Below are 70,660 nucleotides of genomic sequence, written 5' to 3'. Positions count from 1 at the left end.
TATGGCGTGCTACACTGGTTACCAGGTACAACCACGAGGAGGTACCCACCAATTGTACCCAGAGCCTGGTTTTTCGGCGCCAGTTACCCGCCGTTCAGACCCCCAACATTGTTTACACTTTCCCCTCCGTGGAGGGAGTTGGTGGGACTTTGCATGGGTGCTGAAATCAGCCGGTAACGCAGCATTTACAAAGGAGTGGGAGCTCAACCCCACACCCACTGCACCATACCCATACCTTTGAAAGTGTCTGCTCATCAGATCCGCTCACCGACGACCGTCCGACCGTAGCGCAACCAGTCGGTTACCATACTTTGCTGGTCTGGTGAGAACTAACGGAGGATCGACATTCCGGCACTTGTAGCACTCGAAATTGTTCCTCCGATATGCATTATCACGGAATTCTCCAAGGGCACAGCTTTCATGATACATGTCAAAGCACACATTGCACTCGATGAGGGCATCGAACGGCGGAGGCATTGCACAAAAGCAAAACGTTGTGTCCACCTTCACAGGACGGGCAGAGTCAGTGAAGGGTACACCATTCCGCCGACGCTTTGGAAATGCCGTGAATCTATAATTTCCAATGCAAGACAATAGATGGTCTCGCATCTTCTTCTGATTGAAGCACGCCACTGATGGATCCTTTCCAAGCGCCAGCTCAACGGCAAAGGCTATGGCAAACAGACCGCAATCGGCTGAGCCAATTTGCCGCTGCACTGATGGCAGGGCCACGCTAAAGCTCTCGTCACTTGGGTCACCATAGATGCAGGCAAGCTGGTTTTCCAGATGGGGAGGAACAGTACTCGGACCCATACTGTCGTACAGCGTTACCTGCTTGTCGGGAAGCTTTCGCGACGAAGTGACCCAGTGAAAACATCCGGTGTGATGGATCTGGATGTGCGGAGCATCAATATGGCAGCCATTGTATGACGTAGTGTCCTGCCTGAAATTCATGAAATGTCCACGAAGCACATCCTCCAGACCTGGCCCATGCCATTTCAGCTGACTTCTGATGACATGTGTAGCCTGGTCGATGACTGCATCAGACAAAGGTCTGCCTGATTTAACGTCATCATAGTCGGACTGGTACATCACACCTCTCCACTGCTGCTCCGGTCGCCTCTTTGCAGAAGGTTCAAGAACCACCACTTCTTCCGTTGCCTGGAGAACAGGGAAAGACCAGGGCAATAGAGTAGCACAATGTGGCTTAATTAACTGTCAATGCTAACACACCTTGAGCACTTCCCTATATCATGACATTTTCAGGTATCTTGAACGGAAATCAAAGAAACTTTTGTAATGAAGTCACTTTTCTTGGTTTTACAAGTGGAAGAGTTGATTTAAAAACCTAAAAATCTGATTTACAGTGTACTGATTTTTAGCTACTTTGCTCATCCCAAAAGCATAACAACATGATATTATCACATCTTCAAGTATTACGTACCCCTGCTGCTTCGGGTTCTTTGTTCCCAGGGACTGGAGCAAGTGGAACCGCTGCACTGGACGCTGGACAGGAGCGTGGAGTCTACAAAAGAGAAGCACAATGCCATTGTCACAATAAACACAAACAACAAACTACTGAGTTGATTTAAAATCTGATTTACAGTGTACCGTAATCTCACGTATATAAAAACCATGGTCTTATAATCGAAAAGTCGCTCACGGTTTTCGGTCCTTTCACAAGTGCATTTTCGTTCGAATATAAAACCATGGTCATGTATGCGAGAGACAAACATTGCATTGACATGTACATGTGCAAGTACAGTCAGTATCGCCTATAGCGTTGGTGTTTGATTTCAAGTATCACATCTTCAAGTATTACGTACCCCTGCTACTTCGGATTCTTTGTTCACAGGGACTGCAGCAAGTGGAACCTCTGCGGAGTGCGGAGTCTACAAAAGAGAAGCACAATGCCATTGTCACAATAAACACAAACATCATACTACTATTGGGCATGCTCCACATATTAGGTTGAAAGCTCACGACGTGCAAGTCATCCACAAATGAGTACCCCCTATTACTTTTAACACTCATGAAAGGTGCATGAAATACGCACTGGGCAAGGTCAACTTACATCAGCTTCTTCCGCTCTTTGCTGAACGGAGTCTGCCGAAACTACCACGCCATCCACATCGGACTGGGAAGGACAAGTTGGCTAAAGAAAAAGACAAACAACAAACTACTTTTGGGAATGCTACACAAAGTAGGTTGAAAGATCACGACATGCAAGTCATCCACAAATGAGTATCAGCACCCCCTATTAATGATAGCTTGCATGCCGTCCTACCGGTAGGACCACGGGTCCTACCGGTAGGACCCAAGAAATCGCGCTGCAAAGTGCTTTTGGTTGAGAAATTTCTTGAAACAATTGTTGAGATGAGGTCTTTGTCAGGCAAAGTAATGGCGCAAAATGCAAGACTATGTCCAGTGCATTGCATACGCGCAATTTTATCAATTGTCAAAATGGCCGCACATACTCCTGTCGGAGCGCTAGCAACTCTGTCCAAAGTGAATTTTGACCATGGCACATCAATCGTGGTGAGGTACTAATGTTTTTATTAGTCTGCCAAGGCAGTGGAATGCATAATTCCATACACCGTTTCCATGGTTACCATTTGCTGTTACCATGGAATTTCGTACTATGCCTTGTGCGATCACGTCTAAAATTTGTGGACTCCTTCATTAGCCCCTGAGCAACAGTTTAGGGTCAAGTTTTAGGTCAATGTTAGAACAGAGGCCATGCAGCATGTCTGTGTATGATGGTCCTACCGGTAGGACCGAGGTCTATGCAAGCTATCATTAAAAACACTCATGAAAGGTGCATAAAATACGCACTGCGCAAGGTCAACTTACATCAGCTTCTTCCGCTCTTTGCTGAACGGAGTCTGCCGAAACTACCATGCCATCCACATCGGAGGAAGGACAAGTTGGCTAAAGGAAAAAACAAAACAACAAACTACTTTTGGGCATGCTACAAAGATTAGGCTGAATGCTCATGATGTCCAAGTCATCCATAAATGAGTACCAGTATCAAACACTCATGAAAGGTGCATAAAATACGCACTGGGCAAGGTCAACTTATTTAGTGCTTCGCTAGATTCAACTCAGCCGTGCAACGGGTCGTGGAACACAATGTTTTATTACAACTAAGAAAGCACTAATTCAAGTTGAGTCGGAATGGAAAAGATTACGATTGCCTCTCTATAATATGCAAGCGAATGCAGCTTATATAGGGTAGAGAGAGAAGCGTTAGCAATTGTGCGTTGCGGTAGAAAGTGCAAGAAGGAAACGGATGTGGTCATGAGAATTGCAATTGCTGATGTAAGTACAAAGCAGTATTGCATCATGTAGGTGCACTCAGTATTGCATCATGACATGCAAGAGAGAAAGAACATGGAAAAACGTCATACGCTCGATGTGGCAAATGGGTAATGTGTAAGTGATGTAATCACTACGTAATCAAAAGGGAAGTAACTAGAATTTGCCTATGCAATCATTGCGTAATGTCACGTGTGCATGGACTGTAGAATGTTCGTGAATATGCACTACAGAGCTCCCCACCTAGTGGATTTCCGGGGGAAATGCACGATATGAAAATGACATGCGCAATGGTTCAAGTCAAGGTAATGTAACCTACAATATCTGAATGGAATGTAACACGAGAGTGGCTCAATAGTATGAGGGAAAGCGCACTTGACGACCGGAGCGGGTCTGTCGTGGTGGGAGGACATCATGAGCGAGAGACGGCGTCGGGGCAGGACGAGCCGATGCATCTTCTTCACCATCGATGTAGGCTGGCTTCAGACGGTCAATAGAGACAGCGTCTGTGCGGCCGTTGAGGTCGATGGTGAAGTGTTTGTCCGTACGACGGAGAACCTTGTGGGGGCCAGAATATGGACGTTGTAGCGGTGTGCGAACGGAGTCCTGGCGAAGGAACACATGGCTGCCGGTGGCGAGGTCGGCAGGAACAAATACGGATCGGCCAGATGGGTGGCGGGGCTGTGTAGGGCGGAGTTCAGCCATGGCTTGCTTCAGCCGACTAACATAGGATGTGGGATCTGGAAACTGCTCATGTGTCTCGATGAACAGATCGCTGGGTAGACGGAGTTGACAACCGTAGACTAGTTCAGCAACCGAACAGTTTAGATCAGCCTTGAGGGAAGAACGAATTCCCAGTAGAATCAGCGGTAGATGTTCGGTCCAGCGGCGGGGGTTGTCTGAAGAACGTATGGCGGCTTTCAGCTGTCGGTGAAAGCGTTCAACCAACCCGTTAGCGGCAGGATGGTAGGCGGTTGTACGGATGCGGGACGTACCCAGGAGAGACATCAGCGAGGACCACAGGGACGATTCGAACTGGGAACCACGGTCGGTAGTTAGAAGAGTCGGTACACCATAGCGGGAAACCCAGGAACTCACGAAGTGGCGAGCGACGGTCTCGGCGGTGATGTCGGGTATGGGAATGGCCTCGGGCCAACGAGTGAAACGGTCGACCATTGTTAGGAGGTACGAGAACTCGTTAGACGGTGGAAGCGGTCCCACAATATCGATGTGGACGTGCGAGAATCGGGCATCTGGTTTTCGGAACTTGGCGAGTGGAGTGGTCGTGTGTCGGTGGACTTTGGATTGTTGGCAAGCGATACAGGAGCGGCACCACGCAGCGATGTCTTTGTTCATTGACGGCCAAACGTAGCGGCTGGTGATGAGCTGCCGGGTGGTCCGGTGTCCGGGGTGAGAGAGGTTGTGGAGTGAGTCGAAGATACCTCGTCTGAACTGGCTTGGGACGAATGGACGAGCGGAGCCAGTGGAGATATCACACGTCATCGGTGTGTTAACCATGGGAAACTGGATGTCTTTGAAGACGAGTGATGTTGACGGAGGGACAGTGTGACGGAGCTTGGAGAGTTCCTTGTCGGCCCGTTGAGCGAGGGCGAGGCTGCCGAAGTCCAGGCTGGCAATGGTTGCGATGGCGTCATCGGGTAGGTCACAACGCGAGAGTGCGTCAGCTGCAGCGTTTTCCTTACCAGGGACGTATCGAAGATCAGTGGTAAACTCGGCAATGTAGCTGAGGTGTCGTTGCTGGCGAGGACTGTGTTGTTGCGAGTGGCTTCGGATAGCGTGGATCAGTGGCTTATGGTCGGTGCAGACGTGGAACGGACGGCCTTCCAGGAAATGACGGAAGTGTTTGATGGCGAGGTATATGGCTAGTAATTCTCGGCAGAACGTACTATAGCGGGTCTCGGCCGGCTTTAGCTTGCGTGAGAAGAACGAGACAGGCAGGGACTCACCGTTGATGTGTTGTTGTAGAACAGCGCCGACGGCAACATTGGATGCATCAACCATCATGCTGTAGGCAGCGTCAGGGCTAGGGTGGTAGAGGGTGACTTCGTGGACTAAGGCGCTGCGGGTCGAATCAAAGGCCTCGCGTGCCTCATCCGTCCACTCAAGCGGGCCCTTGCTCTTCGGCCGGCCTTGTAACATGGCGTTGAGTGGTGCAAGGCGGGTTGCGAGGTTGCGCTGGAACCGGTGGTAGAAGTTGACCAGGCCTAGGAATTCTCGTAGCTTACGGACACTGGTCGGTAGCGAAAACTCCTTGATAGCTTGGACTCGGGTCGTTAGGGGTTGAATACCGGTGGCATCAACGTGGTGGCCCAGAAAGTCTAGTTCGGATACGCCAAACCGGGACTTCTGTACGTTGATGATGATACCGTGATCAACTAGGCGTTGGAACAGGCAGCGGAGGTGGCGTTCATGTTCAGCGGGGCTAGCACTAGCGACTAAGAGATCATCAATGTAAGCAATGCAAAATGGAAGGTCGGCAGTGATCTGGTCAATGAAGCGTTGAAAGGTTTGGGCAGCGTTGCGTAAACCAAAGGGCATTCGGACAAACTCAAATAGGCCAAAAGGTGTGGTAATGGCAGTCTTGGGGATATCATCAGGATGGACTGGGATTTGGTGATATGCTCGGACTAAATCTATCTTGGAGAAGATGGTCGTGCCATGCAAATGGGAAGTGAAGTCTTGCAGATGAGGAATGGGGTAGCGATCGGGGACTGTACAGTTATTCAAGGCTCGGTAGTCGCCGCAAGGGCGCCAGTCACCAGAGGGTTTCGGGACCATATGCAGCGGGGAAGACCAACAGCTTGCAGACGGGCGAACAATGCCCAGTGTGAGCATGTGCTGAAATTCAGCTTTAGCAGTGGCAAGGCGATCAGGAGCTAAGCGGCGGGGTCTAGCATGCACGGGATGGCCATTAGTGACTATGCGATGGGTAACATTGTGCTTGGATGGCGACTCACCAGTAGCAGGTCGAACAAGGTCTGGAAACTCGGCCAGGAGAGACGAATATCGGTTCGGTTGATCGGTTGCGAGGAGGTTGGCTGCAGAATCCGTGACATCGGCGGCCACTCCGTTGATGCGTAGATTGGTCGAGGAGTCCTGCAGTTGTCCCGTTGCAAGATCGACAGTCAGCTTGTAGTGGCACAGGAAATCGGCTCCGAGGATAGGGTAATTGACATCGGCGACAACGAACACCCATTTGAACGACCGACGGAGACCAATGTCAAGCTCAAGGAATTGTTGACCATGCGTTTCTATAGTACTGTGATTGGCGGCACGAAGACTAGGGCTATGACAACGTTTTACAGAGGTAGCAAAGGACGGAGGAAGTACACTTACTGAGGCGCCGGTGTCGATCAGGAAATTTATTCCGTTGACACGGTCACGCATATACAGGAGGCGACCTTCAGAAGTGGAGGTGGAGCCAGCCGGGCTAGTGGTCGCGATTAGTGGCTGGCGGTCCCGTTTCCCGACATACGGCATGGAGATCGGCAACGTCGAGCTTTGTCACCAAACTTGGCGTGGAACCAGCAGACGTCGTCGCTATCGGTGTCCTCAATGCGTACGGCGCGGCTGGGAGAGCGGGAAGCGCTGCGTCCAGTGCGCCGATCCCGTGTTGGAAATCCCGCCGTTTTGATGGGGCAATCGTCACGTCCACGGGAGCGCACCTTGGTTAGCGCTTGTACAGTCAGACACAGCTTGTCCAAGTCCGAACGGAGTAGCGACAGCTGAGTCGTCGAGTCAGAGCTGGGGCTGAAACAAGTGGTAGCACTTGAGGCAGTTGAGCCGACTGTAGCAGTTTTTGAAGTGGCCTTTTCCGAAACTGCGTGTACTTGAGTGTTCGCTGATGGGACTGTAGACTCGGCCACTTTGTCAGCGAGGGCCGCTAACTCCTCCAGAGACAGAGTCGTAGGTGTAGCTGCTAGAATCTGACGGACAGCTGGGGGTAGACGTTGCACGAAGAGTTCCCGCAAGATAGAAGGGTCAAGCGATTTTCCTCCCAGTAGCTGCTGCATTCTGCGTAGGACCTTGCTGGGTTTGCTGTCACCGACGTCGGCGGTTGACAACAGCTCTCGAAGACGGATTTGCTCCGACTTTTGCGTCCGTGTTGTGAGTGCAGCCCTCAGCTTGGCGTAGGGTTCGTCTTCCGGTGGAGCGATCAACAGGTCATGGATCTCTGTTGCAAACTCCGGAGCTAGCGATGACACGATCACATTGTACCGTGCTCGGGAGGTGTTAATCCGGTGGTTGGAGAAGTGAGCTTCAGCCTGCGCAAACCATAACTGCGGGTCACCTGGCCAGAACGGCGGCAGTTTGAAGTTGACTGGCGCGATGGTCCTTGCGGCAGGGCCGTCTTGGGCCGGAGCGTCTGGTGGACCAGCGTTTCCAGCGGGGTTTGCAGCTTGGTCTGGAGCGGCATTAGCCTCGAGAGCGGGAGCGGGTTGCTCGTTGTCGGACATTTCTAAAAATTGCACAGAACGTTGAATCAGGTCGGAAATCGATCACGTCGGGGTCACCAATTTAGTGCTTCGCTAGATTCAACTCAGCCGTGCAACGGGTCGTGGAACACAATGTTTTATTACAACTAAGAAAGCACTAATTCAAGTTGAGTCGGAATGGAAAAGATTACGATTGCCTCTCTATAATATGCAAGCGAATGCAGCTTATATAGGGTAGAGAGAGAAGCGTTAGCAATTGTGCGTTGCGGTAGAAAGTGCAAGAAGGAAACGGATGTGGTCATGAGAATTGCAATTGCTGATGTAAGTACAAAGCAGTATTGCATCATGTAGGTGCACTCAGTATTGCATCATGACATGCAAGAGAGAAAGAACATGGAAAAACGTCATACGCTCGATGTGGCAAATGGGTAATGTGTAAGTGATGTAATCACTACGTAATCAAAAGGGAAGTAACTAGAATTTGCCTATGCAATCATTGCGTAATGTCACGTGTGCATGGACTGTAGAATGTTCGTGAATATGCACTACACTTACATCAGCTTCTTCCGCTCTTTGCTGAACGGAGTCTGCCGAAACTACCACGCCATCCACATCGGACTGGGAAGGACAAGTTGGCTAAAGAAAAAGACAAACAACAAACTACTTTTGGGAATGCTACACAAAGTAGGTTGAAAGATCACGACATGCAAGTCATCCACAAATGAGTATCAGCACCCCCTATTAAAAACACTCATGAAAGGTGCATAAAATACGCACTGCGCAAGGTCAACTTACACCAGCTTCTTCCGCTCTTTGCTGAACGGAGTCTGCCGAAACTACCATGCCATCCACATCGGAGGAAGGACAAGTTGGCTAAAGGAAAAAACAAAACAACAAACTACTTTTGGGCATGCTACAAAGATTAGGCTGAATGCTCATGATGTCCAAGTCATCCACAAATGAGTACCAGTATCAAACACTCATGAAAGGTGCATAAAATACGCACTGGGCAAGGTCAACTTACATCAGCTTCTTCCGCTCCTTGCTGAACGGAGTCTGCCGAAACTACCATGCCATCCACATCGGAGGAAGGACAAGTTGGCTAAAGGAAAAACAAACAAACAAACAAACAACAAACTACTTTTGGGCATGCTACAAAGATTAGTCAGAATTGTTACCGATCTAGTACCAAGAGCTTACGGAATTGCTGGATTGCACAGCCTTCAACCGCACCTCGTTTACGGCCACCTTCAGGTCCTGGTTTTGCTCCACGTGGTGGAGCCTATACAGGCCCTTCTTCGTGACACTGCTGATGGTATATGGCCCCGTCCAAGGCACCTCCAACTTTCCTCCTTTCCGCCCATCTTGCCGGCTGTTGCGAAGCAGAACAGATGCTCCAACTTCGAACGAGGGAGCCTTATGACGTTTGTCATAATGTTCCTTCTGCACAGCTTGGCTACTGGTGATACTACCACTGCCTTTGCTGTGACAGTCAGCCAAGATGGACTTTGCGACACCAACACTCGCCTTAGCCCGTTCCATCAAGTGGCCGTCATCGCTTGCTTCACACTCAGATGAATGTATTGGCTTCATATCAAGTGGGAGCCTTGCTTCCCGGCCGTACATCATCATGAATGGTGTGAATCCCGTCGATGCATGCACCGACGTGCGATATGCAAACAGGGCAGGTTCAAGAAGTACATCCCAGTCTTGATCAGAACTGGAGATCTTCTTGAGAGTGTCGACGAGTGTCCGGTTGAACCTCTCAGTCTGGCCATTGGTCTGTGGGTGGTAGGCACTAGTTAGCCTGCGTTCCACGCCACACAGCTGATGTAAGTGACCGAGCGTAGAGTTCACAAACTCTGAACCCAGATCACTCAGCTGCACCTTGCAGCAGCCATGGCGGCAAAAGAGCCGGTACAAAAACTCCGCAACGCCACAGGCTGTCTTATCTGGAAGAGCACCAGCTTCCGGCCACTTGGAGAAGGCATCAGTCACCGAGATGATATATTTGTTGCCTCTCGAGGTCTCTTGGAGTGGACCAATAAGATCCACACCGATGCGAGACCACACTTCAGGTTCAACTGGAATGGGTCGAAGAACGGACGTCTTCTTCAATGTCCTGTCCAATTTTTGGCAGACAAGACACTCACGGACATAATTGTCCACATCTGAGCCAATACCGCTCCAATAATACCTGGACATTCAGAAGAACGAGGCATAAAAGTGAAGGGGCACACACAGACAGATTTAAAATCTTTCCGATATATTCACATCATTCAATCTGTTTGTGTTTTTGTAAATACTTCCATTCCTTGAACAGGCTCTCATCTGCACAAAATGAATGGAAGGATTGCCAATATTTGTTCCATTAAGTATCATCAGGACATTGATCAGGAACGGGAGGCAAGCATGCAAGGTGAACGTATGGAAAATATTTGGGTCAGACCTGAAAATGGGTTGCGACTTATAATCGGCGAAATACGTTCCATAAGTGAATAGAAAAGGACCAATGAACTACAAGTTACGCTATAATGTCCACTAACACCACCAGTTTCTAAACAATCAGCTCATGCGATAACATTACACGACACTGACCGACGGTACTGACGTTCTACAACTAACTTGTAGTTCCTTGGTCCTTTTTCTTTTGTATAAATTAATCCTTGGCTCTCAATCCGAGTCCATTAGTGAATAGAGAATACTTTTCAAAAGTTCATTAAAAAAACAAGTCCCGTACACCATCCAACTTTATAGTTTATACACGTACAGTTATGGCCAAAGAAATCCCAGCCACGAGTCAAAAGCAGCGCGGCGTTTCCATTTCAATGACATCATGCACGCTCCAAAACCGATTTGAGGCCGTCAGGAGCCGCATGAGCCTTGACGATGCTTTCGGTACGTGGGTTGGATTTCTTTGACCACGGCTGTACATGCACATATGCAAATCATGCAGCACTATACCTTACCTCCTATCCCTGTGCAACATGCTGCAATACTACCCATTACTCTCATCATTGTCTACTAATGAGGGTTGTCTTGTAACCAGTGTCATACTAATGAAGGCAGACCTGTACTTTTTTGGTGTCCTTAAACTAAACTTAGGCTGTGTTAACATGAGAATTTTCAACCCGGGTTGAAAGTCTGTACGTGTACGGGTCAATTACTGTACTGATATGCCAACAAAAGCCCATTTTACCAGTCAATCTGTATTCATCACGGGTGGAAAGTCGACCCGGATTTATATGCCCTGCCCCATGTAAGCACAGCCCTACAAAGAAGCCTTGTCAGTTGTGGTCAGCTTTGTGTGTGGGCCTTCATGAAGACGGTTGAAAGTAATTGCCCTATCAAAAATTTAATCATAATAATAATTATTATCCCATGGTACGAAACAATTTTGGCCATTTCAGCCAATCAGCGACCGTTCTGAGCGGGGGTATATTGAGCGATATACCCGCTGGGGTCACGGGGTCACCAATATACCCCGCTGGGGTCACGAATATTCCCCGGGTCACGCCAATAAGGGAGATTTTAGTGCTGGTCACGCTCTATTTGGGACAGTACATGGAATAAATGGATTACTGTAAGACATGTTATTATAACGAGTCGCAAATTTAACGATTGTCCAAAATTCATAGGTTAACGAGAAGATATGCTAACGATCTTTCAGTATTCTGCCATATCCACACACAGCATATATGAAGCAGTACGGCCTCAACGGATCTTATTATAACGAAGAAATGTCATCCGTTAAAACGTTAGATTTGCTTCCTCGTTATATATACATGTCTTACAGTATACCATTCGTACTCTGTGTATACCGTGTCCCTCATATTTTCCCTCGTGCTGACGCACTCGTGAAAATATTCGACGGTATACCCCTCGTACTCATGGGATAATCCATACTTATAAAGTTGGTGCACTAACTCCCGTACTAATATAAAATAAGGGACACGGTACGGTATACACAGAGTACGAATGGTATAACACATTTATCCCATGTACTGTCCCAAATAGAGCGTGACCAGCACTAAAACCTCCCTTATTTACTCTCTGGCGTGACCCGGGGAATATTCGTGACCCCAGCGGGGTATATTGGTGACCCCGTGACCCCAGCAGGGTATATCGCTCATTATCCCATGTACTGTCCCAAATAGAGCGTGACCAGCACTAAAAACTCCCTTATTTACTCTCTGGCGTGACCCGGGGAATATTCGTGACCCAAGCGGGGAATATTATTGACCCCAGCGGGCTCAGAACTGTCGCTGATTGGCTGAAATGGCCTAAATCGTTTCGTACCATGGGATAAATCCAAGTAATTAGTTACTCACCTCTCACAGACCTTCCTCCTCGTCTTATCATTGCCAAGGTGACCAGACATATCATGCGAGTGGCATGCATGCAATATCTCCTTTTGTTGGCCGCCGTCTGTAATCCATTGTCGTAGGCCTTCATCAGTTTGGCGAAAAAGGACCCCACGATCCAAGACGAAGTTGACTGCAAAGCGTTTTATTGCTTTACGCCTCTTCGCGTCCACAGGAAACGAGGCAGGCGTTTGCAACGCTTGCAAGACTTCGTCATAACAAACCCGAGTACCACCAAGAGGAGACATCTTCAGGACGTTTTGAAAAAAAACACCGAAAGCACAACTCGCGATAGAACTCGAACTCTGGAAAAGAGGAAGGAAGACCACAATGCCTTGTCCTACTTATCAGAAAACGGTCCATAGATGCAGGAAATGTGTGGAAGAACCGTTTTCGCGGGGGAACCGTTTTCGCGGCTAGCTGGAACCGTTGTCGCGGTGAGGCCCCATGAAAACGGTTCCAAGAGGGCCATAGATGCAGGAAATGTGTGGAAGAACCGTTTTCGCGGGGAACCGTTTTCGCCGCTAGCTGGAACCATTTTCGCGGTGAGGCCCCATCCGCGATAACGGTTCCAAGAGGGCCATAGATGCAGGAAATGTGTGGAAGAACCGTTTTCGCGGGGGAACTGTTTTCGCGGCTAGGGTGGAACCGTTTTCGCTAGCGAAAACGGTTCCAGGGGGTCACCGGTGTATGCCTGGAACCATTTTCGCGGAGGAACCGTTTTCGCGTTTACACCGGCAGAAAAATTGGCAGGTACTTTTTCTGGTAAGTTTCATGCATGTTTGGTATGTGGATAAAGAAATGGAGCAGCGAGGAACTGCACGCCATAAGGTTTGTATGGTTCTGCCAATTTCACTGCTTTTCGAGCAGAATCTGCCACCTTTTCGAGCATTATCCGCCAGGGCCTACTCCCTGGTCAAAACCATTTATATCATGATTATTTTCAATTCATAAACTACTCAACAAGATTCAAGAAGCTAACCCACGGAATGCGGAAGTGGCGTTCTTGTTTGGGAAGTTTTTCTTCTCTATACAACGGCCAAGTGCTCCGTTTCCCCCAAAATGCTGCATCACGAGCCCAAAGTGCTGGGTTCGCGGATTGTACCGAAAATGCTCAAAAAAATGCCGGCATATTACACGGGGGCCTACCCGCAACCAGGGACTCTGCCAGTCTCTGGTCCTGTCTGGAAGTGGAAGTCGTAAAGGCCCGGACGACTCTCTGCCCGCAGGCGCAGCCCAGGTCAATGGTCCACAGGATAGGGGACTAGGAGTACCCACGTATTCGTAAGTAATGACTACTAGTATGTTGTTGGTTGATAGCATGTTACAAGGACGAGGACGACCGTGTTTAGAAACAGTGACCTTACTACAACCATCCACGGTTGGAAGAGCCCTGATCTTGTGACCATCCGAACCGTATGGGTGTTAGCTCCGGTTCTGAACCTCTGTTTTCTAACTCCTTAGAATACAGAGGGTCAGAACCGGGGCTAACACCCATACGGTTCGGATGGTCACAAGATCAGGGCTCTTCCAACCGTGGATGGTTGTAGTAAGGTCACTGTTTCTAAACACTGTCGTCCTACACCTTGGAACATGCTATCAACCGGTTAACCAACAACATATTTTCAACGATACAAGGTTTATCTAATTCCAACACACAGCTTCAATTCTCCTCATTACAAAGCAAAGCAAATGTCCATTGGCTACGAATTAAATAGATTTGATCGGATGGCTCAATTTGGGCTGCTAAAACTTGATGTGCAGTTTTTGAAAACATGATTTTCCTGGATTTGATACTTTCTACTTTAGCTAGCTTGATCGATGTTTCATATACTTTCCTTCTTTCCTTCTTTTTCTTCTCTTGCCATGGCTGGCTAACGCCCCCTCCTTTGCATTGGCTTCTGCCATTGGACGGTGAAATAAAAATAAATAAATTTATCATGAATAAGGGGTCTCATGAAAAATTGTGTTATAATGTCAATGAATTGTCTACTAAAATCAAAATACATGTACAATGTACGTACATGCACCAATTACCTCAAGCTAGACACAATTCAATGTACGGAGGAATAACTGTGACAGGATGGGCTGCTCAAAGGAATGATAATGAAATTCTAGAAACAGGGCCTAGGGCTCCTGACCACATGTATATGGACATGATCGTACTACACAAGAAAGAGAGAGAGAGAGAGAGAGAGAGAGAGAGAGAGAGAGAGAGAGAGAGAGAGAGAGAGAGAGAGAGAGAGAGAGAGAGAGAGAGAGAGAGAGAGAGAGAGAGAGAGAGAGAGAGAGAGAGAGAGAGAGAGAGAGGGGGGGGAGAGAGATAGATAGATAGATAGAGAGAGAGAGAGAGAGAGAGAGAGAGAGAGAGAGAGAGAGAGAGAGAGAGAGAGAGAGAGAGAGAGAGAGAGAGAGAGAGAGAGACTTCTCCAAGTTTAACGTAATCACGTTTCAGGCAGCCGATGGCTCCAAAGTGGGCAGCCTGAACATTAGAAGAAGCAAGGTGAGAATTACTGAGGGGAACCATAGCGTAAGAGTCGTATGCAGCAGCAGATTGTACATGTACTAAATGTACATTGTGACAATCAGTTAGGTAGGGCATTGGTGTGTGCAACCATAATGTGCCAGAGGCAGAGTGATTCGGTCCCTGTTTCACTTTAGTCTTCAGATCATCAAGATTATTATTGTACTATAGCCTGACCATTGTCACCAACTGGTCTTTGTTTTCAATCAGATATACTGCTTCGTGGACAGTTACAGAATGTTCTCTACATTATCAAGCTGATATGCTGATATGCTGTGGCTGTGGTAATCCCACAATCTAGACAAACATACACGGTATTACAAGGTAGCCCTAGGCGGATAATGATCGTCAAATTGGCAGATTCTGCTGGGAAAGCAGTGTAATTGGCAGAACCATACAACCCTTACGGCAGGCACTTCATTGAAGTCTGCTCTGATTCTTTATCCTCATACCAAACATGCATGGAACATACCAGAAATATTACCAGATTCTGCCAATATTTCTGCCTGCATTATTCGCCAAGGGCGGTAGTGCTGCTATCGCTATCGCTAGGGTTTACCGGGTGTTAGCGGCCGTCGTGAGTTCCCTTCGGGAACGGACACGATATTTTTCCTTTTTATAGGCTGCTATCTTTACTCGCCTAGAATACGTATCTAATATTGACTGAGTACGAGGTCAATATAGGAAATAAAAGCCGAGTAAAAGACCGAGGCGAAGCCGAGGTCTTTTACGAGGTCTTTTATTTCCTATACTGACCAAGTACGAAGTCAATATTAGATTTATCACGACTAACCAAAGCATGTGTTCAATCACTAAAAAGGAGTCAAATATAAGCGGTCAATATAGCCCTAAGGAGTGAAATATGCAGGAATATTTGACTGCTTAGGTATGGCAAAAATCTATGTGAGTCAATACTAAGGGAGTGATAAATGATTGTATAATTTCTACTGACGTACAACCCGTTGCATGCAAACAGTCCTTGGCTACACCACACAAACCTATTTTCTACAAATTTTCGCCAACGAATGCATCATCCGGGAATATTATTATTACTTTGATGCACTCAGACACTCTATTTCTGCTGTCCCCAGAGCGTTTCGTGGTTTCTGTTTCTGAGTGGCACGAGATACTTACATGATTCAAAGGCAAGTAATTTTGGCGTAGTATAAAGCTACCCGAAGTGGTGGCCGACGACAGACTTCGTGTTGTTTCGGTTTGTCCATTGTGCGACTTTCCCTCTTCTCTCCAGCCACTGAGAAAATACTCACACTTTTCAATTGTTGTGGTTACTGTACTGTACTGTGATCAAACCTGTGGTGGCGTGGGACGATTGCTCTAGGGTGCGTTCTTTTGCTTGGTCTTATGCTCGGTCCCAGGGCGTGTACTAGTAGTAGTACTGTCATACTAGCATAGGCGGCAACTTGAAGTGCTGTTTCAGGGGTGGCCAATGTGCAATATGCTCTGTCTTCTTCAGGTCCGATAAGAACGTATTCCTATTCGTTTTGTGGATCGTATTTTCGACTGTGAACCAGGCTTCAGGCTCTAGTGTGTTCGTGCTTGACAAGAGTGCGTTCGCTGGATCTTATACTCGGTGCTAGAGATGAAGATACTGTCATACTCATAGGCGGCAATAGTAAAATGCTTCCTTCCGGCTTCTTCTCACGGGCAACTTGCGATAGGCAGCGTACGTCAGACTGTGTAGACTGCTTCTATGACGACTCTTCAAACATTACACGCAGTGTCTTCAAGCCGTCTCTTCCCGAATATTCACATTAATTAAGGGGAGCTTTAATGGGTGGCAGGTCTGCACGAGCGCAATTCGTGCTGTTCGTAGTTTTGTGGCCGTTTGACATGGAACGATTAATCCCCAATGGTGTTATAACCAGACATTGTCGTTGGATATTGCTGCATTAACTAGACAGGCGCCTGCGAGCAGGCTCTCTCATAGTGAAACGTGTGAAAATGGGTGTACAGACCATGAGACCAGGAAAGGCGGTATTTTCCAGTACAGACCAGACACGGTTAAATTGGTGAAATATATCGTCGTCGTCGCCGTCGCAGTCGCTGGTGATGGTGTTGTTGTTGTTGTTGTTGTTGTTGTTGTTGTAGTTGTTGTAGTTGTTGTTGTTGTTGTTGTTGTTGTTGTTGTTGTTGTTGTTGTTGTAGTTGTTGTTGTTGTTGTTGTTGTTGTTGTTGTTGTTGTTGTTGTTGTTGTTGTTGTTGTTGTTGTTGTTGTTGTTGTTGTTGTTGTTGTTGTTGTTGTTGTTGTTGTTGTTGTTGTTGTTGTTGTTGTTGTTGTTGTTGTTGTTGTTCGACTATACTGGTACATGAACATACTCGTGCAAACAAACTAAGAACGATGGTAAATATACGACATACATGTACATGTTGTATGGTGAAAGAGGGAGGGAGGGAGGGAGAAGGGGAATACGAATATACACTGGAAGGGATCGAACGTTGAGGTAGTTAGCTGCGTGGTCAAAACATACAGAGTGGTAGGGAAAGAACGAGAGGAGAGAATGTATTTTGCGATCATAAGAGATCACAGGTCTTCACACGGTAGATCAAACAGCACACAAACTTCCGTGTATTGGATGCACATGTACACAGGGGTAACAGGGGTAACAGGGGTAACAGGGGTAACAGGGATGTACATGTAGTTGTACATGTACGCGCTGTTCACATGCTGCTCATATGTACATGTACATGGAGTTTGTGTTTACTACTGCAAGAAAGGAACTGGCTCTACTACTAGCTGGTTGTACGTTACAATTAATGCTCCGCACGGTCACTGACAACAAGATGATTGTTATCAATATAGTAGTGCATGGCTGGAGTGGACTTGATGATGTTGATGATGCCCCCCTACTGCTATCCATAATAAACATGCCCTCAGGGCTATGCATGTGAAAATTCTGCAGCCGAATGCACTTAGTGGTGTTGGGTATTGTTGTCGACTCCATTGTGCGTGACTGCCTTCATTCCTGTGGTGCGGATCGCTTGCATGTCCGCGTTCAGGCTTGCGAGAAGTCCAATGACAATCTATACGTGTTGTATCCACACCCTGAGGGAAAACACGGATATTAAAACACTACAGTGTTGGCAGAATCTCCCACTGTGCGAGGAGGCGTACATGACCAGGACGCCTGGTATGTTCGAGAGGGGATATATGAGAGGGGATGCATTCTCATTAATAATTATGTTCCAACTGATGTCTAGTCCTGTGGAGTATATGTACTGGAACGGCGTCAAAGGAAGACGGCCAGTGACTCCAGTCCGCCATTATTATGGTAAACAGCAGCAGAGCCACATGTGGATGTCAGTGTCACTTTCACGCTTCTGGATTCTTATCTCATCCATGTAGTCATACTCATATTCTTCCGTACTGCACGGAGGCTACATGTTTACCGTATACGTGACATTTTACACAGTCATAAGACCCATGACATGTATCACAGCAACAGAGATTGATGTCACATAAGATGACACCAGAGTACACGTGCACGTGTAGGTATACAGCTACGGAGCGTGCTTTCAAAATGGCCACGAAATACTACTGTGAAACTGCTCATGAGAAACAATTCAGACGTCACATGATACATATACATGCACACAATAGTTTTGCATCAGAGCTTCCCAACCTGCCACACGAACCAGAACGCATGCTCCTTTGTTGTACTGTGTACATTGAAAACAGCCCTTTTGCGAAACACGTGGGGAACAAGACCGGGAACCATAACCCTTAGAGGCCGTCAGGAGTCAGGAAGAAAGAAGAAGCGATAGAGCGCCAGGAAATAAACTTCGTAATAATGAACAACTTCTTATGTTAATATAAAAGTAACAAAAACGACATGTTATCCTAACCATCCACGACAATACAATATCCAGCCAAGATAACCTACATTGTATCTGTACTGTGGTATGTAGCGAAAAACTTCAGTTTTCTTTCATGGATGAAGTCAGTAAGTGAAGAGTACATTTGAAGTGGCAAACGTATTGGTGAACAACATAACGTGACACCCAACACACACCTATAGCACCTCACTTCTCTACTCTTAGTCTTTTGTCACGTACGAAGCAAAGGAAATTGGCCCAACAGTCATTGCTAGACAAAAGCTTGTACAACCCGCCCTTGTAGCCATTGTACGCAGGTATATAGGACATGTAACCTGAGATCAAATGCAGGTATCAACAGAACACTTGAACTTTGACAGGGGAAGTTGCGACCAGCTAAGTTTAGCTAATTGCACACCACCATATTGGGCCCGTGGTCCGCCCACATCAGCACCAGCACCAGCCTATCATGTAGTATAATCTCTGAGATTTGGCTGCAAACCAGGGAGTAGTATGTATTTTACTACTCCCTGCTGCAAACTATACAATCAACCACACTCCACAGTAGTGCTAGTAAACTACTGCATTGTGTAGAGTTTTAACTCTGACTTCACACTTCACACTGAAACACAAAGAAGAAGTAACTGCACTGGTGCGAGGAGCCTCTAATGCCTGGAGGACAAGTCCCTTATGTCAGAGCTCTGATCACCAAATCTGAGTATTATGACATGGCGGTTAACTGCGTTTTCCTGTTGTCCACTGGCCTCGCGTCAGCAAGGACAGCCGGGTTAAATGCCGGCTAGGGAGGACAGTTAACGACTTGTTCAAGACAGCAGATGTCAGAAAAGGAGAAGTGGTGGGCGATAGCGAAGTAAAGCGCTACGCCGGAGGCCTTTCATTGTTCAACGCAAAACGGGAATACACAAAAATCGTGCATTGGACCATACCGTAGAGCGCGGTCCTACAGGAAGAAGTATTCAAACAAGCCGCATTGTGACACATGCTGATCTACACGACATCTTCCGCAGAACTGACTCCCAGAGTCCCCCAGAAACGACTGCGTCATGACGGCACCCAGGCTTCATCTTGGATGACTTGTGAAATGAACAGTTCTCTTGCGAAGAAGTACAGCGTTTTGAAGACGGAGGAGTGATTAATGATATCGAACGTGCCAAAATGTATTGAATGTTTCAATCTGGCGGGTGTTCGCTTGCTACAGACGTCAGAAGAGGCCGATTGAGATTAATCTCCACTGGTCAAAAGATAATCAAGTTGAGCGGTGTGTCTGTGATTGAAACTCACGTATGGCAGACACGAGTAGTGTCTCCTCGGAGTGTACGCCAGGTGGTGATGGAGAATTGCCGGGCGATTCATGTACACGCTCTTGGCCTGGATTCCATCTGATCACACGATGTCACGTGATCAGCATGGTCGTGTAGGAGAAGCCATTAATTTAAAAAAAAAACGACATCAGTATCCTCGCCATCCTTTCCTTCACCCACACACGTACACATGCACGCATATCTTGGCCTTATCAACAGGCAGCTGTTTCTGTCTCAGCTAGCGGCACCAGTCTTTACCTGTCTACAGCATGCGCTGCCAGTATTTGAGCAAAACCACGCGCAATTAATCTCACGTCTCCAACCCGATAAGTACTGGTATTTACAAGGTCCCAAATGAAACTCTTTGATAGTAAACAAGAACAACTAAAGGAAGTTATTCAACACGACTTGTGACTGCGCGTACTCTAATATGGCGGCGGGATTGAAAGTGTGCAAAGCACGTGGCACCGTGCGTATACTAGGCCACGTGGAACGAGAATGCGCTGAGCTTTGTCTTATAGTTGTACTTATAGCCATGAGCTTACTTCGAAGTACAAGTACTGTAGTAAAAAAGCAGCAGGTACTGGATTGAAATGTCCCGGAGCATTTTGGTACATGTACTAGTAACACGGTAGAATTTGGCTATGAACTGTTGCTTAGTCGCCCCAGTGCCGCAGTCTGATTCTTCCATTTCCCTTTCTAACTTGAAGCCTTGTTCTACCAATTTGGCCCGGAGATGTCACCCTGCTCCACGTTCTTCGAAAACAATACTATGCACTCCGCATTTGCAAGTACGATGTTGTTGTGTTGTTGTTGTTGTTGTGAATGTTTTTTAAAGTCGCAACATACATGTACATGGTAAACAGTGCAGTTGTGTAAAGTACATTGTAGCCACTCATCAAAATTATATCGCATTCCCGATACATGAGCTACGAGAGTAAATTTCATTAGCTTGATTAGTACATAGTCTTACAATACGAGTAACCTAATGAAATGTCAGACCATACTTCGATTTAGTACAAGTAGTAATACTAGACAAAATAATAAGATTGGGCCATTGTGATAATAAACGTAATACGATTGCTGAAACAGACGGATTCCATGATACATGCCCTCCTCATCAGGGATCCAATTCCAACCCTTGTACCTTTGTATTTACATACAACACGAGTCATATCCGAGTACCCCTGCCAGTTGTCCTTACTGCTTACTCGGACTAGCACCTGCCTACCTTATTACATAATAAATATTCAGATTGAGTCGATCAGATACATATACCCGTCAAGATGCAGTACTGCCAGTAGGACGATAGTCATAGACCTAGCCTAAGTGTGTTGTCCGTTCTGGAGAGAATATTGTACGAGGCCATGCTAGTATTGCCACTTTCCTAAATTCCTTGGAGACTGCATTCCATGATCCAGGTAGTGCCGCATGCATCAAAGTGTGCTTTCGGTTTCCAAGTGGACCGAGGTGCTAACAGGATTCACAGGCAGTTTTCAACAGGACGGTACATCTTGTCGTCTTGTCGTCTTGTCGGGGTCGCCTCTAACCTAATAGAACACCAAGAGGGTTTCAATGTCAGAAAGTAGCGGGGTGCAAAACGTGCCGGTCGGCTAAGGGCAAGGTATCACTCACGCAAATCGACACCAAAGTCGGATAAGTTACACAGAGTGGCGTGAGAAATTCAAGCAAGATTTTGTAATTCATTGTCTTTTGAAATGTTAATTTTGTCCACCCCCACTCATGCACTCTCCAGCCGACCTCTTGTATGTTAGTGCTAGTAGCATAGAGTTTGCGTGCCAAGGTCTGGCGCGAAGTAGGGGCACAAAACACATGTACCAGTATAGAAATGTGTTAGTATTGTGCGTGGATACTGATCGTTTCCCCTCGCACCATACTTCCCCAATGTTTCCCGGTTAACCTGCTACAATACTAGTACCCGAGCATCATGGTAAACCAAAGCAGACGGGAAGTGCACCTTCCTAACAGAACAGATGGCTTTCTCTATCTTCGCCACGCTGTGTACATGTACATGTACGTTTCGTTGTTTCGTTACTTGTCTGACCTCCCTCCAGAACAGAAGTAACCAGTGTTTACTGGACTAGGTCCCTGAGTCACCCATGAAATGTCCCAGGATGAGGATGCACTTTACGAGCTGCGTATCACACCAGCTACAAGTAGAATAAGCTATTTTAAAGGCATTCTGCAAAATGTATCGTGATTGGCTACCGCCATAGTGATTATCATGTGACATGTCTGAAGAAGCCAACGCATCAAACTGCACTGGTACTGCACGGATACCTACAAATACAATGACAAGAGTACAGGTGTTTCCGCTGCCAATGACTCTGACGAGGTCAAGCGACGACAGGAGATTGGTCCCACGGACCGTGACTGTGTGAACGTGAGAACAAATTAACATCGTAATACAATGCCAATGGCAATAATTAAATTAGAGTTGAGATAGCACTAATGTGCTTGCGCGTGGCGTTGTGAGGAGTGGATAGCTCAAATTTCAAAAAGTGAATAACATAGCCTACAGCAGTCGTTATGGTCGTCGCCCAAACTAAGAATGTAGTGGGCCTTTGTTCAGCATGGATTTGCGGTATGCTAATGTCGCATTGGACGTCTATGCGATTATGCAGTTTTCCGTCGCCTCTGGCCTCACCATCCTGTCAAGTAGCACAGCAGTCACAGAGGCGCAGTTCAAAGTCTGAACAACTTCATTCTTAATTGCACCGCAGTAGTTGAACACACCCCAGGATTGGCAGGTCACGTTTAGCACTGTCCTTTGCTCCAAACAACAAGCCATGGGAAGCTAAGATTGTCGTTCTACATTCGCAGAAGGAAGCTGTTTACTCGGCCAGCACCGATACCCATGTATTGTTCATGTCCAAAGACTGCTCACATTCTGTAACCCGCCCGTGAACTGAGCCACTTGGTTAATACCAAGCCATCACTGCCACTGTCAAAATACCTGACTCGATGTAACGCTGCAAAGGTCATTCACCCCAGTGAAGGCATAACGGTAAATCCTTGTCTTGTCCAAATCGCCATATGCTTGCTCCGACACTCCAATACTCTGAGCAGCATTTGGATAGTTGGGTAGTTCAGCTGGAAGTCTACGCGGTCAAATACTACCTCTGGTATTCACTATTTTATTGTCTCCTTTGTAGTGGCAATTCTGTGGTCAATTAGGTGCCATAGCATTGCCTAGAACGCCAAACGCACGACTGATTTACACTCCAAACTACATTGTATCGCTCATTTGCAGAACGTCAGTTGCTGTTGTTTGGCAGCTGCTTCGACATATGCACAAAGACAGTGTGTATTAATACCCGCTGTTTCATATATGGACCTTGTATAAACATTATTATGTGAAAGCAGCAAAGTATCAACAAGTGCGTATTGTTCCAACGCCTGTTTGCACAAGAGGCCACGGACTTCTCCTCGAGCACACAATAATCTGCTTTGGCCATTGTCACGTCAGGCGCTTTGGGATGCATGCTCGCCTGAGGGAGAGCACGGCGGTCTATTTCACCATCCTGTACGTACAATAGCCTAACTGTATGAGCGTTGAGATCATGAGCATAGGGAGTATTTCTGGCGTTGGATAATGCCACCAAGTGGCGTTAGACGACAAGCTAAGTGCTGTTTAGGGCTGTCCATTGTGCTACTTTCAGAGAAAATGTTGCTACTTGTCGTGGATCGTACTTTGCACTGCCAACGAGGCTACCTTTTAGTGTGTTGGTGTTTGATGAGAGTTCTTTCGTTGGATCATATACTCGGTACAAAAGATAACAGTGGCACAGGCGGCAACAGCAAATGCTTCCTTCCGGCTCCTTGGCATATTGCGATGAGCCAATAAGGCTTGCGTCAGAGTATGGACAGTTTCATGGCCAGAGGTGCATGCGGGGTCTTTAACTTGAGCGCGCGACGACTCGGGCGATATCACATCCAGTGTCTTAAAACAATCTCTTTTCCAAGGTTCGCATTTGGCTCGAAGGGCTGCTAATGTTCCAAGTCTGCGACACCGCAATTCGTGTAGTTTGGCGGCCATGTTAAACGAACAAGCCACTTCCCCCGCGTCACAGTAAGCAGGCATTGTCGCGGGAGTTTGCAACACGAACCGGATAGGAAACTTGTCAGCACGCTTTCTCGTGGCGAAACGTGTGAAAAAGGGTTAATTCAGTGACGAGAGTCCGTGTATAAGGTCGTTCACTGAGCCAATTTGCCAGGTTACTAGCTGCTTGCTGTGGCTATCCTTCCATCGGCATGATCGGTGTGCCTGTAAGGCGGAGACAAAGACATTCTTTCAAAGCATGTCAAGCTCGTATAAAAGGGCCGTGGTGTCTTGTGGCGGCGGTACAGTTGAGAAAGAAAGACTAGGGCAAGTTCTAATCAGCACAAATCATTACTTGGGTATTTCAAGCACTGCGGACAGGTACAATTGGCGTGTTACGAGTATAGTTTGAGTCCACTTAATACATTCTAGTGCACTCTTTGAGCAATCGCGAAGTGGCGTGACACGGGTTGCTCTCACGGGCTGTCGTTCGATTGACTGAGGGCATTTCAGAAAACGGGACACCTTCTGCAGCCGACGATCAGGATAAAACACACCTGACACACTTCGCATTTCCACAGAAGACAAGCGGCACCCGAGAGAGAAGACACCTTGAAATACTTCTCCGGCAGCTTGAGGTGACTGTGCGAGAACGAAGATCTTCAAAGGCGATAAAAGGTAAGAAAGGAGGAAGCAGGTCTAGATGTATATGTTCTCTATTTCAAGAAGGAAATAAGGCAGTGTTGATCCATCTTCAAGGTACTACTACTTTTCTCTTTTCTTTGTTTTGAAGTAAGTTGAGTACAATCACACCGAGACTGATAGTTATTCGGTGATGGCAACATACAGAGCTGTGACGATAGTTACATAGTACTCCCCAAAGAATGTGTTGATTGTTTTGGTAGGAGAACTATTTGTGTATGACCTTGTCTGGTACATTAGAGACCAAGCAAGAGTTGAATACATCCTAATGTTAATACTCTGTGGCAATGAGTTTAAAATAGGTTGTTCCTTATTTGTTTTACCCTGTGCAGACCACTGTGAATCTCGGTACCATGCAGCGGATACGTGCTATCATGTCCTTGGCGTATGTCATAGCCAGTTTTGTATGTTCTCAAGCTGCGCCCACGGAAACAGCGTCGGAGGACGTTCTGCAGCTGGCCGCTATCCCCACAATCGATTATCGCGAGGCGCCTGTGCATATCCGCCCTGTCCGAGAGCATGACGTCGATCCTGACCAGACACTGGACTCTGCACTGGGCGCACAGGCTCAGCATGGCAATGTCGAGGGAATACCCCCGGACGGCTACGACACTGCTCTGAGCGGTGTGGAACACAGACCAACTAACCTTCTGGCAACGTCATACCTGGCCCTAGATCGCCCCACCAAGTGTGTGCCAATGTCATCCAAGTCGGTATCGATGTGCGGCAGATTCAACTACACCATGACACGAATGCCGAATCTTCTCAATCATCAAAACCAAGTCGAGGCGTACGCACAACTCGTCGGCTACAGGGAGCTCATTGCTAGCAACTGCTCCCAGAATCTGCTGTTCCTGCTCTGCACATTTCACCTGCCAAGTTGCCAGGATACCGGCGGCGCCTCCCTGTCCGCCCAGGCTGCCGCTACCGGAGGCGTCATTGCTCATGTCGCCCTGGTAACGCCATGCCGTGGTCTGTGCGAGAGCGTGCGTCAGCAGTGCACGCCAGTCATGCGTCGCTATGGTTTCGACTGGCCGTGGACTCTGCAGTGCGAGAGACTTCAGAGCGAGCCAAGCTTCGTAGAGCCGCAAAGCGAAGAGCTGGTAGCTTGTGTGGAGCAACCACCACGGATCAACAATGACGACAGTGATCAGGAACAAAGCGGTAACAACACCCGTAAGTAACAGTCATCCCAAGAGGTGTGTCACTTTACAGAGATATGATACAAGGGTTCCAATAGATAGCTCTTTTAAAACTAGCTCGTTCGCTCTCGCATTAATTTTACATGTATTTCAACTGACTTGAAGGCTTGAAAATATACTAGTGAAAACTTACGAGATGCTGTTCAGGATCCTGAAGTGTGTCTTTCTTCTCAGCACTATAAAGGATCATCGTGTTTCTGCCAGTTAAACAATCTGCTGGGCTTATAGTGTACATCATTGTGTGACTCATTCTCTGCACAGATTTGCCATGCGAGGCACGTACGTGCGAGTCGAGAGAGGTGAAGAGGAAGACCTTCAAGGCATATCGCTATGACTGGGGTAAGCGTTTTTCCCGTATCCTTACATCTTGTACAACTTACAAGGAAGAATCTTTCTTTTAGCCAGCGGAGAGGTCTTAAGCACAATGCCGTTGAGCACTGTCACATGACTGTCACATGACTGTCACATGCAAAAGGCAAAGCTGTCCCCGGGGAAAATTGCGGAAAAAAATTGCAAAAAACGCGGGGAAAAACGCGGCATAATATGGCATAATTTGCGGTGAATTTGCGGTAAATATGCGGTAAATATGCAGTAAATATGCGGTGAATGCGGCAATTTTCAGTGAGTATGTAGTGAAATCAATCACGCACAAGTCTCTGGTGTAATCACTCGTCATATTTGAGTAAAAAGCCGCCACGATGAGACGTTGCTGACCGAACCGTGCACTAGGGACCCTTCGCACCCCGGGTACGGATACGAAACGAATGCTGATTCGTCACCTGGGTTCGAGGATTCGTCAGAGTACCTGCGGAGAACTCGTTTTCACGAATGGAAGCCTCTTCATTCGCGGCACGCTCCGAATCCGTCAGGTACACATTTATTTGGATAGGTACACATGTTTTGTAAGGTACACACTTTTCCCTTGATTCCATGATCCATGCACGTGTGCGTGTAAAAACCCGTACGCCAAACTACCGTCGCCCGCGGCCGTATTCGTAGTTGCCATGCACATTTGCATGACGACTTGCGAAACCTGAAATCTGTTTTCAACGAAACGATTACGAGCCGAATCAAACTTTCGTTTCGCATTCGTTTCGTAGCAAATGCGAAAGGTCCCTACTGTGTGTACATGTACGTGTAGTGCAACAAAAAAGTTCAAAAAACGCGGGAAAATCGCGGAAAAAAACGCGGCCGCGGAATCGCAATTTTCCCCGGGGACAGGCAAAGGAAGTTTAGAGAGTTGGTCGCACCTCCGAGTGTCTTGCACAATACAATCATCAGGCGACTTGTGAACTATCACATCTTCAGTGGGACTTGACCAATATGGCAACTTCAGTAGAATAACAGGTCAAGAGACAGTCTATTTTCATCTTACTGCCTATCGGAATAGCATTTCCACGCTTGCCCTATCTCAATACAGGACGTCTCCACTGCCCAGGAAAGACTAGAGTGTACATCTCAGTCTGTTTTAAACTCCCCAGTAAGGAGCATATGTATTTGAATTTTCTTGAAGACCATTCAGGTGACGCATGGAAGTCTGAGTAGGCAGCAAACGTGCACATGTCTGCGGACAAATATCATTTCGGCGTATGGACATGTATGCATTTGCAGTTTTACTGTCCGATTAAAATGTATACAAGCCCACGCAACCACAAAATCTGAAACTAAAATTAGACGTAACTTTGGTTTGAATTTGACGATTTCCACGATCTTGGGCATCCTGAAAAGGTCTTGACGAGACGAACGCAATGAGCCCACACTCGGCGCCACAGGATGCACTGGTCCAGCGCTGCAAGCCAGGGAACGCGCAAAAGCGCTGAGCTCAAGCTCGAGATCGATCTCAATCCACCATGTCACCCCTGTTGCTCGTATCGAGCTCAAATAATTTCGTAGAGACTCCCGGGAACCTACTTTTGAATTTGAATTGGTGTAGCCTTGCCAACAGGTGACGTAAACAGGGAAAATCCCAGCCGTCGACATGCGCGTCGCGCTCTGAACGCACATTTCCCGGGACCAGAATTACGAGTGCGATAACTCAGCAACCGCTCTTCGTATCGCTTCGGGAATTGTTCGAGGCGACAGCTGAGACTTTTCTCTTCGACCTACATATTTCGATCTCTCCAAAAGACCTAGATTGGAGCAAGTTACGATAATTTCAAAATGCCTACCCCATCGATCCCATTGGATCGATGCTTGTATGTACGGACAGAAAGGGTTAAAACATTATTTTGATGAAAAGAATTCTAACTCCCTGTTTGTCCCGTGCGTGTATCTTGGTTTGTGGCTCTGCAGTCGTCCATGCCCGGTATCTCGGTATGATTGTCAAGGATAATAAGCACTCACTGCAGCTGAGAATCACATCGGTGCTCTACAAACGGCCTGGCCACACGCCCCGCCGTCTCAAGATCGGGCGAGAGCTGATCGTTCTCACCGATCAGGACGAAACAGTGTGCGGTCCCTGTCCGGACATGCACATTCTCAACACGACCTACCTGGTGGCGGGATTCGCAAGAGGCTCTCGTCTCACTTACCCAGTCCAGACGGGCATAGCACGGGATGCTTCTATCTACTCTTCAACTAGAATTCTCAGATGGCTCAAGTCTCTGACGAAGCAATATCCTTTCGCGTAATCCGAGAACAGTTGATGCTATAAACCCAATATCTATTTTGGATGGTATTTGATGAAGATTAAGTTGGTGTTCCTCACCACTGGGATCATTCTTCTGTTTATTTTTGTCCCTCTAACTGCAACTTTAGCTAGGCACCCTGGTTATCCTCCCCTTAGAGGAGAATGGCACACCAGGCACGGAACTAGCCGGTTAGGTTGAGATCTATTATATTCCTGCAGATCTGCCTTTGAGGACCGAAGCTTCATTATTGTGCGCGTACTGTATCGACTGTCTTATCGATCTTGAACACACATGCATGTACAAAGACGGACACCCAGTACTAATGCCCAAGTGTACATATAAATATATCAGTTTAAATAAGGCAAACGTTGAACTGAGGATCTTTCTATGGCATATCTCCACTGATTGTCCCAAATGCCTGTACATAGTAATTTACACATCCGGTGTCAGAGTTTTACAATACACAATAGGGCTTGAAAGTGATGACGTCAATCGTCGCTTGGCAACAAAACTGGATCCACTTCGCTTTTTGGATCCACTCGCGTCAAGCTGATTTGATGCTGTTTCCCATACTTTTCGAAGCAGAAAGAAGCGACATTTTGAGAAGAGGCCACTTGAAGAACTGTGGGAGCAATTTTCGATACCTAGTATACTCTTGACCCGGCAGGGCGGCTTCGTATGACCATGGTGCAGTGTTTTGCAGCAGAATGCAACCACAGGACAGAGGATCGCAAGTGCAGCTTCTTCCGATTCCCGGCGAGGGATCCAGAGCGCAGAGAGATATGGAGGAAGATGTGTCGGTAAGGATATGTAGGCAGCCTGTACAGTACCTGGATAGTTTTATCGTGATGTGCTATTCACGCTATGAGTAAATGCTTACCAAGTCTGCTAATGCGTTTTGCTTTGCTGGCGGATGGATGGCGTAACGCTTTTTCACAGTTTGTATTTTGTTCGATCGAGTGGAAGTAATTTTTTCAATTATTTTTTATTTTCCCATAGTTGCAGGGAAGCCTACATATAGTTGGTCCCAAAAGTCTTCAAACATTTGGTTGGTGACGGATGTGCGTAAATATCTACGGCGTGATAAATTCTTCCTCAGATTTTTCTCTTTCATATCCTGCAGGGCATGATTTACTCTTGGGGGGTTATATACTCTTGGTAACATCAAGAGTACATAACCCTGGGGTTATGTACTCTTGGTAACATGTAGTCTGTGGACTCCACAATCTGTGCAGTCGACTACGTATTTGTGCTACTGTCAGAGTCAGTACCGTACCGAGTGCTCAGAACATGTGGGGTACAGGTACACACTTCACACGACCTTTCGACCGCAATGCATGGCATGCATCGCACATTTTCGTTACACAACCCTGACCTTGAGTCGCAAGTAGGCGTATCTGCGTCGCAAACTGCCATGCGAAGTAGGCGCATCTGCGTCGCAAACTGCCATGCGATATGGGATAAATCATGCCCTGCCGTGCTAACTTATATTTTTGGCAGAACGATTTTGTTTTTAATCAATGATAGCCGTCTAGGCTAAGCTAAACCAAATGAGTACATGAGCAAGACTGTGCAAATCCTTATACAATCATGTAGGTGGCTTTTTATGATGCAATCTATTGTGACTATTTACTATTGTTTCAAGTTATTGAGCAGCTAGCTAAACTCTCCTGGATATTGTTTGCTCTGTACTTTGCAGGCGACAAGACAAGGAGCCAGATGCCAGTTCTCGACTATGTAGCTGTCATTTCAAAGACGGAGATAAAAAGAAGGACCCCACTATATTTCCACGAAATAAGGATAAGGCGTTCGGTTTTCAGGACCCTGAACCAATGCATAGAAGGTATGTAGTCTAGGTCAATGTAAGAGATTTGTATATTGAACTTGATGTTCTCCTGAAGCGATTTCTAAATTTGTTTTGCCATCCCCCTAAATGAAGTGTGCTATGTGAATTCTAGTAGAGGACCAGATCAGTATTTCATAACACTGTGAACCATCGACGGGCAATCTTTCATTTTTGTTTTGTTTCTCACTGTCTCTCCATTATTTTGTGCAGGAAACGGACTGTAAAGGCATTAGCTGTTGATGATACGGACAAGGATGGTAGCGAACCAACTGAAGCTGACCCATTTGAAGCTGAACGTGAAGCTGCTGAACGCGAAGCTGCTGAACGTGAAGCTACTACTATGCAACGCCTGCTTGAACTTTTCCAACGCATCGACACGTCAATTCTCGAAGTGAAGTATGATAAGCTGAAGGCTGAAGTTAGTGCCTTAGAAAAGCGAAAAGCGAAGGTGGAAATCCAGTTCTGTTTCGAATTTATTTCCCGGAAAGCTGAACTTGTCCGGCACTACACCGGCCTGCCGTCTGCTGACGACTTTCGTATCCTGTTTCGTCTTTGCACGAGGTTCCCGATAGAGTATCACCAGGGCTGGCGAGTGGAGCTGGTACCAATGGAGGACCAGCTCCTCATCACCCTCATGAAGTTGCGGTGCAACTTCAGTCTGACTGACCTCGGCTTACGTTTCGGCACTTCGCACACCACTATATCTAATATCTTCCATACATGGCTTTCTGTCCTTCATACTGTACTCTATCAAGGCATGCTCCCGTCGCAACTTCCGTCCGTCACGAAAAACAAGACTTCTCTACCCGTCTGCTTCTCTACGTTCTCCAGTTGTCGTTTAATACTTGATTGTACTGAAGTCGAAATTGCAATTCCAAGCCGTATGGACACTCAGACGTGGACCTATTCCCACTACAAACATAAAAATACATTCAAAGGTCTTGTGGGTGTCGCACCGAACGGTGTTGTCAATTATGTCAGTCCTCTGTACCCAGGTTCAACCAGCGACAAAGAAGTCGTTCGCCACTGTGGAGTGCTGTCAAAGTTGACAGCCGGTGACATGGTACTCGCCGATAAAGGATTCCTGATCCATGACTTGATGCCGGCTGGTGTTTCTCTAAATCTTCCTCCTTTTCTCACTACTCCTCAGTTTACCGCTGCTCAAGCAAATGTAACTGCCCGCATCGCAAGAGCTCGGATCCATGTGGAGCGAGCCATACAACGCATAAAGATCTTCACCATTCTCGACTACATACCCTACCAATACCGTTCTTTCTCCAGCGAAATCTTCCAAGTCTGTGCAATGCTAACTAATCTTTGTAATCCTCTCCTGAAGGAGATTGAAGCTGGTGACCTCAGCGCTGATCCTGCATCAGAAACTTCTGAGCACACCGATATCTCTACTCTCACACCACTGCAAACCCCTGCTGCTACGCCATCACAGAAACTGCCCATCACACCCGACATGGTGAATCAGTTATTCGCAGTCCTGTCAGCTGCAGACCCGTTAGCCGCAGCACCAGCACCGTCAGCCAAAGTACAGTCAGCATCAGCCACAGTACAGTCAGCATCAGCCGCAGCACCGTCAGCCACAGTACCGTCAGCATCTGCCGCAGCAGCAGCACCGTCAGCATCAGCCATCACACCCGACATGGTGAATCAGTTATTCGCAGTCCTGTCAGCTGCAGACCCGTTAGCCACAGCAGCAGCACCGTCAGCATCTGCCGCAGCAGCAGTACCGTCAGCATCAGGTGCAACAGCAGCACCGTCAGCCGCAGCAGCAGCACGGTCAGCATCTGCTGCAGCACCATCAGCCGCAGCAGCAGCACTCGCAGCATCTGCCGCAGTACCGTCAGCCGCAGCAGCAGCACCCTCAGCATCTGCCGCAGCACCGTCAGCCGCAGCAGCAGCACCCTCAGCATCTGCCGCAGCACCGTCAGCATCTGCTGCAGCCGCAGTTTCACGGGTCTCCCTGGATACATTGCATTATTTGCCACATGACATGTGCCAGTCTCGAATGGATGGGCGGCAATGGAGCAATGCCTGCACCATCATTGCATGTCTACAGGCCTGGAAGTACCTGACTGTGCCCTACCCCATACAGCCATTGTCATCTGCCGAAGTCACGAAGAGATTTGTAAACAGCATGAGAGAGGGCAATCGACTGTATGATGATGCCAAGTTGGGGAACAATCTCCTTGCCATTTATGATGCGCTTGATGTCATACCAGGCAAGCCACTTCGGGTGGCACCTCGTTCCGATTTTGGTGCACGAAATGAGGAAGGTTTATCAAAGTTGTTAGAGAAGTGTAAGGATCAGGCTATTCTTTCCCAATCTGTTCTTCCTGCCTCTTTAATTCAAAATCCCTACACCATTCTTCTGGTATTTTTCCCATCTGGTTATGCTCAAGTCTTCGACAGCCATGCCCATGGCGAGCGTGGTGCCCTAATCGCTATTCTCCCAGTTGACATGAAAGTTGCAGCGAATTTTCTTTCCACGCTTGTTGGGCACATAAAAGATAGCCATCTCTGTATATTGGCACGAAAACAGTAGTTTATCCTTTTGGTGCGTTTTGCCAAAATTATCTTGACCCACTGATTGTGACGAGAAATGTAGTTCTGGAAACTATAAACATTTCAGCCATGTGTTATGGCGATCGCATGCGTTCCCCCGATACACATCGCATACATACTCATTCTTCCAAGTTGCTTCACGTTATGATCTTGCATTTGAAAGCCCTATTTGAATATTGTGGCCAGCTGTCTTTGATGGTACGGTACGGCACAGGTACGGGATAGCGCGAGGCATGCCGATGGCACAAACAAACAAACACAAAGTTAAAGCTGTGATGACCTTGGCTAGCATCAGACGTTACTGAAGTAACGTCTTTTGCATAGCTACGGTAATAATATAATTGTCAGCTCGTAGGTGCAATTGTGTGGAATGTTCAGGTGGTGTTGAAGGAAGAGGAAGGTGTAGAGTTATGATTGCAGCCATCGCACAGGTGACTAAAGCAAGAGGGGTGCTGTTTATCATGCACCTACAATATTCATGCATAAACGAACACGCACATGCACCCACACATACAGAATTATACACCCATACACAACGCATCACACACAAACGCACACACACACATGCACCCAGCCACACCTACACACACAGTGGCAGAACTTCAATTTAGAACAAACATACAGATGTTCTCACTGTACTCTACTGTACGCTGTTTTGGTGGAAAGAAAGACATGGCTGGATATAGAAGGGAAGAGTTACACAGGCCATTGCAATCCTAGGATTGACTACACACCACCATCCAGAAAGACAGGCAAGAAAAAGGTTTTGTAGAATTCCTCGATCCGAGCCAAATTTCCTGACCAGGTCGGGTCAGCCCGAATTGGGATGATCACCGTCTCCAACGGAGTCCACACGACAAGGTCGCATACTTCACGACCTGTCAGACATAAGTTACCTTGGATTTGATGGAAATAATTCCATCCAGATTCAGTTGACAAATCAAGGGAAAAGTTAGCAGGAGAGGAAGAAGACACTGACAAGAAGAAGGTCTTTTCCTTCGCCATAGCTGCAAGAGATGTCGATCTTGCCGAGTACGGACACTTGACCTCGATGAGCTTTGTTTCGCTAACTACGCCATCTGGGGAACCACCAATGAGGCCACATGGTGCAAGCCATAAGCCGCTGGATCTCACAGACACATATTCACACTCCTCATAGCATGCAACAGCCGTACTTTCGTGCATGAGACCCCACTGGATGGCCTTTTGCCCAGACAAATCATACTGACCAAGAAGGCGAGTAAATAAAGATTTAGATGGCTGGCGGCCAGATGAGATAGTCTTCAGCACAGGGCCGAAGTTGGATGCCGTTATTCTGCCCTTGCGTAGAAGCGACCAAGTAGCATTCGAGTTTTGGCCATGTGTTGCTTTTTCCACGGCTACAATTTGGGCAGCAGATACGGATAGCCTGGTACACACATAGGTGACTTTGTGTTCTGCTTCCAGGAATCCTTGACTCAGGGTAATACCTTCAACCGTCTCCGTCGGCAAATTGTCCGCTTCTTTCACCTCGGGATCTAGCAGCCAACGAAAACCCTTCCACCTGTCAAGTGTCCCAAGCTGATGGTGAAACCATGCCCTGTCCTCATTATCCACAGGGCGTGAAATGGCACAAAACGGCTTCGACTTCGGGAAAATGCCATCCACAGTCCTACAAAGCAGATAAAATGCGTGCACACATACACACACACACACAGAGTGCTTTTTATTACTCCGTTGCTCGCTAAAAACGGGCTGGAAACATACAACTGCGACACTGCATCACGTGACGTGAGTTTTCGCCGTCGGCGTACCCCATAGAAAGGGTATCATGAGTTGCACGCTCTTGGGGGTTATATACTCTTGCTAATATCAAGAGTCTGCCTGTCTTCTGGCACATGCGAATACGTGGACTTACTGTTGACGTAAACGCGGACGTGCATATACTAATATCAATAAGTATATAAACAAGAGTGTGCAACTCGAGGATGGGTTGGCCCACGACGCAATTTTTTTTTGACGTAATCTTTTCTATGACGGACACGCTGCGAGCCTTTTGGGAAGTTTTGCCTCGTGCACTTGGCCAGGCTTTACATTACAAGGTCGGTGCCCAGCACCTGCTCTTACACTGCCCTGCGGCAAAATCCGCATGCTCTGTAAAAAAAGGTGACGTCAACAAAAAATTCTGCCCGCGGGCCGCGGTATCTGCAGATTGTGCAGGAGAGATCTGGAGTTGCACACTCTTGTTTATCTACTCTTGCTAATATTGATAAGCATCCTCCACATCAGTAACAGTAACACCTGCCAACTGGTTGTCGCACATGCTGGATTGCCTGTAAGCTAAACATCGAGGCAAAGAATTTCATGAAACCAATACATGTACGTGTTGCATAGTACAGGATCCGAAGCTCAAAAATAAAATTGGGTCTGCCACTTCACTCCGAGTATTTGCCGCTTTCAGAGCTGATAGGTGATGGTAATAGAAGGTCAATTTTGTTTGTTGGCCCTTCTGAATCGGGGAAGGAGACGAGCGGCGAGAGGGTTTTCGTCGACGATTTCGCAAGCCTTCTCAAGCATTCTCAAGGAGGTCGCAAATTTATTTTCGCCGTGCGTCCGTACGCGCATGGCTTGAGCATGCACACATTGCGCACCCACGACAAACATTTGAAAAATTTAGGAAATGACGACGCCGTAGAAAATGACGGCGCTGGCCGGGGAACTTATTTGAGGAAGCACGAGGTCTTTCAATTTCAATCCCACGCGAGTAAGCATGGAGGAAGACGAGAATTGTGCCTCCTGTGCACAAAGTCCAGGTAGTGTTGGGCATTTAGTGGCTTCAGCCAGTACTCAGGTTTCGGAAATTTCGTGGGGCTCATGTTTGTGCCACTGTGTGAAGATCGAAGGAAGCGAAAAGGAGGAGAAAGTAAATTTCACGAACACCAGCTGGTCTCGAGTGGTATCTGCTGCCAAAATTCGCCAGGACGGCACATGGGCCTTTCTCTGCCAGGAGCAGTGTAGCACGGATGAGAGCACCCCGCGTGGCTGGTACCATAGGCGCTGCTATGCAGCCTACACCCACAAGAAGACTCTGAGTCGTTTTGAGGGAGAGGAGAGTGGTGGCCTTGTCAGCAATGTTGACGCAGAGGAGGTGGGTGACGCAGATGCCTGTGAGGATGAACCTCCCAAGAAGCGTGTTATGACACGAAGCAAAGTGACAACCATCGACATCACTCTGTGTATAATATGTCAACAAAAAACAAAAAAAAAGAACCGGAAAGCTGAACCGCTTACCCTCTGTTCAGAATTCCGTGCTGGCGAAAGCCTGATCCGTGCGGCAAATGCACGTGGAGATGAAGCAGGCCAGCGGATTTTACTTACCCTCCAGGAGGGCAGTCCCGATTGTGTAGCATCGGACATATGCTACCATTTCTCCTGCTACCGTAACTACACTCATTCTAGCACGGTGGCAGCACTGGAGGCAAAGAAGACGACGGCAGTTGCAGAAGACAATGTGTACGATAGAGCCTTTGAGTGGCTAGCTGTATGCATGGAGAAGGAGCTCTTCAGTGAGACAGAAATACGAGCGATGCGTATGGACAGCCTGACGTCCAAGTACAGCGCCAAGCTGGCAGAGCTCGGAGCTGCAAGTCAATACCGACGATGGCTGCTGAAGAAGCGCCTGTTGGAGCATTTTGGAAAACGCATCAACTTCGTCCGTCCTGGTCCATTGTCACCCGAGAGCGTTGTAAGCAGCTCCTTGACAGAATCACAACTGCTACAAATAGTTGGTGCAGCAGTAGCCAAGGCTGAGGCAGCCCAGCAGTGCGCCGACGAATATGCTGGAGATGATATGGCGGATGAAGATGCACCTCCAGCTATTGATAGCAGCTGCAAGGTACATGCCTTCCACACAGCCATGGCTCTGAACAACGCCATCCGTGATCAGCAGCCCACAATACCCACCATGCCACATGCCAGTGATATCGTAAATGAGAATGCGCCAGTGCCAGACATCCTCTACAATGTGCTTGCCATGACCATTGTCGGCCCTGAGAAGTGTGACATTGGTGACCTGACGGACTCCCGTGTCCATGTCCCTGCCGACATCCATTGCAAGATTTTGGCAATTGCTGAGGATATTGTGTATGCTGCAACTCGTGGATCTATTCTGACACCAAAGCACGTAGCTTTGGCGCTTACTGTCCACCACCACACGAGGAGCAAGCACATGGTGGATCTTCTCAACCAGTTCGGCCATGGCATATCGTATTCAAAGCTGCGAGAAGTAGAAACCGGGTATTCTCTCGAAGTAGCAGGAAGTTCCGCAGCCAGCAGTGTTGTAGTACCCCGTGGCATTTCCCAGCATGGAGGTGATGTTCATTTCTGCTGGGACAATAACGACCTCAACGAGGAAACTCTGAGTGGCCAAGGGACGACACACTGCACCAACGGCATTGTGCTCCAGCACTCGCTGCCCTTCCAGGACGATCCGTGTCCACCAGAAAGTACGAGCCGTGCCGAGCCAGGTAACCAACGCCGACCGCGAAGTGTTGCCCCACCTGCAGTTCCGAGCCTAGAATACAACTGCGGTGCGAGACCAAGACCTCCTCCAATGGCCCATCCAGTTCCTGATGCACAAGGCTCGATTGACCCATTTCTCACTGTGGCATCGATTGACCTGATTTGGTTCTTGTTGCGCGCAGACCAGACGGTATCACCGAAGTTTGGTAGACCTGATGACGAGTCACAACTGGTACCCGCATGGTCCGGCTTCAATGCTGAACTGAACCAGTCAACCGCGCCAGGGACACCAACAACAGTCGGTTACCTGCCGATCATCCCAGCATCGCCTACAGCCATGAGCACAGTTTATGAGCTTGTTGTCCGGTCCCTCCGCACATCGAAGAAGCTGAATCAGCCACATTGTATCATCACCGCCGACCAAGCAGTTTATGCCAAAGCTGTGGAAGTTTGCTGGAAAAATGCTGAGCTGAAGGATGTAGTCCTCCGCATGGGTGCATTCCATACGTCGTGTGCCTTCCTTGCTGTTCTTGGGAAGAGGTTTGGCAGTGCTGGCTTGGAAGACCTCCTCGTCGAGTCAGGCGTAGTTGGCAGCAATGCGTGCAAGCAGGTGATGGCCGGCAAGCATTACAACCGCGGTGTTCGCCTCCATAAGCTTGCCTTTGAGTGTCTGCTGGGAGTGAACTGGAAGCTGTACGAGGACAGCATTGAAGGTGAGGGGACAGAAACATAGGAGTTGTGCTGCAAACTTTCTTTATTGCATTCCATCTGTGCACACTAGACGAAGTGAAGTAGTTTGAGAAATGGTGCCTGTTGTTCTCACTCCAGTGGTCTGCATGTAGCACTTTGTGTTCTAATTTTCTGACCTATGTACATGTGCGTGTGTGTTCATGTATTGAAGGTGGAGGAGACACGGTGTCAAGCGATCTTGAAGGAACTTTGTCAGCATTGCGCACATCTGGTATATTTGATGGTGCTGAGTCAGTAACCAGTTCATCCAGCTACCAGAAACTTGAGCAAGGGTACCGAAAGCATGTTCAGCTGCAACGCACCAGCCCAGCATCACCCATGGCCCAGTTTTGGCTAACATACCTCGACATGGTTGGCCTGCTGCTTCAATTCATCCGAGCTACGCGGACAGGGAACTGGTCGCTACATCTGGCATGCATAGAGAACATGTTGCCATGGTTCTTTGCATACGATCGACAGAACTACTCCAGGTGAGATGCTTGGGCCCTTCATTAAGTTATCAGCTGTGTGACCGACGCAATTAAAACATTTTGCTTCAAATACGAATCATTCAGTTCTCCTAAATTGAGTTCTCATTACATTGTGCTTCACAGGTACCTGTCGCTGTATTGGCAACAAATGCGTCAACTGCCTGCTACCAACCCTCCTGCCCACAAAGCCCTATCAGGAGGTTGCTTCTCTGTTGCAAGGTCTACGAACAGCTTCTCGAAGGTGGCTGTTGATCAGTGCATTGAACAGACCATCAACCGGCAAAGCAAGTCACATGGAGGACTCATTGGCTTCAGCCGCAACCCAGGTAAGGGCAAAAATTCGTAACAACTGACCAAACTTCAAATTATCCAATAGAACATACATGTACACTGATGGGGAGATACTTCCTGATGATCCCACATGCAAGATCAAACAGTAAGCAACCAATGTACACTATGCAAACACAGTGTGCTGCCCACCTGCATCACGAATAGGAAATGATTCGACTCTAATGTGATCCTGAACAGTTGTGGATTACATGTACATGATGATGTATTTCTCCTTCCCTTTTCTGTATAATTGTCCTATAAAGGAACTGTTCACCGCTGGGTGCTCACAGCTCACGAGCGAGCAGCTGTTGCAAGTGCATGTAACGACCTCGTCAAAGCGGAGGACTATGATGGCACAGCACGTCCACACAAGGACAACACAGACAGCAGAATGAAACGGGATCAAAGCGACTATGGGAAGCTCGAAAAGCGGTTGGCAGAGTTCAGCCATCCGTTCCTTGGCGAAGATTTGATCAGCCTCTCCAGTGGGAAAGTCTGTTCTGCTCAAGCAACCTCCGATCTCCTATCCAGTCACACGCAGGGAAAGAGTGCAATGAGCAAGTTCGTGGCAGACCGCTTGGAGAGTCAGGTAAGACGGTTATGATTTTGCAGCACACCATGTTAAAAGTCTTGACGTGTGGATATATGATAGGATGCATGTTTTGGTGACATACTTTGTTACCAAACACATTGAAATCAAAAGTGACGCTGTAGGGGATGTTATAATTCCGTTCTGTACTCCGTAATCCATGCACTACGTTCTAAGTTGTCAACCCATTTGTGTGTGTGTGTGCATGCGTGACTTGTTTCTTCCTACAGGCAGTTGATTTCTTCACACCGATATCACGGCTGAACCTGAAGACGTTCTCGGAAACCAAATCTGCAGCAAAGAAGTCTTCCAAGACAACAGCGATCGTGGCAGATAGGAGCTTATTCGGCCGGCTACTAGTTATGGCTCAATCAAGGTCATTCGACTTGAAGGAACTCTTCCAGCATGAGCTTGGACCAGTCCCATGGGCCCTGGCCAACGCAGACGGATCCCTTGTGAAGACTCCAAAGAGTAAGCTGCTGCTTGCTCTTGAGAAGAAAGTTGACCCACTGGAGTCAGTTCCGCGTGGTCCTGCCGTTATGGTCGACGCGATGGCATTACTGCAGAGCTACACATCTGCGCCACCGACATTCGGACAGCTCAGCGAACAAGTCTTCAAGCAGCTAGTCTCCTACCTTCCAGCTACACCTCCAGCACGAGTTGACTTCATAGCAGATCAATACCACACTGCGTCGATTAAGTCGTGCGAGCGCTCAAAGCGAACGGCCTCAACTGAGCCCCTGCGAGTGGCAGTACAACGTCCAGACCAGGCTATTCCTACTCAGTGGAAGCGGTTCATGGCAAGCGGAGCGAATAAGGCCGGCCTAATCCAGTTCTTCGCTGACCATTGGAGTTCTACACCGGAGCTCAAGGCAACATTGGGTGTCAGTCGCAGTGTATTCATAACCGTGGGACAGCAGTGCTACGTGTTGCAAGAAGAAGAAGGGAAATCGACACTTTCACGGCACCAGGTGTCCAGGTTAGTATTATAAAAGACAAACAGTACAATGTCATGTTTATTGCGACTTTGACTATTGTCAAGCAAGTGGTATAAAACATTTGCTGCATATTGGTCCCACAAGTACAAGTAGGATATTGCTGATGGATTGAATTCAGTGATGAAAATCACATAATCTGGCAGAGCCATGTTATCGTTCTCTGAATGCCCGGGAAATCATTTTGCTCTTTTTACAATTTTGATCATGTTCACAGGTTGACCAGCAATCATGAGGAAGCAGACACCCGGCTGATCCTTCATGCCGCTGATGCTGTGCAGCAAGGATTCCCAGATGTTGTCATTCGGTCGCCAGACACGGATGTAGCCGTGATTGCCATTGGCTCCGCTAGCAGCATTCCCGGTCGGCTCATATTCCAGACTGGCACGCAGCAACGGAGGCGGTTCATCGACCTTACCCAGCTGTCACAGAAGCTGGGCCCCCTGGTTTCGTCTGCAATTGTTGGACTGCATGCTCTTACTGGGTGTGACAGTGTCAGTTCCTTTTCTGGGAAGGGAAAGACTGCTCCGCTGAAGCTGCTCCTGTCAAGCACGCGACTGGCAGAGGCACTGGCGACTCTGGGTGTCAATGCTACATCGGATGACCAGCTGCTTTCTGAATGTGAGTGGTTTGCGTGTGCCTTGTATGGCAATCCTGGCCAGCAAGACATCAACAGCCTGCGCTACCAAAAGTTCTGTGCGGCCACATCCTGTGCTCCGCACAAACTACCGCCCTCACGCGACGCTCTCCATCAACATGTGGCCAGGGCTAACTACCAGGCCCACATTTGGCGGAGCGCCACCACTGCGATGCCAGAAGTACCGAGTCCAGTGGGCCATGGCTGGCAGTCGGAGACTGACGGCACGCTTTCCATCTCCTGGATGCTGCAGCGCGTCGCTCCTGCTGACATACTAAAACTGGTGAGCTGTGGGTGCAAGACAAGGCACTGCGTAAGTCAGCACTGTTCGTGCAAGAAGGCGTCCTTGGCTTGCACAGACATCTGCTCGTGCTGCTCATGCGCCAATCCGTTTGGGGCCGTACTCGAACAGAACGACAGCTCCGGTGCCGCAGATGTGGGAACAACTGCATGTGAAGGCGACCAAAACAGTGAGAGCGAGGAAAGTACTGGTGCTGACGACTTTGAAGAGTCTGACTCCAGCTCAGATTCTGATGAGGATCCAGATCAGGAGTTTGACGACTCGCTGTAGACACTGGCAACTGCACCGTCCTCCCCTGGTCCAAGCCACCCATTGTGTTTGTGAATTATGGCTATGGCTGTCAACACACCTAACCTGTTCACACATTGTATATAAACTGCTTGTACATAGCTTGGCTTCTAAAGTGATGACGCTATCATCCTACATTTTATTCCAATTTACATATTAAACTGGGCATATTGTCCATGAATTGCACAGCACTGGACATGTCTTCCTTACTACAGTTGTAGTATTTATTTATTTCATTTTCGATTGAGTAGTGACTACAATGCGTTTATATCATTTCTAGTCTTCTCTAACTCTAATTTAATCGAGTGCTATTGAAGGTGTGTGTGCCTGAGAGAGAAGCAGGGAAAGGGTCCAAGCTTACCTTTGCAGAATGATAGGTAAGGTGTCCCTCGTATCGATCGTATCAACGAAATTCCAATCAAGAAAACATTTGAGATCACTCGCGAAGCGGCGTCAAACTACACGACACGACGGGTAGTTTGTTGGCTGCCATTGCGAGTTGGTAGTGGAAGGACCAAACGATATCTAGGCTAGGCTTACGAAGTCCCTGTGCTTTACTTCTACAAGAGCGAGAGTAAACTTCTTGACCAAGAATATTATTATTATGATCAACAACAAAGTGAAGTCGCTCGCCGACCAGATCAGACACTCGCTTTGAGTTTTCAAATTTGAGTGCATTTGGTTGTCATGTGCGTACTCTACGCAACTCAGAATCGGCCCGAGACGAAAGGTGAGCAGTTCAAGTGACCGACGAAGCTGAACTAAAATTGCCTCTCGCGGAGCTCCTTCCCCGATCTAGACGGGCCAACAACTACCATTCGACTCCACAACAGGTACTCTCTCCACCTGTACAGTTCGATTTTACTCGGATTCTAGTGGCAGACCACTTTCAGATTTAGACACTTTTTTTTGTCCTGGATCCCCGACTAGCAGTCACATCGGAGGCACCAGTTTTCTACTTTCACAAAACTAATAATCAACAATAATTTGCTTAAAAATCCTTACTTTGTTTCACTAGTTCCCTTCCGTACAGTCCAAGAACATTCCCTGTCCGTGCTGCTCACATTCTTGTTCGCGTAGACAAGGGCTGCAGCCATGTGGTGGCACCGTCCTTGGCCTTTGGGACAAGTGCACGAAGCGCGTACAACGCCACCTTCAGAACCAAGTTCGATCTACACAAAAATTTGAATATAAAAATAGTAGAAATATTCAAAGACGATGTGAGGGTGTCCAGGTCGATAGAAGAGACTGTAAGCAGCTAGGAACGGCACAACAGTTGCTTAGTGCTAGGTTGCTCACCTCCACATCATATCTCTTGTCCTTCATGCTTGCGTGGATCTTGGCAGTAATGTGCCCAAGCTCATGGTGAAACAGAAATGATTCCACGCGGTTCGAAGAGTGTGCATTTTCTCCACGCTGGATCAGCCTTGGTTCTCCACTGAAAAAAGTGGCGATGCTAGATAACGGTACTAAAGACATTCTAAAACAAACAAAACGCAGAACTGGGGGCCAGGGGGAAGACAGCAGCCTAGGCTTCTGGTCGAAATCGAAAGAAATATATGTCTCCAGAGTCCTCCACTATTTTCAAAGCTGGTCACAAGAGCTCGAGTGGGTAGTGGATCCAGTTCATGTTGCACGTGATCCCGTGACGTAGGACTTTCAAGCCCTATACCCAATTAGTGAAGTTGAAGAGTAGGACCCGATCAGCAGCCCTGTACTTGAATAACTACTATAACAGGCCAATGGCATTTCTACCAATTCAATAATCATAATTCAACTGGATTAACGATAATTCTCACTATACCTTTGCGATGCATTGTCATCACTCCTCGCATTCAGACTGCTGATATCGTGTGCTTTGGGATGCTGAACTGTTGATCAGTGTATTGCTACCACACAGTTAACATCTACATGTAGTTCCGTGCAGTTGGAACACATACAATCATGCAGTTTCCAGGCATTGCGAATTTGTGTGCATGTGCAAAGGTCACTCACTGTCTGTGGTGATCACAGTTATGTAGCTCTGAGTCTTTGATGCTGGGAACGTAAAATAGAAGCTGCGACTTCGGCGGTAATAGTCATGACGTTGATTGCTCCAACGAGGAACACATGCTCGCAGGTTTGCCGAGTGGAAGGTGCGACCTGCTCCTCGTTGTGCTCCGGATGGCACCCACGACTGCCGGATGGCAGTCGTGGGTCAGTCAAGTGTCAGGTTCGGCAAGAAGCGTGTGTTCCTCGCTGGAGCAATCAACTAAGGTTATTTGATGCTGTGAGCCGGAAAAACAAAAACATGCTTTGTCGTTCATTTGCCTTCATTGCGATCGGCTCAGGCAGTGAGTGCGAGCTCCGCCGACGAGACCTTTTAAAAGGTCCCATCCGTTAGCTGTCTCGACTATGAAGATTGTGCCTAACATCATTATACAAATTCAATTATTCGTCGCCTGAATCAGGCTGATGATTGCATTGGGCAAGAAACTCTGAGTTGCGACGAACGCTGTAAACCTCCTTCGTGCCTTTGTGTGTATTAGTGCTCCACGGTATTGTGTTGAGCCCTCTCCGCTGGCAAAAAGGAAGATTTCCTCCTTATTCAATATACATGATGGCACGTGATTGTATTTCCTCCTACATAGGCAGTACGCTTTAACCTGCTAGAGTGCTTCCTGCCTGTAATTTTTAACCATGAATGTCGACGGACTTGCCCCTTCTGAGTGCTCCACGGTATTGTGTTGAGCCCTCTCCGCTGGCAAAAAGGAAGATTTCCTCCTTATTCAATATACATGATGGCACGTGATTGTATTTCCTCCTACATAGGCAGAAGGCTTTAACTTGCTAGAGTGCTTCCTGCCTGTAATTTTTAACCATGAATGTCGACGGACTTGCCCCTTCTGTTCATGTCTTGCCCCGCTCTAGTAATGGTTCGTGAATCCGCCAGTCCGCATTCCTTCTGAGTTTCTCTCCGGTTTTCTTTCATTTCAGTTGCATCTTCCTTTCTGCTCTGTTTTACTTTCTCTTTTCGTTCGTCCCTCTTGAACATTTTGTACTTTGTACTGTTGAGGCAACGAACTGAAATAATAAAAAACCAAACCAAACCGAGCGCAGTGCACAAGAGGCACACAAAGGAAAGTTAGGTCTTAAAATATTACTGTGTTGTTCGGAGTTTCATGGTTAAGCAACCACTCATAAGACAACAGTGAAGGCGATAGGAAGGAGTGAATGTATAATTATTGCTAATGCATTTGAGTACATCTGTTCTACTTTCGAAATATTTAAAATGTTTCGAAACAAGTAGAACAGAGCTCTAGTAAACAGGTGATGGCAACCAGGTGGTGAGAGAGGCCAGATGCAATGGTGTTTACTATACCAGTTTGAAATGCAGTGATGCCAATTGAATTCGCTGCGAGGTATCAGCTTAGGACAGCTTCTTTCACCTACTTTGTACATGTACATGTATGAAGGACGCGTCGGGCTTTCAAATGAAGTGCACGGACAATAGTTTGCATCTCGGGTGGCATCACAGGAAGTAGCGTCGCCACCAAGAGCAGCCCTAAAAGGTTTTTTTAACGTACATGTATCTAGAAAAATACATAAAAATGGATTGGAACTCGGATGGTGCATGCGCACACTGGTGAAGGTGGTATCGTTGACCTGAGCTGCTGTTTGCGATTGCTTCCTAAACCTACCAATATCTTTCGGGCATTCGGGAACATACCTGGATTCCATATCCAGAAAACCGTGCGCTACAAACAGATGTGGTGCGTACGCACTGTGAGACCTGTCCGCAGAACATAGCTATTTAATAGTATTAGTACCATTTTCAACAAGGACCGATGACACTTCGGCGGGACGAAAAACTTGGGAATTCCTGCATTCCCCTGGCAACAGAAATGTGACACTGTGTCGCGGAGTAGCCAATGACAATGTGCCATGCACCTCCATCCCCCATCCTGAGAAGTACATGATTGTACTGTACATATATTATGAGTTTATGTACACCCGATCCAGTGTCACTGATCGTTCTGGGATATCACCGTGACCTGCATGGTGCCTGTACATTTCGATCGTCTTCACGGGACATTATTAAATTTTGCATTCGGGTCGAGTTACAACGTTCAATACAAGGATGCGTGGACAGATGGCGACCACGCCTGAGAGATTCGTCCTGTGTCACTCCGTGCCGCTGGCGGGACCGATCCATCGCACACATGGTTTCCCTCCTCGGGTGCACGAAGCGGAACGGAAAGTCTTGCTGTCTCCATCCAGGCCCAGGGCTTTTAACCCTTTAAAAGCATTCTCGAGGACCACGAGTGGCCGCTCAAGGTTGGACACAACAACTCTTTCTCTCTCCTTCTCTCGGCTTTGTTGTAACCTTCAAAAAGGGACCATCTAGATCGGATTTCTCAGTTAGTGTTTTGCACTCGTCCGACAAACACTCAGCTGAGCCCTGTAGTGTAGAGAACTCCGCAATCCCGTCCAACATGGTCCATTAGGACAGTATAAAAGTCTTCGTCGCATAAACCGATAGTGTGTGAATGACATTTTCATCCTCACTGACCTCAGTGTTGCCCTGAGCTATTGTCAGCATTGATCAGGGAAAGCGGATTCAGAAGAGTGCATGCGTGCGTGTGTACCACCAAGATTATCAGCAGATCGTGCCAAAAGCCTCGTTCTGACTCCATGCAGCTGACAGTGACACTCTGACAGATGTTGGTCGTACTTGTAGCACTCTCTCCGAAGTTTCTGTGTGCTCTTCGAGTGGATCTGTGGCAGAGACCGTGCGTGCTCCGGCTTGCAGCCGACTGGTCAGCTCCGCATTGAGGTGCGAACTCTCGTCACGTCTGCTGGCGAGCGTGGAAGCAGTGTCGGGTCGGACACGCTGCTTCTTTTTCTGCGGTGCGCCGCTTCTTTCAGACTCAGGTAGGAGTGCGTTTCTTCCTTATTCCTCTTTTGAAAATGACAATGGCGGGTTGCCGTGGTTTGCGCTGTCTCCTCAGCGCAAGGTGAGCGATACGGAGGATCAAATCAATTGTTGTTATAGCTATAGCTGGAAATGTGTGTGTGTGTGTGTTGTGCATGAATCAAAGCCCCATATGAGCATAGCGGTGTTCACACTTTCACAGTAGTTCGAGAAAATAATTGAAAAACCCGTTGTTGTGTTGTTGTGTTGTTGTTTGTGCCGCTAACCTCCTTGCAATCTTGTACTCGCGTGCAGAATTTCTCAGTTCAACAATTAGACCAAATGCAGAAGGTGGGTGAGATTGTCTCCAACCTGTTCAAGATGAACGCAAAGAAAGCCCAGGAGCCCGCGCCTCCTCACGATGAGAAAGCCCTGCAGAACTACTACGACTTCGAGAGTAGCATTCGCACGGATCGCATCGACAGAGCGCTGCATCTTATCACCGTGCTCAATGAGGTGAGTGGTGGTGGTGGTGTTTTCGACCGCACGACATGGCAGAGTACTGAGTACTGAGTAGTTCATCCTCTAGTCAGTTCCTGCCCCAACCTGCGGAAACCCTGACCATGTCTTTCTTTCGTTCAAGACGGAGGGATACAAACCATGTTGTCAATTCTGAGTTGGTTTGGTGGTTGGTTAGATTGTGTTCCATTGTTTGGAGCAGCCGCCGCATGATGATAATATCAAAATTAATATCGAACGGAAGGTCTCGCTGCCCTTGTGCTTACCAGATGTTCTCCCCAACAGCAGGAGTACAGGGTTGGGTCCAACGTGAAATCTACGTGTAGGCCACGTGTGGAATAAATTTGGGGCTGGAAGCATTGATTGAAGGAACTAAAAACCAAGTAGGTGCTTGGATGCGAATTCGGAGGACGCCTATAGTGACTAACAGAGACCCATTGTTTAGTTGAAACCCTGATTGGGTCAATAATCGATGAAACCAATTGCCTACTGGAGTAGAGATTATGACGATGGATATTTTCCCTGCGGATAATGTGCATATGGATCATCGGATGTGCGTCAAACTGGTGTGTGTGTGTGTGTGTGTGTGTGTGTGTGTGTGTGTGTGTGTATGTGTGTGTGTGTTTGTGTGTTGAGAGGGAGGTGCATGTTTGTGTATGCATTCATGTATGTACATGACTGCATGCATGTGTGTGTATATTATGTGTTTGCATGTGTGTATAATTTAATTATGTGTGTATATATTTGTGTGTGTGTGTGTGTACTTCTACGACACAGGAGGAGACCTCCACTGGCCTGTGGTACGCAGCATTCTATGGCAGGGACAAGCTAATTCCGCCGCTCATCACACGGCTTAAAGACTTTGGAACAATCGAAGAGTTCCTGGAGAAGAATATCATGGTAAAAGCGTTGAACAGTTCATGTTGGCATGTTGCTGATGCTCCAATCACTGTGGATGTGAGCTTATCCTCACAGCGGCGTGCCCTTTGGGTATTCTCTTCTGTATAAGTACAAATTTCAGTTCACGAAATCTTTCGTTAGATCACTCCACCAGCAGGTTCGTTACGTACTAAATTTCGTTTTTGGTCAAGGTCTGTCACCCCGAACGTTCAGAAACCTTAGTTCGGTACAAACTTCAGTTATTTCATGCCCGCTAACGAATATAGCTAAAGTTAATTCCAAACAAAACTTTGTACTCATATAGTAGTGGCTACATCCAGCACTACTGGAGTCGAGGGATTAGTTCCTCTGGGGCACTATTTTTCAATGTCCATCACAGATGGGGCACTATTCAAGAGAGGGCATTGTTTTTTCAATGCTGGCACATTTACACCATCCCCAATAAAAGCAAAAAAAGCAAAGAAACGCAGAGCCTAAAGTTTACTGTAAACTATCACGGCTCAACATAAAGGGCAGCAAGAACTGGAATTTTGATCACCAGTTCAATGATATGGACAAGAACATTACCAAAAGAACACCAGACCAATTACTTGCAAATGCGCTTGGTTACAAGAAGGTGGGGGGGGGCACTATTCAAGAGAGGGCTTTATTTTTCTCACTGGCTCTTATAGACTGGGGCACTATTCAAGAGAGGGCACTATTCAAGAGAGGGCTCTAATCACGCGGGTATGGTGTATGAGTACTACATTGCGCATGCTCAAGGAGTGACAATGTAGTGTGCTGGCTGCTGGCGCATAATGTGAATTTTTACGCAAGCCATTGCCTCTTATGCATACCATGAAGCAAATGGGTGCACTCTCTGCACGTTATTGGACCATTCTCATGTCATGGTGTGTGTGTGTGCGTGTGTGTGTGTGTGTGTGTATGTGTGTGTGTCGGCAATGCAGGTGAATCAGTCCATCAGTGTGGCTGCGGAGAAAGGCATGCTTGGAGCCATCAAGCTACTGATGGGGATTGGTGCTTCACTGGAAACTCCCAACTCGGTAAGCGAGATGCAGCACTGACGCATGCAGACATGCTCATGTGAAGCTCTGCTTGTGTTCAGTAGGTCAGTGCGCCCGGAGCGGGTTATGACAAGGTCCTGCGACAAACACACCATTGTTTTCCATGACTGGCTTACAACTGTCCAACTACTGTGCTCTATCATTCACATGACAACGACTCGGTCATTCAGTACAGTAATTTCACAAATATTTGGTTCGCTTTAACTTTCGGTATTTCGGTAGACATCATCAAAAACTAGGAACTTCTTCTGCACCTACACTGTCTGTTCATCTCACCCAGTCCTTTGTCCTCTACCTAAAACTTTGAACACCGAAGACTATTGAAATTAGTGCATGCGGCTAGTATAAATTTCTCAGCAAGCCTTTGCGTATTTCTGAACACTTTGCTCAGGACAAGATGACACCGCTGCACTGCGCCGCTGCACACAACCATGCCGAGGTTGTGGGCTTCTGCCTGGAAGAGGGTGTCGATCGGAACGCCAGGGACAGGGTAAGTTTGTATGCCATTCTCTATGCCTGCCGCATAGCTGGGTTGTCTTTGGCTGCTGTGAAAGACTGCAATGCGCCATTGTGCAAGGACACCTAGCTATGTGTCCGACACAAGTCAAGTGCCGCGAGAAGACGCTACACGATGAATTGTGACATGGCAAGACGATGAGATGATGAACTCATTCAAAGTATTTTAATACTTTCCTCCCCCCCCCCTCCTTTCATTGTTTTTTGGGTCAATTCAGCATGGCAACTCAGCGTTCCACTACGCAGCCAAGCAATTGACGTGTGCCACAGCAAGAGTTCTCTACAAGTTCATTGACCAGAACTTCACCAGATGTATGGAACAAGAGCTGAATGTGGAGAATAATGTAAGATTAATATCGTAAAACTGCCCTAACCCAGGCAGGTTGAGACCAAGCACTGTCCATACTGACTAGGAATTGTGCGTAACTTAACACATACATGTACTTACTGAATGCAACTAAACATTTTTATGCCAATCAATAGTTTTTTGGGGCCTTTTTTCGTAGAATTTTTCAAGTTTGCGGCTCTCTATGGGTCAGAAAGGTGCCCGGATTAGGGACGTGCGGATCTGGGCAAGTTTACTGTACTTTAGTAGTTGAAGTGACAGTTGAAGTGGCAAGAGGAGACGTACATGCTTCAAAGTACATGTGATACATACATACCTGTAACGTTAGTTGCAATGCTGTCCGTGGTGTTTGTGGCCGCTAGTAGAGCGGAAGGTCCTGCGTGACAAGTTGAGCACTGAAGTGGTGATGCTGGTACAGGCGAAACATCAGTCAACTTGCACTTATCTCGAGTTTGAAGGCTAGATGTCATACGAGTCTTGTCAAGCCTGGCCCGTATCAAACAGCAGCTGGTCTGCAAATTTGTATACACTGTAAATGCATATACCCATACTGTCGCGGACATTGAAATCCTTTAAAGAATTCAGCGGCCACTGGGCGCTGGCCTTGCAGCCGCGAGCTCACACGTGCACTGCTGGTGCATGTGAACTACAGGGCATGTACACGCTAGATGCAGTGAGGTCATCCCAATGGATTTCAATATCCAGAACAGTGACTTAAATACATGTGTATACATACAGGTAGGCATGCAGGCAGGCACCAGATAGAGCAATGCCCAGATTGTGCCTGTGTACAGACCGGTCACCCATTGTTTAGTTGAACCCCTGATTGGGTCAATATGTGCATACGCACGCGGATGATAGTGTACTCTATCGAGTGTACAGTCATGTAGGTCCTATAATGTAACATTCACTTCATGTATTCATGTACCGTAGGCTGGATACACACCGTTGGACGAAGCCTTCAAGAACTGCTGCTTGAAAGTAGCGGAGTACTTGTGGAAGAATGGCGCCAAGGTCAACCACGTCAAGAAGATTATGGACAGAGACAGAGTGAGTTGCACAGGGCTTTCATGCTCGGAACTGATCTTGTATGAGGAACAGTAGAGCTTGTTTAAGGAGATTCTGCTTTCATCAATGATGTCCAGGTGTTGCCTGTATCTGGTGATGCTCCTGACTGGGTGGTATTTGGAATTTCTGTCCAACTGATCGTCAGCTAGATACAGATGATAGTGTTTCACCCAGATATAATATACAGTATACATAGCACATATTATGTGCCATGTATACTGTATATACAGTGCCATGTATACTGTACATACAGTGCCATGTATACTGGATATACAGTGCCATGTATACTGTATATACAGTGCCATGTATACTGGATATACAGTGCCATGTATACTGTATTTAAAGTAGGAATCAAAGCAGGCATGAGCCTACTAGCAAGTACTAACAATGAACCAACTGGTAGCACCTTGATTACATGTTTTGCTCCACACTAACCAATGGCGGTCCAGACCCGAGCATCGGCTTCATTTTTGTCCTGTACTCAATATACCTCTCTGCTTCTGTCTGGTCTATCGGATTTCACCATAGACGGGCCGCACATCACTGCATCTCTCAGTGTATGATGGCAACCTGGAGCTGGTCAAGTTCCTGTGCAAGAGCAAGGTTCCTCTGAACTTTAAAGATGCGGTGAGGTTCACAGCATGGAGGTCATGTCGGCAATGCCAGCACTGCATTTGCTGTGATGGCTGTTTTGACTGTGTGAGAGGCTTTGTAGGCCGCCAACCATGCCCTTGCATCTCCACTCAAGCTTGGATACCAGCACAGCACTCATTGCGTTTTTTAAACGGTGATACACTGAACAGTCTGGAAAAAGTGACTATCACCAAGATTCGAACCAGGGACCTTGACTGCAGGGCTGCTGGAACTGGTCCGGTTGGTCAGGTTATCACCGGACCAACATTTTAGCCACTAACACATGTTTACTACCATGGAGGGCATGTGTACCCGCCATATCATACACAAAGAGACTGTGTACCCGTCATATCATACACAAAGAGACTGTGTACCCGTCATATCATACACAAAGAGACTGTGTACCCGTCATATCATACACAAAGAGACTGTGTACCCGCCATATCATACACAAACTGTATGAAAGGAATTGAAACTACCGGACCATTCAAAATCTTCTTCCAAAGGAGGTCCTGTTTATGTATTAGAGTGTTGCATATTTAGTTGACCTTGAGCCCTGAACTGTGCAGCTGACAACTGTTATAGAGCTATGGAGGGAGTTCAAGGAGAGTGGGAGAATAGGCCGCAAATATGGAAAACTAGGAACAGGAAAACCCTTAAAACCGAGTGTCAATTCCTTCTACTATTGCTACAGAATGGGAACACTGCTTTGCACACGGCTGCACGCTTCAATCACGAGGACATCGTTGGTGTGCTTGTCGGGGCTGATGTTGATCTTGAGATCAGGAATGAGGTGAGTCCACTACTTTAAAAGCAGAAATTTTCGGTGGTGTAATATTTTCGGTATTCTCCAAAATCGGCCGTTCGGTGGAGGGAAATTTTCGGTAAACCCGCTTTCCAGGTAAGTGTACTAGTACTCGGTGCTTTATTTTCGGTAAAAATTTCGGCGCCGAAGTTACAGAAAATAAAACACCACCGAAAATTTCTGATTTCACAGTATGGTACCGTAGCGATGCACATTCAAGCACATGTGCCTATAGCCAGGCATAAGCGCACCCTTACTTAATAATCATAAGCCCATGGGCGTATAAGTGAACTCAATCCTGCGACACGCTGACGCCACAATGATGCCATCTTTACAGGATCCAATGTGCCATGTCCAAATTCCATACTGGTAACTCGACTATAAGCGCATGTGCCTTTATGTGCGACCAATCGACCTTCAAAAATTTCAAATATTGCAAAACTCGCTTATAAGCGCATGGGCTTAAATGCGGGTGACTAGGGTATGTTGAAGATGGATTGTGCATGGTCCCGTGTACTGTACAATAGGGTTGAATGCTGAAGAACGTCATTGGCAAGGGTCAGCTTGGGACGATAATATTATGTTTTCAGCAATTTGCCTGGGGTATTTTAGCACTTCCTACGCCGTCGATTGGATTGGACTATACACTATACACTGTCAAAGCCTGTGGCGTTCCTTGCACTTCAGGCTTTGACAATATTGGGCTCCATTTTCTTCGGTGCACAATTCTCCTGTCACTGATAATCTGTGTGTGTGTGTGTGTCTGTGTGTGTGTGTGTGCGCGCGCGTACGCGTGCGTGCGTGCGTATGTGTTTTTGCATGGTTGTGTGTGTCTGTGTGTGTGTGCCTGTCTGTCTCTGTGTGTCTGTGTGTATGTATGTGTGTATGTATGTGTGTGCGCACGTGTGTGTGTGTATATATATAATATCTACATCCAGCAAGGCAACACAGCCCTTACTATTGCTAGACAATGCCAACACCACACCTGTGCTGACATTATCGCGGTAAGGGAGTGTCCAGAAATAGCAATATTTTTCAGAACAAAAGTTTGCCATGTCTCCTCATTGCTCTCTCCTCCCCATTATGGACATATGTGTGTAGCGATATTTTCCGACACAATATATTTTGTTTTTCAACTTCCTGATAAAGTGAACAGGCTTTTAGCCACCCTCCTACAACGTAGTCACATCAAATTTATTTTGTTTCAGGGACCACTGTTAATATCTTGGGATGACCCCAAAGGTTATTATTACTTTTTTTGTCATAATTATATTGCTTGTGGTCAGGTCTCACACTAATAATATTAATAATAATAACACAGTTGCGCATAATGGAACATTAATATTGTGCAAATAATCTACTACAGGTGATAGGAACAAGAAAATCGATTATGGGTTTTCAATAATATTTTTGTTATAAAATACACAGTAAATACATGTCGAACAAGTAACGTAGTTGCGTGATGTCTGCGGCCTTCATCCTATTCATAGCTATATTAAAATTAATATTGTGCAACATTAATGTTCGGTCATGCTGTCTCTTGATGATAAATCTTCCCATGGTGCTGAGAAAACAATAATAGGCAAGGTGCCCCCGACCCAAAATACTAGATGGTGCAGACATTGATGTAGGTTTCATGGTTAGCTGGCTGCAGGTGGGCCTAGTGGATTGAATGTGGATTTTTGGCTGGTGTCTACCCTTGTTATGCTTTTACAGCGAGCCACCAACCGCAAGCTTGTGTCAGTATACGGAGTGTGCGACAGTGAAGATATCACCATTGGCGTGGGTGGTGCACCCGGTGCAGGCAAGACTACCTTCATCGACTCTTTCCAACGCTCCTACTTCTGGTCAATCTTCACCAATGAGAGCCGAGCGGACAAGGGAGCCACCGAGCTGTCGTCGCGTACGCGTGGAATACGTGTTGAGCGCACCAGGGACCCGCTCGGCAGCCCAAACGTCTATCACTTCCTGGATTTCGGCGGCCACCAGGAGTACATTCCGTCGCACAGTCTCTTCATCAGCGAAAGCACAACGCCGGCAATGGCCGTTTGCTTGGTGGACGCGCAGAAGACCTTTGAAACACTGAGTGATGAAATGGAGCTGTGGTGCGGAGTGTTCATCAGCTGCCATCGCCTGAAAGAATCGAAACCGGAGAAGGACGAGAACGAGGAGCCGGAGGCAGAAGAGGGTGAATTTGATTACCTTGGCTGCAGATATGACAGCGACGAGGACTGCCCACCGCCGAAAAAGAAGGCCGATGAGTCAGAAGATGAGGAGAAGAGTGAGGACCCTGATGAGGATAAGACAGCCACCGATTCGGACCCTGAGCCAAAACCCGCGGCAACTGCAGACGAGACGACAAACACCGAGGATGAGGATGCCAAGGACGGAGAAGAGGAGAAAACTGAAGAGGAGAAAGCCGAGGAGGAAGAGGCTGAAGCAGCTAAGAAGAAGAAGAAGGAAGAGGACGATGCTCCTTTGAAGATGCCATTCCTCCTGGTTGTCAGTCGCCTCGACTCTGAACGTATTCACGAACAGACCGAAGTAGTGCTAAGAGCTTACGGAAGGATTGTTCGCAAGTTCCGCCATCGGCTGGCATTCGAAGCTGAACCCATCTTCCTGGATGCCCGCAAGTCACAAGCGAATGGACTAAAGGAAGCGAGGGGACACATTCAAAGACTTTCCTTGCATCTTCTCAAGGTCAGCTGATCCAATGCTGCATTCTATGAATTTCTTTCTCTCTGTGGTATTGGAAACTATTCTATCTGTGCAGTTACCTACATCTATTTCCAACTCCTCTCCAAGTTTGTTGAAGTTCTGTATCCTCGTCTCTTTAAGTTAACGTTTGTATGAAAATTTGAACAACGGACCTTCACTAACACCCGGTCCTCAGTGCACTGCTCATGTCAGCAAGGTGTTTAGGCTTCTTTAAGAGAGCTCTCATAATAATTATATCTGTGGCAATGTTTTCTGTTCTCAGCATACGGACAAGACCCCACGGCTTATTCACGCCGTCAGGAAGGTTCTGCCAGACGTGCGCCGGAAGATCGGCCGACCGTTCACGGACCGTGAAACGTTCAAGGAGACCCTGCTCACAGTTCTGGAGAACAAGAAGGCTGGCTTGCACATTCGTACCGGCGTTGAGATGCTGATCGATGCCGTGCTGCAGCTCCTGTCCTGTTGTGGCGAGGTACAGTACACACTTTTTTTACTGTGTTAGAGAAAGGACAGAAGAGATAGGTGACTGCCTCCAGTAACGGGCCTGTAACCTCACAACTCCGAGCGCAATACAAATTGATCAACAGTAGTAGAGACGGAGCAAAAGGGAGAGAAAAAGGGACGGAGAAAGTGTGGCCTTAAAATGCAGAGGTGTTCTTAGTTGAGAGGTATTTGCTAAGCGATGTTCTGCTGTACATATAGCTGCATGCTCAATCCTACACATACTGTGTATGCGATACAGCTGGATGAAAATACAGCGGTACCTCTGGTATGAGTCCACTTGTCTTTCTAGGGAAAATATTTTAGACGCCTAACATGTTTTTACAGACCACCTGTCAAATCACCTGTGGCTGGAGCCCACCGGTTTACAATTTCTAGAATCAGACTCAAACATTCATCATTGTAAGGAAAACATTTCTCTCTTATCTCGGTGGAGCAAACTCAAAGAACAAAGCAATGAAGCATGCGGCCAGCAAATCAAGGTACGAGCGTTGCCATGGCAGATCGCCAGCAACTTAGCCAGTGTACGGCGAAAGGAGATAGTGTGGGAAAACAAGAAGGTACGAGGAGAAGGCTGTAAAGTCAGGTGAATGCGAGAGAGGAGCACTAGTGGTGATAATCAAGAATGACGAAAGGAAGATCAAAAGAGAGAGAGAGAGAGAGAGAGAGAGAGAGAGAGAGAGAGAGATCTAGAGAACGAGGCTGTCTGGTAGTCGTATGCAATATCTCCAAACCGGGCTTAAGACACCAACCATCTCACCTTTCAGACTATAATTCAGCATGCATTTGAGCCTACACTAGGTTAGTGTTTAGCTACTGGAGCATCATATCAACTTCAGTACAAAGTCCCACTTCATGTACAATGCTGCTCAATGAAATCCGATCGAGTTACCTGACCATTGCTGCCACAGAGAGACCATCTACATGGTATGTGTGTTTCAGGTGGATTTTTTAACTTAATTCTTTCTGCATTCCCTGTTGCGTTCTTCTAACAGGTTGTCGTCTTCAGTACCACTGAAGATCTCAGACATGTTGTGGTGCTGAGGGCTGAGTGGCTGTTAACCACCATCGTGGGGCATCTGTGCTCGCCGAAGAACTTCCCACGCGTTCTGATCAGTTTTGAAGACCACGACTCCGCACGTGCCGACAAGAAAAAAGTGGAGAAGGTGCTTTCGTCCTGCGGCGGGCATGGTGATGTGATTCTTCAGATGTTGGAGAGCATCGGGATCTGCATCATCGATGAGAACTGCGTCATCCTGCCCAGTAAGCTGCCGGAGCGCAAGCTGAAGGAGGAGACTCAGATCGGCCTGTGGAAGCGCGACGCTCGTCTGGTCACCTACTCTGGTGTGTACTACCAGTGCGACGAAGGGGTGCCCATCTCACCCGGTGTGGCACCGCTCATTCAGATCCGCTGCTTCAATCAGTTTGTCAGTCAGCACGGCATGAGGTCCTACCTGTGGCGACATGGCATACGTGTGCAGCCCTACGGCAGTGAAGTTCAGGGCACGATTGTCGTTGCTCCAAGTCGTCTCGGAGTGTACATCGCCTGCCGTGGTCCGGTCAACAGTCAGCGTCATCAGTTTGCACTCATCCAGATTCTCACCAAGATTGTCCTTGCGGTCATCGACCGGGTCAGTCCGGGCTCCAATGTCCACCAGCTGATACTGAGTCCCAACGAGCTACAACGTCTGGTCAGTGAGCAGAGCGCAGACTTCCCGCGTGTCTTCTACAAGCCAAAGAAGGTACAAGAGCTGATGGACATCGGCCAGCAGATCATTGCTGACGTTGATGCAGCCGCCAAGCTTGGCATCACTGACAGTGTGATTGATCTGCTTCACCTGCCCGAGATGCACATCCATCTGATGTCACCTGAAGGGCGCAAGGAACTGCTCGAAATGCTCCTGCAGCCGTCACCGCGTCATCCGCAGGTGGTCACTTGGACCAATCTAGCGTACAAGCTGGGCTTCAACCGCCTGGAGATTGAACAGAAGGCAACACTTCCCAATCCGATTGACGTTATTTTGGATGAGTGGGCACGCAAAGGATATAACCAGACCATCGACGAGCTGAGACGCTTATCGTCTGACGTCAACTATGAAGTGTCACGGATTCTCGAAGATGAGATGAGAAAGGTATGTTTGATATTGGCTGACCCTTGGTGGTACACGTGACAATGGATATTGGACCAGAACTTACCTCCGAATGAAAACCACTCTTGTGGGCTGTATAATGAATATTCTTCAAAATGTGAGACAATGCATGATCACTGTGCACATTGAATTTTCTTGTTGTAAATCACAGCACATCTTGCATTCGTAATCAGGCTTTATCTTTCTTATCTCCGCCGAACACGATATACTAGGATTGGGTATAGAATATATTCCTTGGCAGCACACGGCAGCACATGCAGTTTTACTATTTATTGCAGATATTAGGCTACTCTTTACTTCTCTAGACAGCTCTGTCACGTCAAGCGGAGCGACGTGTCCTGGTCATTGTTGTCAAGTGCTATGCACAATAGCCACCAGGGATTACTTTCAACTGGTAATGTGCTCCCTGATGCCGTGGTAGCTTCAAGTCTACATAATAGTGATGATGATTCAGGTGGACGCATGTGTTTGTTGGTTTCTGTGCAGTCATTCTGCGGTGAGTCAAACGTGTTCACGATGCAGCGGCACTATGACCGGCGCAATCGTCAGCGACGACAACAGCTTGAGAACGTACGCCGCATGTCAGAGGAGGCGCAGAAGAATGAGGAAGAGGTGGGCAGGAAGGAGAGAGCATCAGATAAACGAGCGAAAGCAGGCAGACTAGCCAGCTCGTCATCCGTTGAAACTGAGAATGAGGATGATCCGTCGAAGAAGACTGAAGCCAGCGGGCGTCGGTGTGTGAAGTTTGGTGAGGTGCCTGAAGTGCTGACATTTGAAAAGACGCCGGACACTGAGGTGAGTGCTTTTGTTGCTTGTTCAGGGGGCATCTGAAGGTATTTTAGTGTGGTACGGTCAGCTATCTGAGGTACAATTTACTAGAGTGTGGAGTGTTGCAGAGCCGACAATTTTGCGACTTTAGAACCCAGATCAGTGTATTTTATTGATTCACAGGGTATACCTGGGACAAAAAGTGGTACGTACAGCGCCCCTGGTGTTGTATTCTCCTATTTCAAATCGCAAAAGTGTGCTTGAAATAAAAATGTACAACTGCGATGCCTGACTGCAACGCAGACGCATGGCCATGGATGTGCAGACTCAGCTGGGCAGCAGTGGATGCAGGGCTGCAGGGAAAGGCATTGCTGTAGATGTGTGGATGCCGGTGATGTGCGGCTGCCTAAAGATGTGTGACACTAAAACTGGTTAAGGAAGTAAATCAGTGATTTTTTATACTAAAAATCATTAAGAAATAGTGGTTGCGACTTTGACGCTGATTTTTTTAGGAATGGGTGTGCTCCCACACTGGAGCTCGCTCTATTCCGCCGAATTGACTTGACACTTGACTAACTCACGACTGCCGTCCAGAGCGCACGACAGTCGTGGGTCAGTCAAGTGTCAAGTCAAGCCGGCGGAATAGCGCGAGCTCCAGTGTGGCAGCAAACCCATTCCTAAAAAAATCATTAATTACATGTTAGTGCATGGTAGTTCAGGCTTTTTTACTTTTTGGCTTGTTAGTGCCCTGGCATTGAGCCTACACAGAGACTTCTTCACTGCTACGTTAGCTCTGAGTTTGCTTTTTGATTGTTCTCGATTTTCCTAATGCAGGACCCCGATCGTGGTGTTCTGAGTACGGGAGTGGATGCTGAACACCATGGCAACGCAGCTGCATGTTCCTCTGCTGCCACAGTCGTCCAGTCGGAAGCTTCCAATCCTGCACTCTCGTCAGACCATCAAACTAGCAAGAGCGATGGAAGCAGTGTTGCTACCTTGGCAACTTTAGCACCGGCAACTGCGTCACCCGAAATCCGTGGCATTCTGAAAACGAAACCACTGTGGCATGGTCCCGACCTCATGGGTGATGACAGTGTTGAGGATGAATGCGAACTGGAAACGCCAGATACGCATGGCACAGAGGAAAAACTCTCGGATGATGCAAATGCTTGCGAGAGTCAACAACCGGAGTGTGATGGCACCGAGCCTCTGGATAAGCTGCCAGTCCGTGAAAGCATGGAGGTTGAGTTGATAGACTTGTCTTCGGGCGAGGTAGCCAGCCCGGAAAAGGATGCCTGATGTTTGTGATGTCGCTCGACAAACAGACAAACTCAGTTTGCTTCTGTGACCTTGAAAAGTGAGACTACTTTTTCTCCTTTGGAACGTGGAGATATTCTTACTGATCTAGGCTGTCTGTACGGCGTTGTTACCAGTGTGTTTTGTTAGAAATTCTCTCCGAAAAAGAAACAAATTATGTCAAATTTGCTAAATAAAGTTACTTCTCTCTCCTAAACTTTCTCCTCTCTTCCCCTGGTTATTTCTTATTCTTTCTTCCTCACCCATACATGTACCTACAGATGCAAATGGATTCCTTTTTGGAGAGTGATTTCGCATTCCGTACAGGTTATGATACATAAACTCCAAACAGGTGCAGCCAATTTTGTGGCTCCCCTTCTTTTGATTACATGCAAACTATTTCCAAAAGCCTTGCAATAGAGTATTTACATGCAAGTGTGGCAACACTTGGGACTTATAAGCATTCGTGACTGTCTTTTTTCTCCTGTAAATCATCCCTCCATCCAGAAACGGTGCCCCTTTGTATTCCTGATTTTTACTATTCGCATTCTAGTGGCAATTCAACATTAATTTCGATATTGACACAATGATATTATTATAGCACATGCAAGTAGCCTGTACATGCATCATTGGTTTGGATTTTGCAATTCCCATATACAGTCTACCTCCCTTATAACGACACTGGGCGGGGCATCAAAAAAGGTGTCCTTATTCGCGAAGGGTCGTTATACCCGAAGTCTCATTATATGTATTACAGTGGGATGGGACTTTGCTCTGGGCGTGGAAATTCTGTCTTTATTCGCGAATTGTCGTTATACCCGCAGTCGTTATTAGCGAAGTTGACTGTATGTGCTCATTACTCCACAGTGATAGATAAATACTTCAAGTAGGAAATAATATTGGCCATGTCGGAACAGATGAAAAGTATTGTACTTCAGCACATGTATAGAAGACATTGCATTAGACAATTTCAAAATAGAAGGTGCATTTCTCAGACACTATCAACCAAAGTTCAAGCAATCAGTACAACCCTCGTGAATGATTCGCGGACACAAACTGGATTTGCCCTGCGCTCTAAGCACGCATACATCGCGGCGCTCTGAATGTGGGCACCTTAGACTAAGATACTGATGATAGTTACATGCTTACAACAACTCTCTCAATCGCATGGTTGCTCATCGGTGTTTGGGCTACACGCCAACACATAATATCACTAATCCTACCGACCGGTAATTGTGAAAACAGTATTATAATTATTGTAACTGTAATTTGTGTATTGTGTGCCAGTGTAATGTGTACCAGCACGCAAATACACACCGTCCTCCTAGCTGCAGTCAAGGAAACACTGTGCCGCATTATCCCTATGGCAACCTCAGCTGCCGTCCAGCAACCGCAGTGCCGTGCTATTCACCATGGCAACCTCGGCCAGAACGGACGGGTAGTACGGGTTACGCTCGACGTAGTACAATCGCATGTGCCGTGCCTCTAGCTCGCTGATCAGCCTCTCCTGGTAGCCGGGTGGTGCTTCGTGCACTTCTAGCGATATGAGGTTGGTATTGAACATGATGTGCTTGTTCTGCGGTGCCATGAGGTACATGAGAGAGTCAAACTCGCCGCCTTCTATGTCCATCTTGATCATCTGTATTTTCCTGCCCGTGTGCCCCAGATGCTGCATGATGCGCGGCAGGGAGTAGTAGCCGGATTTGAAGCGAGACAACGGCGGCAGGGTCGGTGCTGACTGCTGCTCCGATCCCGCCGCCGTGGTGGGACGCATGCTGGGCGGGGGTACGTCACCGGACGGCAGCAGCTTCTCGCCCTTGACACCCCACGGGTAAAAGTTAGCCCCTCCGACGGAACAGTGCGAGTCGACAAATTTCGACATGCTTACGCTGGGGTCAAACATATGTACTGTACAGTCTGGGAATGCCTCTAACAGACTCACTTCGAATTTACAATCAAAGCCAACTCCAAACGAGTATACTATGCACTCCTCCTTGGTGTTGAGAAGGCGTGTAGCCTCGCACAGCACTTTACCACCGTCCTGAACTCCTCCGTACCGTTGTAAATCTGCACACGACATAGACGGCTGAAATCCGTGCAGAATCAGCGACTGCAGGCTGCTCGAAACGCCGCCCAGCATTTTATTGTGCGTGCCAATGCTGACTTCGCGGTAGTAAGCTTTGCGATCGTCCAGCACCTTCTGATGTCTCCAGTCTTCCCGCTCCCAGTCATACACGCTCTTTTTGCATCCTGGCGGCTTGCCTGAGGACTCATCCGAGGCCGTGACAACCTTGGTGTCCAGATCCTTCGCTGTAGGTTCTCCGGTGGATATTCTACTTGCGCCACCCTTAGCCTTGGAGCTCTTTCCGATTTCTAGTAACAGAGAAACGCCGTAGTAGGCAATTAGCAGCAGCAGGATGGCGTTGATAGCATTGGAGCGCAAGGTGTTCATGAAGCCGCTACTTCCTGTTCCCGAGCCGTTTCGAAAACTGCCCGCACCACTCGTCCTCTGCATTGCAGCCACGGACACAAGCCTGGAAGGGTGCAAGCGGCGTACAACCTACGTTTTGTCAGAAACTCTGTGAACTAGAAGTCTGTATGTACTGTTGCGCACCTCGCTACAACAGAACCGATCGCGATTGTGGTAACTCAACGGGGAAGTGCTTTCCCTCCCAGGAAGTGGCTTTGACCATCAGCAACCACCGCCAAACTCAGGGATGAACTGACTAAGCAGTATCCGACAGGTAAACAAGATGTGACTGGTTCAGCGGTACGACAATTGTTTGAACGTTCTAAACGTTATCTCTTCATAGACCAACAGACGCTGAGACAGTGACACTTGTTAGCAATGCCATTCGTTCAGGTAACACTGCAGATAGTATTGCCTATTGCCAGTATTGGCTCTTCACGAGTCTTCAGCTTGGCCCGAACACTAGTAGTACTAGTATCTAACTCACGAGGGTCTTTCGTCCTCCGCTCCAGGATCACTGTTTCACATGAGCAAGATCGTGGGATGCACTTCTCTCTGCTAGTGTACTGTTCATCGGCTGGAACAGTGTTCTGTGATGGTTTACGTGGACGGTGGAGCACCCTCATCGTATACCGCCACACTGCGCACAGTAGATCTACGGTGGATGGGTCAAACTGAAACTCGTGGTCGTGATCGCTGTCAACTAAGACTTAGAGCAGGCACACTGGAGTCACACTCACACTCAGTGTCACTGCCACAGTGCCAGCCATCATCGTCTGGATCGTTTCACTTCTTGACCGCCAACGTAGCGGAACCTTCACGGCAGGACCCTTTCATGTTCACAATACAGAGCTAGTACCCAGTACAGAGCTACCCAGTACAGTCTACAGAGCTATCAATCTACTCTGCGTGTACACAATCTGCGGACAGAACTGTTTCGTCCTTTGTGGACTCGTCAGCGCAGCACAGAGGAAATGAGGCCGAACCTGATAGCAATGGAAATAAAAATTTCCAATCAGGCCCGCTGCGTGTACATGTAGTACAGAGACTGAGAGTAGATTGGTAGCTCTGTACTATCCAGTATCCAGTATCCAGTAGCCTCGATCAGGATATTTAATACAATGTCATGTAGTAGTATTTAGTAGTATTTAGTAGTATATCTTCAATACCAATGAACTACATTGTAAAGTTATCATAATTATTATTATCATCGTTCTAGCTCGTTCTAGCTCATTTTTTCCCCTGTCATAGTCCTGTTTATCATGTTCAGCATAAGCGAAGTTGTGGATCATGCTTGCATGGTTGACTCCAACGCGCACATGCAAGTAATAATAATAATAATTAGTAGGTTGGAAAAAAGGCATCGCATCCTTTAGTCTAGATCTAGACTACAGCTTACACTAAAGTTACAGTACAGGCAGTAGATCTGGGACTGTATGAGTGTCTGTCTGTGCAGCGAGCATACATAGCATTTGTTTCGCCGCACTGTACTGAGAAAGTGAGATGGTCCGTCACCGGTGCACCTAGCTGTGACCATGGTGACTGCAGGACATAATGCTTTGCAGAAGGGATACACTGCACTGTACACTTACATGTAGTGTGATGTACCTGGTGTAGACTGTAGAGAGTCTACACCACTTTTATGATGGAGTACATGTAGTATATTAATAGGTGGACTGTTCAGTATTCCTCGCCACAATACCGGTGCGAATGACACAAGTCAACCATTGTAAAAAAGAGACACTGCACTGACAAGCGACTGACGCCTGACGGTGATTTTCGAAGGTTCGGGATCGCACGTGTGACTTGGCATCATGGTCAGGCTTGGACAATGCGGCTATTCCCTGACTTTCAAGTATAGTTACAATTTACAGTGTACAAGTAGTGACTACTACCGACGTACATTCATGCCTTCTCATCTGGCAGGCAAAACAAATATTATACAATCGTCATGATTACATCATACATGATGTATTGTATAATTATGTACTAACGTCAGTACTTGTGCACGGTCACACTCACACTCTGCTCAGTACATCAGTAACCAGGTAACGCTCTGCATGTGTCGTTCAAAAGGACGATCATTATCACTCACTCACTCAGTGACCAGCGCATATGCGGCGTAGTATGCCTACTGTACTGTATCCCATGTATGGCTATGGCCTGCCTGACGGATATCATGGATGCATGCGCGCACCGGGACGCGGTCTCTACCAGGGAGTCGTAAAATAGGTATTTTACGACTCCCTGGTCTCTACGTACATTGTAGATCTACGTAGGGCCAGAAAATGACTTTCCTGTTCTTTTTTTTATTGTTTTTGAATATCAAAAATAAAATGAAAATGTCATGACGATCGCCACCGATTTTTTTACCTTGCTCCATGTTGCTGTATGAGTGAAGAGAATCTCCTGAGAAGGAGGTGGATCTTGGAGATGTCTGGGAAAGAACGCCTTCAAAGTTAGTTCAGCACGCCTCCGAATGCTGCCGTGTGCATAATGCTGGTCCAGCGCAGACGACACTAGTGAGAGATGTCGTGGTTGTCACGAAATTGCTTAGTTGTACGTCGCTTCAGTAGGCAATATGTCCAGGCTGCCCGTGGAGTTCGTGTGGCTTGCTCCTCGCCGTGCAATGAGCCAGTATTAGTGTTTTCAAAAGGGATGGCAACATCGTCTACTGGTGTTCACCTGGGAGATGTGGAGGACGTGATCGCAGTCCTGAGGAGAGAGAAATCACCGCGACTAGAACATTGTCTGCACTGCACGTCGCTGATATTCGAACTGCCTGGTGTGGAAACGAAGAGAAAAAAGATTTTACTGGATAACATAGTACATATGATGGCCCGATCCAGCGTAGACGTGCTTGAGGGAAAGCCTAAGCCTGAGTTCTACGTGCAAATGAAGGAGCTGAGTTTGTTCTACCAGCATGCCGGCGAAATCTCTTACATCGTCGACACGTTACAGCCGCTTGCGTTGAACGCATTCACCTTGCTGGACGGCGGGACGGCAACGGTGTCGCATTTGAAGCTGGTGCTTAAGGTGATCACCGCCCTGGATCTGCATCGGGGTGACGGCGTTGCCAAGGCCGTCGCCATGGCAAAACCAAGGCTGTTTGAAATTGTGGAGCGGGTGGATATGTCGGACATATGGGCGATTGCTCCTCTGATGGAGTTGATATTCGTTGTAGCCGAAGCACACAAGAAAAATCAGAGCGTACGCGGTTGGGACATCGTAGAGCTGGTGATGACTCGTCTTGAGCCAATGATGACGTCATACAACATGTTACAGCTTCCTCGCATCACCTCCGGCACAAAGATGGGCGTCATGCTGACAGGCCTACGGATTTTGGGCCTGCGGAAGCTTAGTTTCCTGGACGCGGTCGCACAAACTCTTGTGCCCCTCCTGCTGCTGTTTCCGGCCGACAAGATCAACTGGTTTGGCTGGAGTCATGACGTCATGTATGCATATAGCCATCTGTGTGTGCCCGCACCAAAGCTGGCCGAGCACATTGGGAAGTTTATTGAACAGGGCTCGGACCTGTCCATGAACCCGGCCAGTACCGGATGTAAAGTGGTCTGTCTCTGCTGGGCGCTGGTGTGCCAGGGCTGTCAGCCGCCCTCCAGGCTTCTGAAGCTGCTGGAGTCGGTTGTGGATGCCTACTTGAGCGGCACGGTAACCCTAGGCAACGACGTGCACAAGCTGCCACACATTCTCTTTCTTTTGCCTTTTCCCCTGCCACGGGACCAGCACCTATTGACCCGTGTCGCTAGAGACGTGGCGGCAGAGAGTCGCCTACAAGTCGGCCTCAATCTCGGCTGTGTCTGTCCGCACATGATTACCAACAGAATGTTCCCTGACGAGGGACTGGTGACGGCGCTCGGCGTGTTTGATCACGTAACATGTGATCTTGTTCCGTATCCATCCGAGCTGCCGTGCCCATCGGAGCTAAATCCCAGAGCGGTCAAAACCTTCCTCCGCGGCAATGTGGGCGTAATCTTCCTGGATATCGGGCCCAGGGACTTTCTCCATCCGCCACAAGTACTTTCTGGGCAGCTGTATCGTAAGAAATGGTTGCTAGAGCAACGGGGTTGGCTTGTATGTACCGGTGATGGAATGGTCATACCTCCAGCAAAGGTTCTGAAGCTGATGCAGATGACGGCGAGGCTGGACGTTCTGGAGACGAAGTCTTTGGTGGCTTGAACGATAGCCCCTTGTGCGCACGTGAATGCACGTATGTACACACACACACACACACACACACACACACACACACACACACACACACACACACACACCATGTACCACACACACCCTCAGACTCAGACATGCCCATCGCGGAAGCGATGATAGCAGACATAGCAACTTGTGCTGCGATGATACCATTCAACAGCTTGCAAGGCTGATGAACACACACACACACACACACACATACACACACATACACACACACACACACACATACACACACACACATACACACACACACACACACACACACACACACACACACACTATGTACAACCACACTAGGTACAACCATGTAGGATATTGAACATATCCCGTGACTCTGTTTTGAGACAATCATGCAAGACTGCTGACCGCATGAACCTGAAAAAACTTCTTGAATTTCACAGCTTCATTTCCGAATTACGTGTTTCGTTACTCCTACTCCGATGCGCTTTATATTATTATACTTCAGTTGGTAATAATGAATTTGACTACAAGTCAATAAATCCAGGACATACTGCTGATTTCACTTTTCTTCTTTTTTTGCTTTAGACGAACATTTCGTTCTCCGGTCAATTTCGTTCTACAAGTTTTTATAGTCTTGACTTTCCCTTCAGCCGTTCAGGGAGTATCTTTCTGAGATCCGTGAGTAATCCGTGAGTAATTATATAATTATTATAATAACTTGAAACACTGATGGTTGCAGTCACTGGTCCAGAGGTTGTGCTACTTGTAAAATGTTTGAAAACGGGTAGGGGTGTCATTGGGTAGTAGGGTACCCGTGCTACCTGTAATTAGAGCGGATAGTCGGGTAGCAGTTTCCTACTGAGAACCCGATAGGGTGGTTGGAGTAGTGCGTTCTCCCAACGGTTCATGTCAGAAGTGCAGCTACATGCTTGCTGTACACTTGTATATTATGTGGTGCAAGTGCACACTCACTGTACGACCACATGGTGATGATCCCGCTCATGCAATGCCATGTACCAGTCTACTCCTAACTGCTAAGTCAAAAATACCCGATAGGGTACCCGTGCCACCCGGATAGAAATGCCCAAACTCGTTACCCGCTCAAACTCCTAACCGTTGCAGCCCGACGAGTGATGAGTGCGACTCGGGATAAACTCATCAGTCACACCGAATTCCGAGTCACTTCGGCCTGGCCCAATATTCAAAAGCGGTTCAATGACTCGGGATTTCCAGTGACTCGAGACGGGGTAAGCAGCAGGATTAGGACTTGTACAGATTATTACATCAGCCATCAGTGTATCACACAGGACACCACACCACAATTGCCGTCAACAGAACTGGGTCTTTGCTGATGGTGAGCCGTGGCAACATGTCGAGTTCGCCCAGAAAGTGCACTTGTGGTATGGTGCCGTTGATGTAAAAATGATGTGTTCAGTGACTCGATGATGATTCTAGGCTCATGACTATGTGCGTTGCTCAGCCTCCCTACTAGTACTGACTACCGAATGCTGCATTATTGTGACAGATCTAGATGCAGTTCAGTGCATGGCTCACGTCATAATTCAAATGTACACCACAGACTGCACCCTGGCAGCATGTGATGACATGGGTGGAAATAGCACTAGACTTGAGTGTGTGTAATGTGTATGACCACTGCTTGGGGTATCACGGCCAGGACTTGCAGGACTTGCAGGACTTGCAGGACTTGCAGGACTTGCAGGACTTGCAGGACTTGCAGGACCCGCGCCGGAAGCAGTTTTTAAGTGGTCTGGTCGTACCATAGTCTTCCATACTTTGTGTATACAAGTAATATGGCGGGGGAATACCCTTCTTAGTAGCAAACGTGTGTTGGTGGCTACAAAGCTGGTCCGGTATTAAACTGACCAACTGGACCGGTTCCGGCGGGCCGGACTTGATAAGCAATATGTTTCTGAAAGTACCTCAGCGCCCACTCTCCCAAACACCAGCAGTCTCACATGAAGAGCTTGGAAGCACATGAAACTTTTTTTTATAATCATCAGTGTTATAATTTGGAAATGTATGCATGTATATCTGTGAGCATAATCTGAAAGGAGTCATAATAGCTTTCAAACTGACTGTATGTTATGCGAAAAGCAACGGTAATCAAGTTCGTAATGGAAACTGGCCAGCGGCGAAATTGCATTTTGCTGTTCAAGCAATAAAGTTATTCATGGAAGGGCATATCCGGCATGGTGTGTGTTTGTGTGTGTGTGTGTGTGTGTGTGCGTTTGTGTGCGCGTGTTTCTGCGTGTGTACCGACTGGACTGCTTGATGCCACCATAAAGTGCAGATTATCGCTGGGGTCTAATGACCATTTATTCCACAGCAGGCATTAGAACGGCTCACAAGTGGTCCGGGGGCAGGTGAACGTCCCAAGTTGCATCCCTCGTTAGCTTGCATGGCTTGCGGAACTCCTGGTCGTGTTCATGAATCCATTTGTTACAAACTGCACACATCCATAGGAAGGAAACAAACATCCATTACAACACACACAACACGCACAAAAAAAAAAAAACAGAAACACAGATTGGCCCGGCCACCCCCTGGTAAGCCATTTATATTCGAACATCACCCATGGGATGCATGTGTTCATACAACAGCTTACACGTGTACAGCATGCATGCATCCCCAAGGTTGGTCGGTTTAGCTTACTGCCAGCCATTGCCGGTGGCCTGAACATCAAGTGCAAATACACCACCCCACATTTCTCAGATCCATGTCAGAAATGCATGGGTTCACTAGTGTATACGATTTCTCTGCACTGGTTTCCTCAGCTGAGGCCAACACCTTGGCTCACTCCACCGCTACGGGCATGCCATACATATGCAATACTGGGCTCTAATAACACTCCTACATGTCTGCAAGGATGCCCGTATTTGACAGCAGCTACTGGCAGGACCAGTTGAAGCAGTTTTTCATTGTTCCAGACATGCCATAGCCTCTCATATTATGTTCGGTATGGCGGGGGCACATGACTTCCTCAGTTGTAAATACCAATACGAGACAAAACGGATAAAAAGTGATCTGGCCATGACCTGATCAACCAGACCAGCTCAGCCAGGCCTGAGCTTAGGCAACTGGCAAGGCATGTTCAAGAATAGCCCAAGACACACCACACCTGTCAAGAGGCTGGTGCGCACATCTAGGAGACCATAATTGTGCACAAGGCTATACACTGACACCACAATGCTATACATAGGTACCACCTAGTCACACAGCCACAACACTTGCATGCCTAACGCAGATCGCTGATCTACCAGCACTAGGAGACCACTGCCTTTCAAACTTCAACTTCATCATAACATTGGGCACGATTGTCCGTTTGATTTGTGATGTAAAAAAACAAAAAAAACAAAAATACAATACTAGGCCTGGTCATTACACCCTAGTAAGCAAGGATTGCGAGGGCCACAGTCACACACCTCACCCCCAGCCGGTGAACGTTAAAAACAAATCCCTGCACTCACCCCACTTCGATCCTGAGAGAACAGGACATCCGGCGTGTCTAGTCATGATGTCGCCGTCACCGGACGGGAGAAGATTGTACCAAAACGACGCATCGCCCTGTGCAGAATACCAACATCAACCAACACCACCATTAGGCTGTTATACAGGAGCAGCATCGATAGCACAACGACAGTCATGGCTGCATAGGAATATTGAAGTGCGTTTCTAGGACCAAGGTTGTCGGCAATGGGCAGCAGTCAATACTTCCGATTTGATTTACTCAAATCCATTTCCAGCAGTATAATGAATCCACGAGCCATGAAATTTTAAGAACATCATCTGGTACACATTATCCGTGGCAAGGGAATATACGCCAATACAGAGGGAGGGGTATTGCATGCAAGATCATCTGTGAACAGATGTTACCTTGGATGGCTCCACTCTTGCAGGGATGCGCGGGAAGACGGTACAACCACCAGCTGAGACATCACTCATCTAAACACATGGACGAGAGAGAGAGAGAGAGAGAGAGAGAGAGAGAGAGAGAGAGAGAGAGAGAGAGAGAGAAGAGAGAGAGAGAGAGAGAGAGAGAGAGAGAGAGAGAGAGAGAGAGAGAGAGAGAGAGAGAGAGAGAGCGGACATGTCACCAAGCAGGAT

The 70,660-nt window shown here is 47.5% G+C and overlaps 6 protein-coding genes across 10 annotated transcripts in view; 3 read left to right on the top strand and 3 right to left on the bottom strand.

Annotated features, from left to right (window-relative positions):
* Positions 1-6,782: 6,782 nt before the first annotated feature.
* LOC135823022 (uncharacterized) lies at positions 6,783-7,796 on the bottom strand. Its single transcript, XM_065335859.1, has one exon. The coding sequence runs from the start codon at positions 7,794-7,796 to the stop codon at positions 6,783-6,785; it is 1,014 nt and encodes a 337-aa protein (XP_065191931.1).
* Positions 7,797-24,197: 16,401 nt separating this feature from the next.
* LOC135822309 (secreted frizzled-related protein 2-like) lies at positions 24,198-33,027 on the top strand. Of its 2 annotated transcripts, XM_065335051.1 has the most exons (5): positions 24,198-24,560; positions 24,917-25,760; positions 26,048-26,125; positions 28,079-29,216; positions 30,116-30,251. In XM_065335051.1, exons 2-4 carry the CDS (start codon positions 24,938-24,940, stop codon positions 28,414-28,416), a joined length of 1,239 nt encoding a protein of 412 aa, XP_065191123.1. In that variant the 5' UTR covers positions 24,198-24,560; positions 24,917-24,937; the 3' UTR covers positions 28,417-29,216; positions 30,116-30,251. The 2 variants fall into 2 exon arrangements, with proteins under 2 accessions (XP_065191123.1, XP_065191122.1); XM_065335050.1 differs by lacking the exons at positions 24,198-24,560; positions 24,917-25,760; positions 26,048-26,125 and adding an exon at positions 30,473-33,027 and having other exon boundaries at positions 28,416-29,216; positions 30,116-30,259.
* Positions 33,028-33,437: 410 nt separating this feature from the next.
* Positions 33,438-43,257, bottom strand: LOC135822310 (uncharacterized). The gene is made up of 3 exons (XM_065335052.1): positions 42,996-43,257; positions 42,702-42,868; positions 33,438-34,487 (listed from the first exon to the last, which is right to left on the bottom strand). Exons 1-3 carry the CDS (start codon positions 43,173-43,175, stop codon positions 33,563-33,565), a joined length of 1,272 nt encoding a protein of 423 aa, XP_065191124.1. The 5' UTR covers positions 43,176-43,257; the 3' UTR covers positions 33,438-33,562.
* On the top strand, positions 35,213-42,002 carry LOC135822386 (uncharacterized). Its single transcript, XM_065335137.1, has 6 exons — positions 35,213-38,049; positions 38,238-38,556; positions 38,680-38,882; positions 39,150-39,475; positions 39,706-40,454; positions 40,688-42,002. Exons 1-6 carry the CDS (start codon positions 35,586-35,588, stop codon positions 41,676-41,678), a joined length of 5,052 nt encoding a protein of 1,683 aa, XP_065191209.1. The 5' UTR covers positions 35,213-35,585; the 3' UTR covers positions 41,679-42,002.
* A 2,748-nt stretch (positions 43,258-46,005) lies between the features above and the next one.
* On the top strand, positions 46,006-60,529 carry LOC135822308 (uncharacterized). Of its 2 annotated transcripts, none has more exons than XM_065335049.1 (15): positions 46,006-46,610; positions 46,906-47,106; positions 47,887-48,009; positions 48,957-49,052; positions 49,465-49,563; positions 49,808-49,933; positions 50,869-50,985; positions 51,532-51,630; positions 52,331-52,429; positions 53,380-53,445; positions 54,158-55,141; positions 55,422-55,631; positions 56,656-57,792; positions 58,297-58,605; positions 59,413-60,529. In XM_065335049.1, exons 2-15 carry the CDS (start codon positions 46,933-46,935, stop codon positions 59,875-59,877), a joined length of 4,104 nt encoding a protein of 1,367 aa, XP_065191121.1. In that variant the 5' UTR covers positions 46,006-46,610; positions 46,906-46,932; the 3' UTR covers positions 59,878-60,529. The 2 variants fall into 2 exon arrangements, with proteins under 2 accessions (XP_065191121.1, XP_065191119.1); XM_065335047.1 differs by having other exon boundaries at positions 46,006-46,693.
* Positions 60,530-68,520: 7,991 nt separating this feature from the next.
* The window catches only part of LOC135822303 (prolyl 4-hydroxylase subunit alpha-1-like), an 11,122-nt gene continuing 8,982 nt past the window's right edge, over positions 68,521-70,660 (bottom strand). For all 3 annotated transcript variants that reach the window (XM_065335041.1, XM_065335039.1, XM_065335040.1), the window contains 3 exons: positions 70,430-70,498; positions 70,024-70,120; positions 68,521-69,002 (listed from right to left, as the gene is read on the bottom strand). In XM_065335041.1, coding sequence (XP_065191113.1) covers positions 68,899-69,002; positions 70,024-70,120; positions 70,430-70,498 — 270 coding nt within the window. In that variant the 3' untranslated portion in view covers positions 68,521-68,898. The remainder of the gene's footprint in view (positions 69,003-70,023; positions 70,121-70,429; positions 70,499-70,660) is intronic.

Source organism: Sycon ciliatum, chromosome 8 (assembly GCF_964019385.1).
Source record: "Sycon ciliatum chromosome 8, ocSycCili1.1, whole genome shotgun sequence".
Taxonomy (NCBI): domain Eukaryota; kingdom Metazoa; phylum Porifera; class Calcarea; order Leucosolenida; family Sycettidae; genus Sycon; species Sycon ciliatum.
This window is presented reverse-complemented; position numbering and strand designations above follow the sequence as displayed.

Coding starts and splice junctions, on each gene's coding strand:
- LOC135822308 (XM_065335049.1), top strand. CDS start 46,933: ATGCAGAAGGTGGGTGAGATTGTCTCCAACCTGTTCAAGATGAACGCA. Junction 50,986..51,531: donor AGATTATGGACAGAGACAGA/GTGAGTTGCACA, acceptor ATTTCACCATAG/ACGGGCCGCACATCACTGCA. Junction 52,430..53,379: donor ATCTTGAGATCAGGAATGAG/GTGAGTCCACTA, acceptor ATCTACATCCAG/CAAGGCAACACAGCCCTTAC.
- LOC135823022 (XM_065335859.1), bottom strand. CDS start 7,796: ATGTCCGACAACGAGCAACCCGCTCCCGCTCTCGAGGCTAATGCCGCT.
- LOC135822309 (XM_065335050.1), top strand. CDS start 29,095: ATGACCATGGTGCAGTGTTTTGCAGCAGAATGCAACCACAGGACAGAG. Junction 29,217..30,115: donor ATATGGAGGAAGATGTGTCG/GTAAGGATATGT, acceptor TGTACTTTGCAG/GCGACAAGACAAGGAGCCAG. Junction 30,260..30,472: donor CCTGAACCAATGCATAGAAG/GTATGTAGTCTA, acceptor TATTTTGTGCAG/GAAACGGACTGTAAAGGCAT.
- LOC135822386 (XM_065335137.1), top strand. CDS start 35,586: ATGGAGGAAGACGAGAATTGTGCCTCCTGTGCACAAAGTCCAGGTAGT. Junction 38,050..38,237: donor GTACGAGGACAGCATTGAAG/GTGAGGGGACAG, acceptor CATGTATTGAAG/GTGGAGGAGACACGGTGTCA. Junction 40,455..40,687: donor TCACGGCACCAGGTGTCCAG/GTTAGTATTATA, acceptor TCATGTTCACAG/GTTGACCAGCAATCATGAGG.
- LOC135822310 (XM_065335052.1), bottom strand. CDS start 43,175: ATGTCTTTAGTACCGTTATCTAGCATCGCCACTTTTTTCAGTGGAGAA. Junction 42,869..42,995: donor ACAAGAGATATGATGTGGAG/GTGAGCAACCTA, acceptor ATTTTTGTGTAG/ATCGAACTTGGTTCTGAAGG. Junction 34,488..42,701: donor AAGGGAACTAGTGAAACAAA/GTAAGGATTTTT, acceptor TCTGCTTTGTAG/GACTGTGGATGGCATTTTCC.